The 72,089-nt window shown below is 41.3% G+C and overlaps 2 protein-coding genes across 2 annotated transcripts; one reads left to right on the top strand and one right to left on the bottom strand.

The window, feature by feature from the left end:
- Positions 1-24,051: 24,051 nt before the first annotated feature.
- On the bottom strand, positions 24,052-34,310 carry map3k8 (mitogen-activated protein kinase kinase kinase 8). The gene is made up of 8 exons (XM_080050526.1): positions 34,232-34,310; positions 33,073-33,420; positions 32,283-32,453; positions 31,105-31,366; positions 29,563-29,669; positions 28,097-28,249; positions 25,730-25,976; positions 24,052-24,871 (listed from the first exon to the last, which is right to left on the bottom strand). The coding sequence occupies exons 2-8, from the start codon at positions 33,388-33,390 to the stop codon at positions 24,747-24,749; spliced, it is 1,383 nt and encodes a 460-aa protein (XP_079906652.1). The 5' UTR covers positions 33,391-33,420; positions 34,232-34,310; the 3' UTR covers positions 24,052-24,746.
- A 512-nt stretch (positions 34,311-34,822) lies between these two features.
- mtpap (mitochondrial poly(A) polymerase) lies at positions 34,823-49,292 on the top strand (the record flags this gene model as incomplete). Its single annotated transcript, XM_080049867.1, has 9 exons — positions 34,823-35,003; positions 35,629-35,795; positions 36,240-36,467; positions 37,460-37,684; positions 41,157-41,368; positions 42,844-43,070; positions 45,117-45,209; positions 45,326-45,399; positions 48,438-49,292. The coding sequence occupies 9 exons, from the start codon at positions 34,823-34,825 to the stop codon at positions 48,780-48,782; spliced, it is 1,752 nt and encodes a 583-aa protein (XP_079905993.1). The 3' UTR covers positions 48,783-49,292.
- Positions 49,293-72,089: the final 22,797 nt, after the last annotated feature.

The raw sequence follows: 72,089 nt of genomic DNA, 5'->3' as shown, positions 1-72,089 counted from the left end.
GATGTTTTAAGTTTGTATACATTTTAGCTAAAATTGATCTTTGCGTATTATACCATTTTAAGTTAAGAAGTGTGCAACGTTTCCTACTATCGAAAAGGTTTAACATGCGTTTTGCGCTTATATAAAAAAAAATCACATTCCATGACAATCTTCCAGGGGATGTGGAATCCACTGACTGGATATTTCAAATAACAATTTACAGCAATGTCAAAATACCATCGAGATCAGGAAAGGAGTTTCAAACTCAGCAGTTATGGACGAACACACAACAAATTCTGAACCTAAATGAACAAATTCTCACACGTGGTACAGTGTACGCTATTCTTGGTTGTCCATCATTCATTCGTATGTACTTTTTGTTTATCATCTAGTTATGAATGCTTCATGATAAAGGTTTTTATTGCACACAAAACCATTGATTAACACATGAAAACGACCAAATATCTGCTTACAGCTAATATGCTGTATCTAGCTCTGTACTTTTATAAATGATAAATCCTAAGGGGTTGATGTTGAGTGTAACCTAGGGGTGTTTCAAAATATGAGAGAAAGTCTCCTCCACGTTTGCAGACACAGGATAGAATGAAGCACATGAATGCCAAGTGAATATGTTTGCCGTTATTGAATTATATGCGCAACTACCCCTTTCATATTGCACCCCCCAGTGGAAGCGGACCCCTCCTGACTCTGGCACCACCTATTATTGGGCTGTGAGAGTGGGGTAGAGGCAAAGCCAGCACTGGTATTTGCTACACAGATATGAGCTGTTCATTCCCCCTCTATGGGAAAGAATTCTAACATATTATCGCCTGCATGGGTTTATGAAAAATCACACATTTTCTTTTCAGCATGCTTAACGTAAGCCCGGCGGCCCCGACAGGCAGTATTAATTAATAACAGCGTGGTTGGTTGGAAAAGCATCGGCAGTGTTTATACGTTTGAGCTAAAGGAATAACATAAATCCTTAAGTAAACCTAATCTGTCGGTGATCGTAAACAGTCTGTCACAGTAATGGCCCCCGAGAACAAATGTGGACCTCATGGTGGGGCCTCCCAAGTAAACCCCCCCCCCCCCTCCACACACTGACCCCCCTCCCCACACACATACACACACACACACACCCATCCCTCTCCATCTTGTATCTAACCTCTTTCTGTTTAAGGTTGAGACACTGCAGGGGAATAGGGTAACATTTGTAACTTATAGATATCATGGGACTTTGCCTGTTGATTACTTATTCAAACAATTATTTTTTTAATAAAAAATAAAAAATCTGAAATGTTTTATAAGACTACATAGACACATTTGGCAACATCTAACACACTTTGGGTAAACGTGCATCTCTTTAAAAACCAATAATCTAGATGTGGGATAAAGCCATAGTTAAAATCATTATTTCATTTTTACAACATAAGTGTCCAACTTTTTTACAGAATTTTTTTTTTTGTGTTTCATAAATCATGAATGCACTTTCAGCATGTTCACACTATATAAGTGATCACTGTATGAATATAGAGCGATTTAACACATATATTAACATAAATAAATAGTTTACTTCACCTTTAAGAAGTTGACATTTTTTGTTCAGAGCATTGAAAAAAACGTTTGTTGAGAAAATGGCGGGGACGCAAAAAGACACGGTTTAGTCAAATAAACACGCAAATTTATATTTTGGACCTATGACATGTTATGGACGCAAAATAGACAAACATCTCAAATTTGACCAGTGCTTGGGGTCTCACCTTAAAACCTTAAAAACTCGTCATGCTAGCATGGTCTGGCTGAGGAAGGAGCTGGTACTTCCTGGCTTCGCTCTAAAACTCTCAGGAAGTTGAATATGAAAGATGGGGGGGTGGGGACCACAGACCCCCAACCCCCACTCCACACAGCCTATCTCCACAGAGGGGGGGGGGGAGGGCACAGGCCTGAAACCAAAGCAGACCCAGGCCCAGGATCTGTGCGGGAGATAAGACAGGCAACAGGAAGGAGACTACCCAGAACCCTGCACTCCCCGACAGTGACAGAGCCACTATTCATATTTCAGGAAGAAAGAAAGAAAAACAACATCAACAATATCAGATGCAGCATAGGAAAGAGAGAGGGAGGGAGGGATAGAAGGAGGAGAGGGAGTCGGCTGGTGGGCGACTTGACTTCATTAAAGAAACGATGCCTGTCTCTTCCCATGGAATATTGCTGGCTCTCTTGGCTGTTGTTTTTGCGTGAGGAAAAGGACAGAAAAAAACAAATTTGCCTGTAAAAATCACCCCTTCCTTGAATTCCCCTGTGCCCCTTACTAAAAGCTTTGAAATTGAGCGTGTCAGTGAATAATCACACACACAAAGTCGCCGCATAAACACTTCCATTGATTTGTAGTGTAGCATTTTTGTGAAAGTTTCCACAAACAACAAGCAGCGTCAGTGCCTCCGGGCTTCAGCCGTTCCACAGGATGGAGAAGGCAGCAGCGCATTGGCGCCACTGCAACACAAACACTTGTTGTTGTCACTCACACACATAAATCATTCCCCTTCTCTCTCTACATCTCTCCATACAGAAGCTGTGAACAATAGCGAGTAAACAGAAATGACGGTGCGAAGACGAGTGTGTTAGCTCAGGAACCCTTGTCTTCTCCCACACACACACACACACATTCCTAGCAGCCTGTGTGTATAGTTTAAGGTGCAGATAAACGGCCGTGGCACCATATGTCAGTGCAAAGCAAACACGCCGGACGGACCAGTGCTTCAGAGACACAGCAGAGCAACGATTAGGATCGCGCACATGCAAATGCAAACAGTCACTACATACGTGTGTACTGCAGGAACACAGCAAAACCATAAACCTTTAAGAAGAGTTGAGAGACACACAGAGGGACTGACATGAATCCACTTTCTTTTTACTGACTTGGTTTGGTAACTCTCATTGTGTCCTTCCCGTACAAGTCAACCATGTTTGTAGACTTTGCTGAGCCAATAAAAGGGTCTCTTTTTGCAAATGCAAACGGACAGGAGAGGAGAGAAGAGCGAGATTTGGCCGGCAGGACAAAGAGAAGGTTGGAACAAGGAGACAGACAAACACGTCCACACATAGTTGACAGTCCACAGTCCAGGAGCATTTTAAAGGGATAATACAAGGAATATGAATCTCTTGAGTATCAAACACTGACACAGCCCAAAAGGGAAAATGTTTGAATGAAGTGCAATGTCAGCTTCAGTGTGTGTAAAAATGAGACATACAAAAGCATACCAAATTGTTAGCTTAATATTTTGGGATTTCTGTACAGTATTTTGAATTTAAGTTGGTTAAAAACGTTATGTATTTTTTGTGTATTTATAGCTTATTTTCTTAATCATTTATTTATTTCACTTTTTTTTTCTTGTCTGTTTATGTGAGGGAGGGGATGGGGGTTGTGTATGTATTGTATGATTACTTATTCTGTGCTTTTTTTGTCCTTATGTAAAAAAAAAACTGTAAAACCACTCAAATAAAAGTAAAAAAAAAAAAAAAAATGTATGTATATGTTCCACCGCTGAAGAAGGCTTGATGGCCAGAAACATTTGTGGAATAAAGAATGGCATGTTGGAAAGGGGGTCTGAACGTTTTTAATATTAGTGGAGTTGTGTCTAAGATTGAGTTACACTTCACACTAAGGCTTACAAATGTAATTGGTGTTCACTAGCTGTCTGTTGCAACTGGAAAAGGTTGCTGTTCATGAGAGCTGAGACTGAACCAAAACAGAGTTGGGTTATAGTTCTCTGTCACTGTTCACATTGCACATCATTGTTTGATACATTGAAATATAGATTAGATTTAGACAACTTTCAAGGTCACCTCTTATGAAGAATGCACGTTGTCATGGTTTTCCAACATTACTATTGGTCCTGGTATGTCAAGACACTCCCAAAGTATGAGAAAAGACAACCCTCTCTTTTTTCTCCACAGTTCTTAAAAACCTGTGTTCAAAACCCCCAGTCAGATTGCTCTCTCCTTATGACGCCAATTACCAACCCAACTTAGCCGGCTTATATGTGACATTTAAATGTATTAGCTTCCTACCAAGGTTTGAGCATGATTAACCATTTGCCAGCCAACATATTCCCTCACATACTAATAGCTGCAGCCAGTAAGCCAACTCAGCTGCTTTAAAGTAAAACATTCCAGCACTTTTGAGGAGGGAAATTAAATCAAAAAAGACAAACTCCAAACAGGCTCTGGTTGGCTGAAAAAGCAGAGCCAGTGAAATGCCCACAAGCAGTGGCCTTTGAAGTCATGCTTGTCCTGCGTGTACTGTCAGGGTGGTAGTAGCCTCTGGCTCAGAGAATGGCAGGAGAGACAACGAGGCACGACCAGGAGGAGGAGGAGGAGGACTGGATTGACGGCAGCAGGGTTGCCCTGAGAACAATGCAGGCTCCATAAGGGTTTGGTTCCATGCTGCATGTGAACGCTTGCAGCCTGAAAAGAATGAAAAGACAACCACCTTGCTGTGAGGTCAAGGGTCAGTGTAGGGCTTGAACGCTCCTTTATCTGGGACAAGGACATGCTGAGGTTGGAAACACTCATTGCCATTCAGGCCCAGTCATGATTCCTGTCAGAGATCAGCTGCAGGTTGCACCAGCTGTTAGTAAGGTCAGATATAATCGAAGTGTCTGTTTCAATACACGGCAGTCATACATTTACATTTTTGTAAATTTCAACTTCTATAGCACTTACATCAACTAAACTCCCCATAATCATTCTGACTATTATTTAATTATCTTTACTAATGATGCAAAGTGGGACAATTTACAAAGGCATAATAATAATAGACAAAATGTAACAACCTCATACCTTTAAACCAGTCAGCCTCTTCAATTTAAAGTTGTGATGTTGAATGGTGCAACCCAAATTAGTTCAAAACTAGTTTCTAGTTTCTAGTTCAAAACTAGGAAGTAGTTAGTGTAACAAACATACTAATTGATGTACAATAACATGGTGCCAACAGATACTGACATAATCAATATGCAATCAGATAAAGTACAATATTAGCTGAAAGAAACACACAATGCACTCAAATCCTGTTATGCAAGCCTAAACCAGGAGGTTACTGTAAGTGCATTCATTACAATGGCTCTTTATCCAGTTTGCATTGCTGGCATATTTACTCATTTGCAAATCTGCTTGAAGGGTGTGAGGGATTATTTGCTGTAGATTTTACCGGACTAAAAAAAAAAAAAAAAATCTTTTGTTATAACATTAGCGGGCTGTTATCGCCACAGTACACACTGGTAAATCAGTGAAAACACTACAGATGCTGTGTGTGTGTGTGTGTGTGTGTGTGTGTGTGTGAGGCTATAGTGACTGTTTAATGAGCCGTAACATGTACAGTGTGTTTAGACTTCCACTCTCAATCCTCCCTAATACCCCTTTCTCCAAGTCCCCAAGGCTGTCTGCCATAGGGGGGATAAATCTCCACCGGGAGCCAACGCAATATGCTTCCTCGTTGTTAATTGAGATTTAGTGCTTGTGTTAACAACATTTCGCCGGGGCCGCGTGTTTGAAAGCTTGAGTTGCGTGCCAAGTCTTCTGGAATAAGGATTAAAGTTAAGGAGACAGTAAAATACCTATGGCATGTCATGTTAAATCCAACATATACACTCCCAACCCCACTTCCAGACAGATCTCTCATTTCACCTGTGCTACCAGACAAGTTCATATAGTGGAGAATAAATAGTGCAGCAGTGGCTTGTTGGCTCTGCACATTCTCATGGGTGTGGAAATATAGAGGGGGGGGGGGGGGGGGGGCTGGGGCAACTGTGAGGTTTTGAATTTTATAACGGATGCAAAGGAAGTCATAAAGTTAAGTATCTAATATGAGACAGTGGGTGATTCAGGCTGAATAAACAATGTTAGCCGACGCAGGGAAGTTAAAGGTTGAAGTTTGATTGGGTGTTTGGTCAAGAAATGGCCGTGAATCACATCCGTTTGTTTTCCCAGAACGTAGCAGTGGATGGTACATTTTCTGTTCCCCTCAGTGCCGTGGGGGCATTTGGACATTAATCACAATTCTATTTACAACAAAAAAAAGCATGCTTAAAGCTTGATACATTTGTTTTGGGTATTTTTTTTTTTTAAATTGAAGTTACAGTCACAGTGTTTAACAAAGCCTGCTGTAGATGTGGCTTCTCCAATGTTATACTGGGTGAGAAATCTGACTGGCATTTTTGAACAAATGATAACAGAAAAGTGGAGGTGGAGAAAAAAAGAAGGGTTGTTTTATTCTCATATTTCGGGAGTCTCTCTAGACACGGCGGGGAGCCAATATAAAACTTGAAAAAACTTGAAAAAGTGCAATTTGCCTAATAGGTGACCTTTAACATCATGAATACTGTGTAGTTGTTTTATAGGAGCAGTGGCTGTTTATGGGTGCTCTGGTTCAACACACAAGCTATGTGCTTTCCACAGCAGCTTTTAGTTGACCCCAAGTTTTTATCCAAGTCTCTACAACACCATCGTAGACAGGATGTTGAATGAACCTCTAAACTCCACCGGTTATCAGCCTGGTGTCAGGCTATGGAGCCACTGGGCCCCTACAGTAGCCGGCCCCTTGATAGCGATCCTGCTTTGTGTTAGCACTTATGTCTGTGTGATATCCATCTCAGAGGGGGGTTCCTATGGGGTCGGTGGAGGGGGGAGGGGGGGTGCTGCTTTTTAACACAGGAGAGTTTACTGCGTTCTGTGATGTTAAGACATTCACATAGGCAGGGAACACCTACATCACAGAGCAGGCCAGGAGTTAGAAGTAATGCGATACAGATGGAATCCATACTGACTGCTGGCTTGATGAGAGGCTCTCTCTGTGATTTCAAGAACCCGGTAGTTCTAGACCGCAGCGGAATGGCCAGAACCCTACTTCACTATAATGTCAGCCTAATCCAGATGGGCTCCTTGCTGTGAATGGGGCTAAAAGGTACACCTGACAGCACCCTGTACGACTGTAAACTCCACGTCCTATGCTGATTGTACATGACATTGTGTTTATGAAAGGGTTATTTAGATAGTCCTGATGAAAATGTCTCAAATGATTGAACGTGATTACAGGGTTATTACACAGAAGGAAAAGTGGGGAAAATATATCAAGGACCACCCGGGACCAGTGTGGTGCATTCCTTGAGAGATTGTTTGTAATTTGGGCAACTAATGTCAGTGAAAACCGTGCTGCAGTCCCACAAAGAATTCATTTTATGATGTTTATTGATTTTAAAAGGGAAACGGGTTATTGGCTTGCCCAAGATGACAGTCCCCCCTCTTGTTACTGGGTAGGCTCTGAGTAAAACCCCCAAGAGACTGCCAATGACAACACACAATCTTCTAACACGGCGACATGCTGGATTGGACAGTCAGTTTACAAACCACAGAGACTTTTAAAGAGGTCCCGTGTCGGCACTGTTCATGTGTCCTTGAATGTGACACAAAGATTTCCCCAATTTGTTTTCTTTCATTTGAATGTTTGTGTGACGTTATAATGAGTTTTCTCAAAGGGGGGGGGGGGGGGGGGGGGGCAACGAAAAGATGTCTGTAGGGCCGCTGTTCCACTGGGTGTGAAATTGCAAGTTTTGGGGGTTGCTTTATCTGAAAACAATCAGAAATTCTGTAAGCAATTCAATTAAATCTAGGTTGTTAAAGTTACACTTGCCCCGTTTTATTGCTACTCAATCGTTGGCAACCAGGATCAGCTTATTCTCCCAGGCTCTTAAATGGAATTTGATTTCATTTTCATACTCTCGAAGATGTATAAGTTATTTAGCAAGTCTGTGTGTGTGTGTGTGTGTGTGTGTGTGTGTGTGTGTGCGTGCGTGCTTGTGTGTGTGAGATGGAGGCTGGAACACACAGTTTATTAAGGAGCGACTCGTTGAAACTTAGCATTAAACCCCGTTCTTAAGGATTGGAGCCATGACCAAACCTTTCCCCGACCTCCCTACCCAACCCGGGCATCGATCGCTTACCCGCAGCCTGAGGCGGACAGCGTCGAGAAGTGTAGGGGAAAATCACCTCCGAGAATGATATGTCATGTCCTTCTTAGTCATTCCCGCTGTGCTGCAAGTCCAAGTCTCAAGCCCAGCAGAGGGTAACACAAACAGGGGCCAACAGCGGGACGCCGGCGGTGGCCAAGTCAAACAAAAGGGAGGATTATGTATGCACAGTTGTAGGACATGCACACAAATGCATAACAAAAATACAGAGATACCAATACATGCTACATGCTTTTATGACCACACACTCTTCTCTGCTCAAGTGTACACAAACACACTTCATAGTCACAGAGCAAACAAATTTGGGTGAGAGCAAATATACAGACCAGAGTGGAGTGTGCCCACCGATAATGTCCACACGATTTTTATCTTTTGAATGAAACCATGAGCAGGAACGGGCACACAGATTCTTCATCTGTAACGTTTGCCCTGGTTTTGTCCACAGTCTTGGAGGCAAGGCGGGATGTACGAGGGCTGTTGAAATGTCAGCCGGCTGAATGTACTGCTCTCTTTCCCGGGGCTGCGTGGCCTGGCTGCTGCCGCTATAGCACAGACCCAGCTCAGTCGGTTTGGCAGAGGAGACCATGGGCTCTACTTGGAATCCATATTTGTATGTGATGATGGATACACTCAGGGTTGAATCGAAACTGCAACCAGAGCTGCTTCATATTACCTTCTGCTTTTTCTTGTTGTTGTTTATTTTTAGTCAAATACTTGAATAATTTAGAAAAATAGTTGCAGTTCTTTCTAACGTTTAAAAATCATAATCCTCAGAGGTTTAGACCAGGTTAATCTTGGTTGGCATGCACACCTTCACTCACGCATGTGTGCTACAGGTCATCCACATTGTGCGTGGTGGACATAAGCACACGCTCACACACACACACACACACACACACACACACACACACACACACACACACACACACGTTCATGCAGATAAGGCAGCCCGCTGTACTAACTCTACATCACAGTCCCTCTGAGGTCTGCAGCACAGTTTTCACCTGCTGGCTCTGCACTCATTACAAAGACCTCATTGTGACCTGTTGGATTCCACTGTTTGTCCTGGGTGAGATTATAGGGCTTTGGAACACACACAGACACACACACACACACACACACACACACACACACACACACACACACACACACACACACACACACACACACACACACACACACACACACACACACACACACACGTGCACTCTGCGTAGGTTTCACCCCTAACATGCCTTTACACCAACATCTGCAGAGGTAGATACACTGAGTATGTTTACATGCACAAGAGAAAATCTATTTATTGTGTCCAGAATTCGAATAGCATTCAATGTATTCCTGTGCTTATAGACTGGGACAAGGACAGTAGTCCAATTCAATGGCCGAGTCGGGCTTTATAACCATAGACGAAACTGTGCATGTAAACGTATTGAATCAAGTCAAACTTGCATGAGAGAAGTCATGTGAAGGGACAAATTATTACTTATTATTAAAACTACTATTTAATGTCTACTGCATTTGGTAAAGGCACAAATCATTCTTACTGTTATGTCATATACTGTGCATGTATTGAAAATGAAGTACACAGTAAAACCGTGTTTGCTAGGAAAGTCTCTGTTACTATGACTATCACAGGCAGACACCACCATCTGCTGGACAAAACAAAAACAACATTATTTGTCTCATGAGTGGCACTTCACACTGCGGTTTCTAAACATAAAATGATGTATTCAATATTATAAATCCATTGTGGTATTATTGGCCAAATTCATGATTTAAAAAAATGAAGTAAGCCTATCAATCAAGGTGGTTGCTGCAATATTAGATCATCGGGCCGCGGCCCGCATTGAATTATGAATTATAAAAAATAAAAATAAATTATCATATTTTTTTTTTTATTGAAACGCACGGAGGGGATGCGTCCCCCGTAACAGTAAAAACAGTACAGGGGTCGAAACACTTAAATATCCCTCCTAATTGTTTGTATTCATTCCCCACTTATTAAACTTGCGAAGTTCGGCTGGCCTCTGCCTCCCGCAGTGCAGCAGGCAGTGTAGTGGTCCCAATGTAAGTTGTTAGATAGTGAGCTTGTCAAGCCCAATACGATGCACTTTCTCACATTCAAGGTGAATTAGATTAGGTCAAGTGTCTAAGGATGGATGCTAACATTATCTGGTTTCTAACTCTTTTGCCTAAAGTTTAGCTAACAAACTAACGTTAGCTAGCTACTGATAGCCATGGAACTATCTGCCTAGTTGACTGCTGATAGCCCACCCTGTTTATTTCCAATGTATAGTGTCATAATAGTTAACACTGCTGCTGCATCATGAGTAGTGAGTCCTACAAAAAAACACTCCAAAAGGTGATACGTTTTCAATGTGTAGAAAGTTTTGAACAATAAAGTAGAATAAATATTTGAATGCAATACAGAATGCCTCAGTGCCTTGATTTATATTCCATTAGATGTGTGTCAATGGGAGCGAGTTGTCTTTTCCTTAACATTTCCACCATAAATAAATACAGAAGACACAAATTACTGCATAAAAATTAACCAAAATGTACAAAATGAAGTGTTCGAACCTCAAATTTTTTGGGGGGACAACCCCCAGACCCCTGCTTTTAATGTGTGTTCCCCAATGTTGAAATGAGACCTAGCCCTTCATGTATTACTTTAAATGTGTTAATTACACAGTATTGGATGCTGACCAATACATGTAAACTGTAAAGACGCAAAGACACTGGCCATTGAAATTATTTCAGTTTTATAATTTTTTTTCCTTCGGCGGCCCTCGGCCCAATGTTGGATTCCTAAATTGGCCCTCAGCTATCAAAAGTTTGAGAACCCCTGATTTAGATTAATAAAGATTAATAATTATCATTATGTTTCTCCCTGTCAAATGGCTCTTCAATGGAACAAATTAGTATTTTTTTAATAATAGCTCTATGGAGTGCATGCTTTGTATTTATGAGACCCTAGGCTCAATCTCTAGCAACTCCATGCTTTTAATTAAGGACTTGTATTCAATTAGATTTTCCTTTGAAAAATTATTGAAAATTTCAGGTAAGCTTCAGGACAATGTTGCTCATAAACACATTAAATCTGACTAATTGTGTGCTATAGTGCTGCAGGTGTAAAGCTAATCTATGGCTTTATGTTTTAGAGGGATCCTATTTTACTGTTATCTGTGTATGGAAGAGGTACAAATAAACTTTGACCTGTATAGGTGTGGCGTTCACACAGCTCTGTTTACGTGACTTTTGTGTCAGACTGTAAAACACTTTTGGTGATAGTTTGTGGCTCAATAACCAAATTTTAAACAAGGTTGTCGTGGCCGAGTGGTTAAGGCGATGGACTAGAAATCCATTGGGGTCTCCCCGCGCAGGTTCGAATCCTGCCGACAACGACTGAACGTTTTCACTGCTGGAGACACTTATCATCAGGCTTGACTGAGATCCCATGGGACAGTGTTTCTCTGATTGTTGCTCTCTCTATCGTACAATCAGTCACCCAGCAAAATAGCAAATGCAGTAAGACACAAATAGGCCTTTCACACCGCCGCAAAATCGGAGCTAGTTCTGGGCTTGTTCGGAGTTAGACCCAGTGTTTTGGTTTCACACCGCCAGAGAGCCTGCTCCGGGCCGTAAAAACCGGGGGAACTCATACCCCAGGATTGAGCAGGGTTTGATAAGAACTGCTTGCGCGAACGGTTGGGGGAGGGATTATCCTGACCAACCAGAGCAACTCAAACCTCATGCCCGCCATATTTAAAAACACCGCTACTACGAGACGTAAACATAACATAATTACCGAACGTAGCGATCAAATTGACCGGCGAGAATACGCTGTATGGGTCCTGTTTGCTTAAGAAAGCAAAGCGAGAGCCAACAAGTGTAAAAATAAGACGTATTCGCCGCTGTTGTTGTGCTTAAAGCTAGCGGTAGCTTTAGCGTTAGCCACAAGAGCAGCGGCGTCGGGTGACGTACACACACGTTTACAGTGACGTCATGACGTTGCTCTCTTGCCGGCTCCATGGCTGTCTCCGGTCGATGTGAAACCAACCGGTTCATAACTGGGATAAGGCTGTAACCAGTTTTGAACTGACCCCAACACCAGCCTGGAACTGACTCTTGGTTCATTTTGGTGTGAAAGGCCTAAAAGAGACTAATTCACTCCCTGACCCAAGTTCTAAAAATACCTTGCCCAAGCCAACGGACACCTACAATTTAGTTTGTTTGACCAGTGTGAGTGCTCCGTACCAATACTCAAGCACGGTACACTTCCTTGGCCCTGGCGCGGTTGGAAGCGGTGTGCTTCGCCACAATCAGGATACTCCACACTGAGCAGCTTGGGGCTTTTCACCATGTATTGCTCTTTACTACTGAAATACTGTAGAGAACTGGAAGCAGGAGTATTGTCATATTTGCTTCATGATGGGGTGAACAAGATGTCCTGTAGCAACTCAACATCCCAAAAAAATGTGGATGCCTAATGTGACATACGTGAAACGGACAGTGTTGGAGAAAGTGTTCAGATGTATTTGAATAGAGCAAAGATACAATTATACAAGTTGAACTAAATGTTTTACTCAAATACATAATTATTACTTAAGATAAGTACTGAAACTAACACGTACGAGTAAAGTTCTTATTGTGAATTATTTCCCAATATGTTCATATTTTAGGATTCTCCAGACAGACTGATGTTGAGCTGTAGCAGATGTGTTGTTCACACAGCTCTGTTTACACGCGGCCTTTGTCAGGCTGTCAAACGCTTTTGGTGATAATTTTCGGCTCAATAACCCAACTTTAGAAGGTTGTCGTGGCCGAGTGGTTAAGGCGATGGACTAGAAATCCATTGGGGTCTCCCCGCGCAGGTTCGAATCCTGCCGACAACAACTGAATGTTTTCACTGCTGGAGACACTTATCATCAGGCTTGACTGAGATCCCATGGGACAGTGCTTCTCTGATTGTTGCTCTCTCTATCGTACAATCAGTCACCCAGTAAAATAGCAAATGCAGTAGGACACAAAGAGACTAATCACTAAAGTGCACCAAAGCTCTGGAATAAACTTCCACAGGACTTGAGGTCCGCTTCAACACTCGGCTCTTTTAAATCAGGTCTGAAGACTTTACTGTTTCCGTTTTAACCTGTAATTTTAAATTTTTATTTATTTTTATTCTTTTTAAACTTTTTAATTATTTTATGTTTTATTTATATTCATGTTTCTCATTCGCTTTTTTTTATGTATTTTTTTAATGTGTGCTCTATTCTTGATGTGTTTTTGTTTTTGCATCTGTAAAGCACCTTGAATGGCCTTGTGTCCGAAATGTGCTTTATAAATAAACTTGCCTTGCCTTGCCTTGCCTAATCCACTCCCTGACCCAAGTTCTAAAAATACCTTGCCCAAGCCAACGGACACCTACAATTTAGTTTGTTTGACCAGTGTGAGTGCTCCGTACCAATACTCAAGCACGGTACACTTACTTGGCCCTGGCGCGGTTGGAAGTGGTGTGCTTCGGCACAATCCAGGACACCCCACACTGAGCAGCTTGGGGCTTTTCACCATGTATTGCTCTTTACTACTGAAATACTGTAGAGAGCTGGAAGCAGGAGTATTGTCATATTTGCTTAATGTGGGGGTTATCAGGATGTCCTGTAGCAACTCAACATCCCAAAAAAATGTTGGATGCCTGATGTGACATACGTGAAAGGGACAGTGTTGGAGAAAGTGTTCAGATGTATTTGAGTAGAGCAAAGATACAATTATACAAGTTGAACTAAATGTTTTACTCAAATACATAATTATTACTTAAGATATGTACTGAAACTAACACGTACAAGTAAAGTTCTTATTGTGAATTCTTTCCCAATATGTTCATATTTTAGGATTCTCCAGACAGACTGATGTTGAGCTGTAGCAGATGTGTTGTTCACACAGCTGTTTACACGCGGCCTTTGTCAGGCTGTCAAACGCTTTTGGTGATAATTTGCGGCTCAATAACCCAGCTTTAGAAGGTTGTCGTGGCCGAGTGGTTAAGGCGATGGACTAGAAATCCATTGGGGTCTCCCCGCGCAGGTTCGAATCCTGCCGACAACGACTGAACATTTTCACTGCTGGAGAAAGTTAACATCTTCGACCAAACATGGCTCACGCAGGTTTCCATGTATTGCACAATGACATTACAGATAACACAATTATTTCCCTGTCTCCCGAGTTCCAAAATAAGTGTCCTCTATCCGAGGGCACCCTCACACAAGCCAACTTACGCCTAAAATCTAGTTTGTTCAGTGTGAGTGTTCTGTACCGTACTCAAGCACTGTACACTTCCTCTGCCCTGGCTGGGTTGGAAGCGGTGTGCTTCTGCACAGTACAAATGCTCAGCGGCACTGCTGTCAGTTTTTACGTGATTATTCCGGTTCCGGACATTTAATAAAAAATGCTTCTGCGTTCATGTTGGTCTGATGCGGAGGTGGAACGTTTGCTGCAGACTTGGCCAGATGAAAATATTCAAAAACAATTGAATACAACCAAACACTGTATATTAAGTAGCCTATTCAACACAGAAAAAAAAACTGTGCGTTTTTAAAACAAAAAGACCCATCACGAAGACGTCTATTAATAGGTTAGTAGTTATGAGAGAGGTAAAAGTGTTCAGACCAGGTTTTACCTGGAGCAGTGTAAGTGTGCTCCAGTGAGGGACTGGGTAGGGGTTAGGGGGCACGGTACGGGGCACTGGGCCATAGGACAGAACCGTGATACATTTCTGTGAACTTTTCATACCACCACCAGAAGAAAGAGTTTGCGATGGCTGGGAATCGAACCCAGGTCAACTGCTTGGAAGGAGCTTTGCTCACCACTATACAACCACCATCGCTATAAGAAAGATTCCCTGCGTTCCGAATCGCATACTATTTATTTTTTCTATTCTACATGCAGTAGGCATACTGTTGGGACATACTTTTACTTATTTATTTCATCATAACATTGCGCCTTGATCTTGCCTCTTGCTTTTATATCCGTCGCATCCCTGTTTGTTTTCATATGGAGGCTCCGTCGATGCGACGTCACTTCAAGTTCGAACTGGATTATGGGTCAGAATCGCCCAAATAGGATGTTGTTTTCAACACAAACAATCTTGGCCGGATGAAGTAGGACATCCGGGAACTTCTTCTAACCATCCTAAATCTGTCCACAAGAATCGGGACATCCTAAATCTTTTTTCTTCCATACTAAATAGTAAAAAGTATGCGATTCGGAACGCAGGGATTATTTCTTCCAAAGAGAATAAAATACATCCGGCACACTGGGAAAGTGTTTACCTTAACTCAACTACTCTTCTCTAATCTGGCGGCAGTGGCAAAATGGGTAGGGCGGTCGTCCACTGGATTGCAGTGTCGAAGGTTCAATCCCCCGCCTACCCGCCACATGTCAAATGCTGTGTCTCAATTCAGGGGTCGCAGCCTTCGAAGGCTGCATTTGAAGACCGATTGCATCATAGCGGCGCATCAAAGCTTGTCCCATTTCGAAGGCTCCTTCATATGCGGCCGAGAAATGCAGCCTTCGTTTCACGGATCTGAAGGGTCCAACGGATGTATGCTTCGCGGCCAAACGTATCCCAAGATTCATTGCGTTTTTTTCAGAGATGGCATAAAATAAAATAAAAAATAACAAAACAGCAACGTGTTGCTCCATCTTCTTAACTTTTATCTTCCTTTCTTTTTTTCTTGTCTTTTCTTTAGTTTTTCTTGTCCTTCTTTGTTCTTGTACTTTTTTTCTTTTCGTCTGGTAGGCAACTTCTTTTTCTTTTTTCCTCCGTTGACAAGGCTGTCTCCGTTGGCAGCAATCAGGGTTGCTAGGCAGCACAGGAGCGGCGAGTCGTCATGCAAGGTAACGGCTTGTAACGCAAACCGGAAATGCTCGTATACGGAGACCTGCGGAGACCGTCTCATTTAACAACGCTCGTTCGGCCTTCGGTTCGGCCTTCACAGTCTATGGCCTTCATAGACCGCGTCCTTAGAAGGATGCAACCCCTGAATTGAGACACAGCTAAAGTGTCAAAATCAGGGTGAACGTGGGCCATAAATCGGATTAAAATCAATTTTGTCTTTTACTCACAAGGGTTCTCTATTATCACCAGCAGACGGTAGTATTTGTCTTTCACAGCCACTGGGAAATCATTGAATAGTATCAGCTCAAAGGCTGTGTTCGGAAAGCCATACTAACTGACGGTTGGGTATGCGAGTTTGGGTATGTGAGAAATTCCCGGATGAGTACTAACTTCCGGGAAGATTTTGGGTATGGATCGATTGTATACTTTTCCTACTCAACCGCCCCACAATGCATCGCGTCTTTTCAAACGACAAGGGAGTTTTTTTTTTATTCTTTATTTACAATTCTGCATTTCCTGCACCACACAGGACGTATGTAAAAATCTAGTTGTATATCTAACCTGTGGAGGGCGGCAATACGCTAAACAGTGTCTAAACGGCCGGAATCTTATAAGAATAAGAAGAAATTCTTTAATGCTTGAGTATACTTCAGTGTGAATGTTTCGACGCACCTCGCATACACAATCGATCTTTGAGTAGACATGTAGTAGATGTTGAGTATGTAGGATGTAGGACGTTAGTATGGCTTTCCGAACACAGCCAAACTGTGAGGCAAGCCCCTCCACAGCATGGCTTACCCACGCCCACTCACATGTGACGCTTTTAGAAAGAGGAAGAGTGGGCCTGAGCTAGAGATAGGAGGAAAACACTTCACACACATATCAAACACTAGGGTTTCCCTGATGCAGAATCATTAGTAGTATGCCCAGCGACTAAATAACATTTAAAAGTAGAGAGCTTCGCTAAAACTTGAATCATGCCTCATCTGTTTGATTTGCAGTCATATGAAAACGTTTGGGAACCCCTCTCAGCCGGCATTATAATTGACTCTGCTTTCACAAAAAAAAGATAAAAGTGGTATGTCTTTAATTTACCAGGAACAGCTAAGTACTGGGATGTTTTCCAAACAAAGATTTTTTGAAAAGCAGTATTTGGTTGAATGAAATAAAATAAAATGTGAATAACTGGCTGTGCAAAAATATGGGAACCCTTGTGGTTTTGTTGATTTTAATGCATGTAACAGCATGTAAAACTGATTACTCTAAACACAAAATTGGTTGGATTATGTTGTTAAGCCTTGAACCTCATATAAATGTCTGTTTAATCATGAGAAAAGGTATTTTAGGTGCCTAAATGCAAGTTGCACTTCTCTTTGGCTCTCTGCTGAATTGAGACAGAATGGGATCATCAAAGCAGCTCCCAAAATATCCGAAAAACAAAGATTATTCATTGTCGTGGTTTAGGGGAAGGCTACAAGAAGCTTTCCCAAAGGTTTCAATTGTCAATTTCGACTGTAGGGAACGTTGTCAGGAAATGGAAGGACACAGGCACAGTGGCAGTTAAACCCAGGCATGGCAGACCAAGAAAAAAACAGGAGCGGCAGGTGGAGGATTGTGAGAATGGTTGCACACAACTCACAGATCCCCTCCAAAGACCTGCAATAACTTCTGGCTGCAGATTGTGTATCTGTACTAGGGATGTAACAATATACCGCAAAACGTAAGTTTTTTCTTGTTAAACCGTGTCACGGTATTGAGGCGAGAGTGCATGGTAAATGCGCTCCGTCATTGTGGAGAGTCTGGTAAGCAACTTTGTCATAAACGTAGCACTCAATCTAACACTGTATGGGTCACACCAACATTGGAAACCAAACAATAACACATTGACACAACATCTTATCACTGAAACATGACTTCTAACTTTAAATTGAACAGTCACGTCTCACGTGGGCCGTTGTTTACACTATGCAGACCAGCACGTGCAGCTTCACAACATTGAGTCACGCAGCAGCAAAGAAGAAGAGAGAAAGAGAAAAGGGAGATATAGAGAAAAAGATCGGCATTGTAGCTTACCAGACTGAAGAGAAAGTTGCTCGCGGGTGAGTTATATCATTATGAATCCAGGTGAACGTGAGGAAATTAGATACAAAAAAAAAAAAAAACATCCACCGCGACCGCGTGTTAAATCCCCGGTAAAGTCGGCGAACTTCGGTGATAGGCAGATGAAGGAAATAAGTCCAAAGATCCTTTATATGTTCATCACAACTTCACGTGAACTAGCATAGGAACTCAGCTAGGCCTATACGAGCTATACCGCCGAAAGCTGTGACCTGCCAGAATATCACACATTCTGGCAGGTCACAGCTTTCGGCGTAACACCGGCATGTTGCGCAATACTATGGAATCCCTACTAGGTCAAACTTAGGTGACACTACTGTCAAGCATAGGTGACGTTGCGAAAGTGTGAGGAAGGGAGGAGGGAGAGGAGTGCACTGCAAACACATTGATTTTGAGACTGCAGTTTTAATTAATAACAAATAAAAATCATAATTTAATATTTTACTGAGTTCATTGTGCCTGTCATAATGTAGGCCTATTAAGGTAAAGCATGGCTTGCAAGAATAGTGTTGAATAAAATAGAGTTGATAAGCAAATAAGACATGGGAAAATTATCACACTATTGTTAAATTATTTTATTTTATGCATACTTTTACAGTATTTTAGATTTAAAATTCCTATTTAATTTTTAAATTATAGGTGTAATGCTACTTTAAAAAAATAGTAGAGAAGCAGTGTCTTTGTTTTGGTGATAAGTTGTTTAAATCTCTCAGAAATCTCTTCATAATAAGATATAACAATTTGAATTATTCGTTTGTGTTTTATTTAAATCAGCGGTACAACATTTCATTTGAGGGGGTAGAAATGAATTCCGCGCTTAATATCGTATTGTGATATCGTGATATCAATCGCAATATCGTATCGTATCGTATCGTACTCAAAATTTCATATCGTTACATCCCTAATCTGTACATGGTTCAACAATTCAGCGCAATTTGCACCAAAACATCTGTATGGCCGGGTGAAGAGAAGGAAGCCCTTTCTGCGCCCACGCCACAGATACAGTTGCATAGAGTATGTAAAAGCTCATTTAGACAAGCCAACTTCATATTAGAAGAAAATGCTTTGGACTGATGAGACAAAAATTTAGTTATTTGGTCTTTATAAAAAGCGCTTTGCATGGCGAAAGAAGACAACTGCATTCCAAGAAAAACACCTGCTACCTACTGTCAAATTTGGTCATGCTGTGGCCACTTAAGGGACTGGGGCCCTGGTTAAAGTCGATAGTCGGATGAATTCAACCCAGTTTCAACAGATTATTCAGGATAATGTTCAATCATCAGTCACAAAGTTGAAGTTGCCCAGGGGTTGGATATTCCAACAAGACAATGACCCTTAACACAGTTCAAATTCCTGCAGAGGGAAAAGTACAATGTTCTGATATGGCCGTCGCAGTCCAATGACTTGAATATCATCGAAAATCTATGGGATGATTTGAAGCGGGCGTTCCATGCTCGGCAGCCATCACATTTAACTGAACTGGATCGCTTTAGTATGTAAGAATGTTCAAAATACCTACATCCAGGATCCAGACATTCATCACAAGCTACCAGAGGCGTCTAGAGGCTGTTATTTTTGCAAAAGGAGGCTCAACTAAGTACTGATGTCATTTTTCTTTTGGGGTGCCCAAATTTATGCACTAGTCAAATTTTGTTATGATGCCTATTGCATATTTTCTATTATTCCAATAAACAAAATAACACTGCTTAATTGCTTCTGTTTGTCATATATGAAAAGGAATTTGCTTCTTTGAAATCCCAGCTAATGATGAACAAAAATCCCCCAAATTAGAAGGGGGACCCATACTTTTTCATATGACTGTAGCTGCTAGCTGTGGACTCCAGAAAACCCCACAATAGGCAATTAGTTTTTTTAACCATTGTATTGTTCTTTACCACTGAAATACTGTAACAAAAAACACATTTACAGCAGCATTGTGTGCACGGCGGCACAAAATAAAGGCAAGTAGCCTACATTACACTACCTGGCTGTGACAGGGGACCGTGGCTGGCGTAGATATAAACATCGGTGCTTCGCTGTACTTGTCGTGAAAGTTCCCCGGACATAGCATGTTTGGGTTCATAATATTGAGGCGCTAGCCGCCCGCACACAACCGGGTGAGTTAACTAATGCTCTCCGGCGCTAACTTGGTTTATCGGCTAAAGCACAGCCGCACATTTTCACTGAATTAACTAGAGCTGCAACGATTAATCGATGAATCGATTATTAATCGATTATTAAAATAATCGCCAACTATTTTGATAATCGATTAATCGTTTTTTTGATAAAAAAAATCTCTGATTTCAAGTATGAATATTTTCTGGTTTCTTTAATCCTATTATGACAGTAAACTGAAATATCTGTGTGTTTTGGACATAACAATACATTTGAGGACGTCAACATGGGCTTTGGAAAATGTATCAACATTTTTCACCATTTTACGGACCAAAACACTAATCGATTAATCGAGAAAATAATCGACAGATTAATCGATTATCAAAATAATCGTTAGTTGCAGCCCTAGAATTAACCAGAAAGTCCATTCTCCTGGTTCACTTTCCCCACGTCTTCTATTCCCGAGCGGCTGTCATACAGCACCGGCCGCCCGCAAATAGATTTTCCTCCTCTGTGTTTCTCAGCCTCTGTGTACACTGTTCTCCGACCGTGCCGATGTATGTGACGTCGGGTCATTCTCCAAGCTGATTGGCTAATGCGGCTAAGCGTCATGCGTAAGAGAGTAAAAATTTCAATATTTTGAACTCTGCGCGTTCCTGTTGCTTTAGCGCGTGTAACGCATCTACGCGCCTAAACCAATGGTTCCCTATGGAAAAATTGCCGATTTTATACGCCTCTTATGCGCGTAACGTGTTTTGTGTGGCCGCATCTATACTTGATAAGATTGGCCTGGTTGTTTTGGGGATTTCTGTTAATATAAGTGTTAAATCGCTCTTTATTCATACAGTGATCACTTATAGTGTGCGCGTTTCATAAAGCCGATCTCTCAGTCACCCGCTCTGCATCTAATGGGCAAATAAACTTTTCTGGGATCCCACTACTGATAACCAATCAAAAGAGAGAACGCTACAAACCGGCACCAGTCTCACTGCCCGTGCACGTGCAGAGCGACAGATGGGTGAATGTGTATGCACCTACAATGGCGGAGCAGGTAAAAATCCTTCCCAATGTCTGTTTTGATGGTTTTTATCATGTTTTATCACACTTACAGATCTGAGATGATGCTAGATAACTCGCTGCTTGAAGACCGCAGTGCATTAATGTGGTGACGTAGGGACGAGGGACGAGACTGCTAACTGCAGTAACTGACAGGAAGTTAGCTAAACTGACCATTCCGCTTACTGAACCTTTAAGGTCCCAGAATTCCAGAGGCAGCAAACAATGAACTTCTTCATTGTTTTTTTTTAAAGAGGACCTATTATACTACTTTTCTGGTCTTAATTTCTTGTTTTACACTGCTATAGAGCAACCTGACACGAATCGCATCACAAAAAACTATGTAGATTTTCGGGAAGCTCTTTCTCTTATTTTGGCGATCCAGCACGTCCTGTCAACACTTGAGTGTGTGTGCTTCGGCCATCTCCGCTCCCTCCGCCTGTGCTTCGTCAATCTCCGCTCCCCTCCCCCCTCCTGCAAACCCCACTCCGTTGTGATTGGTTACCTTCCTTCCGGAACACTTTCAGTGGCGGGAAGCGCGAGCATGGACCTATAAGGGTGCGAGGCAGACGCGAACAGGGAAGTGACAGCATTACCATACATGGAAACATCCGCGTGGTGACGTCACGAAGTTACAAAGGGTAGACCGCTTTGAACACGTGACTTCTCGACTGGCTAGAATAGTGTTTAGTGCTCTGCACAGACACCCCAGACGGTCAGCAGGGAATACGTCGAAATGCATGTAAGTCATTATTTGATAATTTAGTATGGTTAAGCATGACTATGAATCATCATAACAACGTTTATAGGTCATAAAAGTCCTCTTTAATACTGTATGAGGAAATTCAATAACTGTCTTTTAACATTACATTATGACATGTTGGTGATGTGAGGGAGCACAATCAAATTATAAATTAAAAGCTATCTGGTAGGTATCTACAACAGAACGTCCTTAACCATTGGTGTCAACCATAAATCAGGGTGAACATGTGCCATAAATCGGATTTTTACTCGCAAGGGTTCTCTATTATCACCAGCAGATGGTAGTATTTGTCTTTCACAGCCACTGGGAAACCAATGACAATGGCCCTCCCTCTCCCTTAGAAGGAAACTACATGCACTGATTTTTATTGCGAAAGCACTAATGGGTAAACTACCCCTTTACATTTCAAATTTGCTTTCCTTCCATAACAGTGTTTACAAAACAAGGTCATCAGAATATATGTTATTAACCACACCACTAACAAGAACACAACTGGGTACAACAGCTTTCTCATCATATGCACCAAAGGTCTGGAATGAACTTCAAGCCACTCTAAAGCTGGAATCACTCCCACCACTCAGTACCTTTAAAAACATGTTACAATCAGCTCTAAAAGAACACTGCAACTGTTTTTAACCTGATGCCTTTTATTTATTTTTAATTTGTTTTCAATTTTAATTTTTTAATTAATTATTATTTTTTTTAAAAAGCTGTATGTATTAGCTTGTTTCTATGAAGTGTAATTTTAGCATTATAGTGTCAATTGTGGTGTACTTTGTTTGTGTGTGTGTGTGTGGCCTTGTGCAAATTCTGCAACTTCTTTTCTGCTGCCTGTCTTGGCCAGGACTCCCTGTGAGAAGAGTTACTGTAACTCAATGGGACCTTCCTGGTGAAATAAAGGTTAAAAAAATAAAAAATAAATAAAAAAAATTAATAGTATCAGCTCAAACTGTGAGGCAAGCCCCTCCACAGCATGGCTTACCCACGCCCACTCACATGTGACGCTTTTAGAAAGAGGAAGAGTGGGCCTGAGCTAGAGATAGGAGGAAAACACTTCACACATATCAAACACTAGGGTTTCCCTGATGCAGAATCAGTAGAAGATATGCCCAGAGACTAAATAACATTTCAAAATAAATTTAGTAGAGAGCTTCGCAAAAACGTGAATCATGCCTCATCTGTTTGATTTAGCTGTTAGCTGTGGACTCCAGAAAACCCCACATTAGGCAACTTGGTTTTTTTAACCATTGTATTGTTCCACTGAAATACTGTAGAATATATAGAAGTTATTTTGTTTCATGTGGGGGAAAAAACAGATGTCCTGTAGCAACTCAACATCCCCAAAAATATTTTGGATGCCTGATGAGACATCAGATTCTTGAAGTATTACTAGAAAAATTAACTGAAACTAACACAAGCAAAAGCACTTAATGTGAATGTGTTACCAATAGTTTTATATTTTAGGATTATTAAGACGTGATGTTGCAGTTACTTAAATAATAACAGTTGGGGGAACTCATCTTACAAATTTGAAATTGTATAAAGAAATGTATATACTAATGCAGTATTACTAATTGAACTGTTTTAAAATAAAACCCACATGTTAAAAAAGATGTTATGGAGTTGTATAGTCCGTTTGTGGAGCTATAATTATAAATAGTTCTCTTTCTTGAAATAAATTGATTTGCAATGAAAACAGCTTGTGTTTATACCTGACACGTTATTTGAAAAATTTAACTTAAATGTCCCCACCCACCAGAACTATGTTGCCTAACTAACAACACATTCATTATTTTCCATTTACACTCATCAGAATGTCCTTTCTGTATCAAATACCAAATATTTGCACATGTTTCACAGATGGAAATTTTAAAAGGATTCAATGAAAAGTTTCGGGACATTAAGTAAGAAATAGAAAGTAACAGTAATCAAAAGCCTGCAAAACATTCTGACATAATAAGTGAATGTTTTATTTTCGCAGGAACCTTTTTTTTAGCCTGAAGCAGGAAATCACAAATGAAAAATCAATTGAATGACTTACTATTTAAAGTAGCAGTGAAATATCAGAGACAGTATGGAGTTTATTTTATTTTATTGCATAACTGACAACTTTTTTTTTAGTAAAAGCCACAGCAGGCCTCATCTCACAGAATGTACAAAACACAAATCAGATACAGCATGCATTCCGTAGAAGCCTCATTTGTACAGCATCATGATGCTATTCATATTCCACAGGAATTAACACTAGGAAGTCCACACAGAACTAAAGAACATACATGTTTGCATAGTGCACACATAGTTTAACACATAGCTTACATTAGCTTACATATTTTATTGACAATAAACATCTTTTTGAATGCTATTACACATTGTTTCATGAGGAAAAAACCCCGCATACATTTGATTACTGTGTTAATGACACACTGAAATATTGCATGTACAAAAACCCCATAGGGAGCTTGAAGAAACTATACCAACAGCTAAACAACAGTTATACTCATTGATACGCAATGCATCTCTTCCGACCACTGTCCGGCAGTGTTTTTGAGTCACATTTGTCCATTTCATAATCACGGTTAAGGCAACACCATTCAATACAAGTTGCCTGTGCCTTGTGAACAGTTACAGCCTGCTAACGAGCCATGTCTACAGCTTGTCCCCCTTTGTCTGAACTATTTACCAGTCCTCCTACAGTGAAGAGTTGAGCCACACTTTGAATGAAAAAAGGCTCAAAATGAAATCATTTGATGGCTTCAAATCAAGTTCAGCTGCGTTAATGAGGATATGTGGTCCGGTGCTAGCCATATTCTGAGGCGGGGGGCCCCGTCACTAGTTTGCAGTAACCTGACAAGGCCCCCAGGTCTATGTACAAGGAGCCTTTCCTCCTCACGTGCCCGGAGTCCTCGGAGTACAGAGAGGATTCTGCAGAAGAGAGAGAAAAGGATTGCATGTTGAAATAGGGAAAGTATCTTATCATTAAAGGTCACCTATTTTGCAAAATTCACTTTCAATTAAATTTTTCATCATTAATACATATCAACAGTGTGACTAAAGACACTTTGTATGAGGAAAAACAACCCTCTCTCTTTCTCTCAACCTCAAGCTTTCTGAAAAAACCTGTTCCAAAAACCCCAGTCAGATTTCTATACCCTTTATGATGTCATAAGGGGGAGGCCACGCCCCTAGATATCCCTGAATCTAACTGGCAGGTCGAGTCAAACCAGCAGGTAGATTCAGGGCCAATCAGAGCAGACCTAAAAAGAGACAGACTCTTAAAGAGACAGACTCTAAAACCGAGCTTTTCAGACAGAGGCTGAACAGAGGGGATTCAGCAAAGGCACTGTGAGAATAATACTGGTGCTTTTTTCCAGTAGACAATGAAAAAAGGTTCTAGTAAAAAACTAAATTACAATTTTGAACTTGAGCATAATATGTGACCTTTAAGAGGTGACTAACAGTGACAATGTGACTTTGCAGCTCCCTTTGGTTCTACAAACCGTTACAGCATTTTTCAGTTTATCAAACACCGTATTATTGTTTTGGTTCAGTCTCACTGCTCTTTAAACCTTAATTTCATTCCCAGGGGGCAATGCTCTTAATACCCACTGTACACTAGCTGACCACCACCAAAATGTCAGATTAACAAAACAAGCAACTTGCTGGCGGTAGACACAGTAGAGTATTCAGCAGCTAAAGAGCCAGACGACCCCAAAAATTTAAGTTTGCTCCTTAAATGACAAGGAACCAAACTAATCTCCACTCCCATAGATCCTCCTTTACCCTGTGTGGTGTCGTGGTGCTGGCTCTGCTGCCGTAGCATGGGGTGGTTGGCCTCCTCCAGGGCAGAGTCCAGGCTCCAGCAGCGCGGCTGGTCCTCCCGGGCCGGGTTGATGGCCTCGTGCTTCAGCAGCTGGGAGGCCGTGCTGCGCAGAGCCGGGTTCCTCTCCAACGCTCGCCCCAAGAAGGAACGCATGGCCGGGCTGCAGTCCTCGGCTATGTCCTCAAGAGGGGGCGCCTGTTTGTGGATCTGTCAGGAGAGAGAGAGAGGCAGAAGCAAAGATTGGTGTTAGGAATATGCAGAAAATGAAAGGGCACAATATTTATATACTCTATTTATTAGCTCTTAGCTATTCAGAATTTTTATCATAATATAATTTTTTATAACATATATATAACATGTTTATTACTAGATTTTTTTTTTTTTTTAAATGTTTTAAATAAAGTTAATTTTTTTGGTATGTTATTATTGTTATCGTCATCACTTTAAATCGTTATTTTTATTTACAGTTTCTTATTTATTTTATTATTTTAGCTAGTCAAATGTTATTGCTAAATAACCCAAAAACAACGGGCCAGGTAGAACTCCTGCAGCAGCCGTGACCCAGATTTGTCATGTGATTTCACTTGGAGCCATAGCTTGTAAAACGAGTTTGGTCGTGGTAAAAAAAGGAACGGGCACAAGTAGCAAAGCTCAGCCTAACGACGTAACAACACTTCTCCATGACGGCAGTTTCACAAGGAAGTGAGCAATCGTCTAAATCAAAAGAGCTGATAATCATTTCAAAAACAGGAACGGCACTTCTTGAAATGAAAGGGAACACATGCAATGGAAAACCTTTAAAGAAAACCAAAGTAGTGACTGCCTCAACAGGCCATGGATCCCCGCACTGCTATCAGTTACGTTAGGCCTTTTTATCTTGTGGCAATATTGGCTGTGGAAGACATTGACAAGGTCATGGAAATTGTGTCAATTGTATACAGTCTGTCTTGCGGCATGTCGGTGTGACAGAATTCCTATGCTAGCGGCTCTATGTGGGTGTTACTGTCTAGTATATAGTAGTTATGGTGAATTTAAGGTCATAGTAGGCCAGAGCCGAGGTTGGTCGTGTATGATTTCTTTTTTTTTTTTTTTTTTTTTCTGCAATTCATTGTTTGGTTCATGTGTTTTTACTCTTGAATAAAAGTACTCCAAGATGTACACGTTTTATAAACACAAAATATACTTTGATTAGTGCATCCTAGAAAACCTAATTTTATTTTATTTTATAAAAGGAGGTTCATACACAGCAGGTTTCATCGTTTAGATATATCTGGCTCTTAAATGGCTGCTAAATACTCAAAACAAAATCTCAAAACATAAATATTGTGTTTAATAAATATGTTAATAACATAATACTAACTATCCAAGCCAAATTGATCTGTTAAGGGGTATGACTAGATACGTTTTTTTACTTCCTCCTACCCCCTTTCGAGCATGTAGAAAGTGTGTTTTTTTTGCTTTTTTGTTTTTTCATCTATTAATATTTAAACTTGTTTTTTTATTGCTTGCATGTTCGAAATAAAGACAATCAATCAATCAATAAAGAGACAAATGCTATAACGCTTTGTAGAACCAAGGGGAACTGCAGAGTCAGGGGATGATTCTCTGTGAGATGTGTCACTGTTAGTCACCCCTTAAAGGTCACATATGTTCAGGTTAAAAATTCTAATTTGGGTTTCCACCAGAAACTGTTTTCATGGTGTAGTGTCCAGAAAACCCTGTATATTCTTTTCACAGTGCCATTGCTGAATCTCCTCTTTTCAGCCTCTGCCTTATCAATTATTAATATAGAAATAGTGATACTAGGTGATTTAACATTTTCTATAATGTACAGCAGCACTAAAGAGAAAAATTCGGGAGATCCTCATGATTTGTAGGCCTTATCATCTGGTGACCGTGAATGTACGTGCGGAACTACCTCGGAATCAATCTAATAAAACTAAAAGAAGCAGCTTTTAGTTTTTATGCACCAAATCTCTGGAACAAACTCCCAGAGAACTTGAGGTCTGCTGCAACTCAGCTCTTTTAAATCAAGTCTGAAGACTTTTCTATTTCCATTTTAACCTTTAATTTTTAAATGTTATTAATTCGCTTTTAAATGTTTTATTCATTCGCTTTTCTAATGTGTATTGTGTATTTTAATCTTGCCCCTGTAAAGCACTTTGAATGGCCTTGTGTATGAATTGTGCTATATAAATACACTTGCCTTGCCTTGCCTTGCCTAATAGTAAGAGTTATTTAACTATGGACCAAAGTGGTGGACCAACCGACAGATTGAGACTAGCATGAATAAATGTCCTAACAAATGAACAGTATAGCCTACTTACGATGTAGAGGTATGATGGGTAGGAAGTGCGTGGGTATCTCCGGACCCACGGAGGGCTACCAGTCTGCATATGGATGATGGTGGTGCCCAGGCTGTAGATGTCTGTCTTGGTGCAATGTCCTCGACACAGAACCAGCTCTGGACTCATATACATCTAAATGCAAGAAGGGGCAACGCAACATTAATTATATTGTAAATACCTATAAGAGGGAGGGGGGGTGCATAACAATGGCAGTTAAAGGTGTGAATCTAGTTCCTCTTTGGTTGGTTTCCCCATTCAGTTCAAATGAATGCATCAGTGCTCAACAAAAAACAGGAAACAACCTGGTGCAGCGAGAGGGTTTCAACAAAGAAGCTAACATCTAAAGGTGCACTATGTAACTTTGGGTGTGTCAGAAGTGAACATTTTCCAAGGTAAATTCTCATAACTGAATAAACCAACGTTACTCGCAGGAAAATTGGATCCGCGGAACAATGTTTGTTGGAAGTTGGAAAGCTAGCTTAAAACGTAACCGTTTCACTGTTGTTGTTTACAGCAGCAGGGCCCACAGTTTTGTTTACAGACATATTTTTGTATTACATTTGGTTCCAGGCGCCTTAAAAAAAAAAAATGTATGGATTATTCAATACAAAGAATAATATGTAGAGTAAATATTTTTGTAGACCTATGCTAGCGCTGCAAAAGTAAACAAATCCCTCTCCCCTGAAATTGCATTCTGCACCTTTAAGAGGCTCGCGCTGTGTGTGTCAAGGTAAGGGCATTGCAGAAGGGAGTCAAAAGCAAACACAGTACCAGAGTTCATTTCTCTCTCTCTCTCTATCTCTCTCTCCTGGAAATTCCAGCCTCTCCCATGCTAATGTGAGCCTGAGCAGCCCAGTGTGTGTTTGCTAGCTCTGTCTCTCTTCTTATAACTGCTGGGTGTCTGCCCTGGGACTTTCCACAAGCTGAGCCACAAGAGGCCAAAGGAGGGGAACAGCACACATACTGACACGCAAAACAGAGCAGCAAAACATGGGAAAAAAGCAGGGCAGATGCATGATGGGAGAAAAAAAAGCTTGTTGTTGTGAGAGATACATCTTTTGGATGCATCATACAATTTCCCAAGTGCCCATTACATCTGTACTGAGAATCCCTACAAGCACAAGCTGACTTATTATTAGCATCAATGAGTGCAGCCACTGCTCTGCAATTACGCCTGCCCATCTTTGACGTGCGATAATCATTTTGGAACGGAGAGGGACGAGTCCTGATAAGATTTATGGTTAATTTCATTCATTGCCTCGGGATGTCTAGCCTGAGTCATGATGAGTCAGGAAGAGGGCTGTCTCTTCTAGTGAAAAACACACACTCGGGATCAGCGGTAGAAAAAGGGAGAGGGAATAAAAAGCAAGCATTTTGGGTTTTTTGCATTTATAACAGGCTTACAGTTGCAGATTTGTATCTGATCTCTTGGTTATTTTGCTTACCTCTGTTCCTCTCATGTCTCTGGGAGTGTATATGTCCTCTGTCATTTGCACCGTCAGCCCAAAGTCCACCAGCACTGCCTTGTCTGACATCAGGACAATATTACTGGCTAGGGAGAGAAGAGAGAAAAGAATGGGTGTGTGATTCACAGACAAAGAAGAGGCACCATCTGTCACATAAGCTGTAGTGCACAGTATTTTCAGCATTCATGCTTGGCATTTGAGTTGATAATTATTGACTTCTCAGGCAGACATGACAGGACTCTGTGTTTGCTTTGAATCACTGGGGAAAAGGCCACAGAAGTCACCAAGATTCAGTTAAAGCAAAGGAATTTGATGGATAATTTGAAGGCAAGCTTTTTCATGAAAAGTCTCATCCTTGCACTTAAAAAAAAATGGACACAAAGGTTTAATTACATATTTACAATCAAAGCAACATGTCAAAAGGCCAGGCTGGCCCAGTGTTGTTAAGTCACTTGTCCCTGTCTGGACCCTAGCATTTTAGAGCATGAGAAGAAATCTGGAATTTCCTGACACCAAACAGCCCTCAGGCCACGAGGGCTGACAGACAGCTGGTTCTGGAGAATGCGTTTGAAGCAATACCTAATGTCTAACCTCAGTTTAACCCCTCCCACTGTCACCGGCGCGTCTTCCTGTAATCCATGTCATTAGGCAGGTTTCTTGTCAGTGTGACCTGGCTAACCTTAAGACACCTCCTCAAAATGCATTCATCAAACATGCATCGTGAGATACTCTCTCGATTAAATTGTGTAATATTAGCCATGTGACTTTTTTCTGTGGTCTGGTTTGCGGCGGTCTCTTGACTGATTCACCTCTTTCTGCTCTGCACTAAGGACTGCCTTCAGCATTACTCACCAGAACTGCATCCGCTTGTGGCTTGACTTTGACGTAAATCATGTTCTCTGGGTTTACCGAATGGACAGTTATACAAAGGCAAAATCGTTGTTTGAGAAAACTTAAAAAGGTGGAGTCTGCAATTCTGGAGAATACTTGTTGTCAAAATAGTTTTTTTTATTAAAGTCAGTTAATATTTTCACATGATCTGCAACCTGTTTTGAAAGACAAATCCAGTGTCAATTCACAGCCTAGGCTCCGTAAAAGGGCATGTTACCAGCTACAGTTGCCCCCCCCCCCCCACACCCACATTGTTAACATACCAGTGAAGAGAGTATAGTCTGTCTCTTTTTCCACACACACACACACACACACACACACACACACACACACACACACACACACACACACACACACACACACACACACACACACACACACACACACACACACACACACACGTACGTAGCGGATCGCGAGGATATATTTCTCTGATTTCGACAGAAAGTTATATTGGCAACAAGCGTTCTCCGGAATCACTGACTCCACCTTTAATTGGCAACACACCTGATTTCTGATTGACGGCTCTACACTATGTTATTTCCTCATCTGTTTTATTCTGGCTTACTGTAAGTGCAATTGCAACACTCAACGAATTGGAGAAAAAAAATGTCTGCTTCTTTCTCTTACGTTTGATGTCGTGGTGGATGACGTTGTGAGAGTGCAGGTACTCTAGGCCCCTCAGCACCTGCTTGGTCACCCAGATGATCTCAAACTCCCTCATGGGCCCACAGCTGTCCAGCTTCTCCAGGACCGAGCCCCCGTCCCCGGCCTCCATGAACAGGTGCACACTCTGCTCCCACAGCACCGCGCCGTACAGCTCCGCAATGTTCTCGTGGCGGAACCGCGCCTGGAACTCCACGTCGGCAGCTTTGAAGTTCTCCATAGGGACCTGAGTGAGGAGGATGAAAGTAAATAAATGAATCATTATCGTTAACCATAGTTTTAATAAAAGTCAATAGTTTGACCCGGGTTCGAATCCCGCCCGGGTCCGTTCTCTGCATGTCTTCCACTCTATGTCCCATTTCACATCTGTCTCTACCAACTGTCAAATAAAGCATGAAAAATGCCAAAAAATATATTAAAAAAAAAAAAAGGAATTGTTTGACATTTTGGCGGGAAATATGAGTATTGGCTTTAATGGCAGCTCATTACTATCTGGTAATCAAATATTTTGTAAGACGGCTAACACTGCACTTTAACTTGTGCCAATGTCTGCCAGTAAGCCTCATGTGTATTGGAAACCGTGTGTACAAAGCACTGTGTCAACAGAGCATTCTGATGATAGAACACACACCATACCAGGTAGGAAACCAATCCTTCCTCATTTGTCACCCAGTCTACGTAGTAAAGAGCAAATACACCGCTCACCTCCTCCTGAATAGTATGGTATTAAACGGATACCGGTAATTAAAAAAAAGACTAATGTGTTGTAATTAGTGTCGAAGAGTTCAATATCAACATGCCTGTGTATGTTGAATTTAACTTTAACGTTGTCTCAAACATCCACAAGGGTCTTTTGTTGGAATTCAACATACCGTTAAATCTCCATTCTTGCACTAACCTGGGCTCATTTTGTAAGTTAGTTCTTCACATAAAACCCTGGTTTTTCTAAAGTGCTGTTCCTCTTTTTATGTCACAACACACAACACAGCCAAATGTCACGCAGACAGTAGCATTGGGTCGGTTGCACAAACACAGCAATAGTTCCCGCCATGAACAAAGAGAAACTTGGCAGGTGAAAGATTTGGCAGAGAGCAGCAGCAAAGTCTTTGGATTGTGGTTCCGTTGCTCAGCAGTTGCCTCACCAGTTTGCAGGCCATCCTCTTCCGGGTGCTGCTGTCCTGGGCCAAGTGGACTTTTCCAAAGGAGCCCTTGGGCACCAGGCCAGAGCCGTGGTCCTTGTAGGTCAGTTTCCACGGGAACAGGAGCACGTCCAGGTTGATCTGGTAGCGGCCTTTTTTCACAGCCATGTACTTCTGAAAAACAGACATGACATTTAAAAGGACATCCGTTTATTTTTAATTTTTTTTAGCACTGGTCAATTTTGAGATTTTTGGCTATTTTACTTCCATAACATGTCTTCTTTCATGCTAGTGTAAATAAAACATATTTGTATCTGACCAACTTGTCTGTTTTACGTATGCATATTTCTCCTATACAGCCATCTTTAAACGGACATTATCTCAACATTAGTTTTCTTTCAATACTCTGAACCACAAATCTCAACTTCTAAAGCTAAAGCACTTACATCAACTTATCTTTCCATCATGGATCTTAGCACTATTCTGAAGGTTATCACAGAAGGACTTCTTCATATGATACGGTTTGATTCATGATACATTTTCTCCTTAAAAACATGCAGAAAATGTTTTTCCCCTAAGTCCTGTATATTTTGGTTAATACAATTAAATACAGGCGTGTGTCCAAAATCTGCTATATAAAAACTATGGACTTTATTATGCTGTAAAAATTCAATAAAGATTTGTAACTCTGGCTTTACCCAACATCTAGATTCTTCGTAATTATATTGAAATGTTTACACAGACCAATATATGCTCTCACATATTGAGTTTCCATTCTGAAGACTCTTCTCACCTTGTTGAGCAGGACCCCCATCTCCTGGGGTGGCTGCTGCAGGGCCGCCGCCTGCATGTTGGACAGCAGGTTGACAAAGGACAGGAGCTCAGTCACTGTCCCATAGCGGACAGGAGCATCCACGGGCCCCCCCGCCTCCCCTGTCTCGTCCATCTCCTCCTCCAGGGAGAGACCTTCCTCTTCCAATGACAAGCCTCCTTCCTCCTCCTCTTCCTCCTCTTCCTCAAGCTGATACAGTCTCTCTGCTGCGTTGATAATGTCTTCTATATTCATGTGAGCCAACAGTAGTTCTACTCCATTACCATATTTGTAATCCATGTTGACTTGGCTTGACTTTTGCTGCTCGCTCTAAAAAAAAATTAACATCAAGCAAGTAGGGTTAGTTTAAATAGACATTTCTCTGTTTGCAAAAGATCCAGCTCGGTCACTGAATGACTTTGAAGAAGTTCAATGTGTGTGTGTGTGTGTGTGTGTGTGTGTGTGTGTGTGTGTGTGTGTGTGTGTGTGTGTGTGTGTGTGTGTGTGTGTGTGTGTGTGTGTGTGTGTGTGTGTGTGTATGTGTGTGTGTTTGCACTACTGCAGTCACACTTGACTGAAGCGTTCAGCTGACTGGGAGGGACTTAACACACTGTTTTCCAAGAAAATGAAGGGAGTTTCATAGTAATGCTGGGAAGCCCCCAGGAAAGCTTTTGGAGCTAACCTTACTTTAGATGTATAACACATCAGATGGGAATAATAATAATGTTGGTCAATTAGCCTATGTGAACACATTTACATAATTTGACATTGCACTCTATAGCCTTATTTTCAACACTAGACAGTTATTCTAGCTCCTATACATATTTACTGTAAACAAATTGAACACACCTGATTTTTTTAGACAGGGATTTCCCTGCCCCCTAAACCCTGTGTTAAAATGCAACAAATAAGCTATAGGCCTAAACCTAAATTAAATTCCATCACAAACTTAAAAGCAAAAAAAATGCAAAATTGCAACTCGAAAAAGACAATTAAAGTAGGCCAAGCCTAATAAAACAGGAGTTTGTACAGATGTTAAAACCAAGCTCTAAAACATTTAGTTGCAATTGATTTCAGAAGATGGGACATCATCGTATTGCTTTAGTAGCATAATCAGGACAGATAAATTAGCCTACCGTACCTGCCGTAATGTAGCCTAATCTTCGAGTCAGAAGCTTAAAACGAGTGTCGTCTATCCATGTTGCGTCTCCAGAGTCCAGCACAGACTGAGAGAGAGTGGGCTCTGGCCGTGCTTAGAAGGAAGTAAACAGAGGAAGTGCAAGCGATCAGCGCGTGGGTGGGGAGGGGGCTGAGTTGTTGTCAGGTGCCAACGCTTTGCTCTATGTAGCCTAGGTTTCGTTTTCCCTATCTTCTGTTTTCTAAGATGAAAAACAAATTACACGTCGTAGATAGCTGAAACGCAGGGTGTCCCCTTGACCCCTTCCAAAGAATCGTTGGGTGTTTTCCTGTGGGAAAATAGCATTTTGATGCAAGGTGTTAAGAAGTGTTTCTAGAAATTCAACATAGGCTACTATTATGCCAATTTAATTCAACAAAGGATGATACATACATACTATCATTTACGTAATTATAGCTGTAGGCCTAATAATAATAGCTACCAGGGACCAAACTAGTAACCATCCACACTTGTGTTTTTATGACCCATATTCGCCACAATGTGTCCGATTTGTTACTTCTCCGTTGCCGTAGAGTACAGTAGACATTCTCGCACATGCGCATTTCGACCAGTGTCGGAGCAGCAATGGCGTCCTCCATTGCAATGTGCAGGTTACGAATAAGGGGCAGGGGCAGCCTGCTCAAGTGCCTGCAGAAGGTCGATACATTCCTTCATAGACATATTGGAACAAACCTTGTGGCCGCGAAAGCCGAATCACTTCAGAAAGAAGAAACAGGTTAGTATACAGAGCTGTCAAACTGACAGCCAGAGTTAGCTTCTCTGATAGCCCCGGTAGGCTACACACCAATGAGTTAACGTCAGTCCGAACGTCATTCAGAAATAGCCATGGTTTGGGTGGTAATAATTAGCTGTGGGCCAAAACGCCTATCTTATTCCATTAAAACTAAAGTATTTAACAACACGTAGTGCCTTGCTACAATTCGGCATTGTTTTAATTCGCCATGGAGTCCTAGTTTATTCAAGACATCTCCATGAATGATTTCAGATGAGATTTGATTTAGATACATGCTGCTGTTGGGATGATCATATGTACAGTAGGCCCATGCCGAATTGAAGAGTTTATTTCAAAGGTTGCTCTATGTGACATGTGGAACTTGTGTGTTTAGTGTGACCTGCTCTACACCTATTTGCTACACCAATTACGTTCTGGCCTTGAGTATTGGGTTATTAAGGGCACACTTGTAAACATACAGTGCTGACATCTTTAACAGCCTCAACAGTTGTCTTAAACAACAACAACAATACTATGCTAAACTACACATGTAAGAACAATGGCTAGTTATAAATGAATGCCTCCCTCAAATATCAACCTGTTGAAGACTCAGCTTCTCTGTTGTCAGATGAAAGGGACAGCCGCAAATCTATGTATGCTGTCCAGGAGGAGAGGCAAGCACAGGCAGAGAGATCCGTCCTCATCAGCTGCCACTCCAGGACCAATGAGAAGAGGTTCCTCAAGTATTTATCCAAACACGGAGATATCAATAAGTACTTCTTTTATGAAGGCTATGTAAGTGATTGACCAAGCTCCTCTCATCCTACACATCCACACAGAACACAATGGAGTGGTGTGTAGCCTACAATAAATATATGTATTGTTTAATTAAAAAATAAACATAACATATATGCATACATACATACATACATACATACATACATACATACATACATACATACATACATACATACATACATACATACATACATACATACAAACACATGATGCATACATAAATGTACAAAAGCTTTACTCTTGAAATTCAAGAAAATCACAAGTCATTATCTCAAGCCATGGACCCCCCCATTGGTTTATATTAAAATAGCTCTAACTTTCAAAATGACTATTTCCTGTAAATAAACTATTTCCTTTTAATTGTTAAAAATGTAGATGTTTTTCCAATCAGAACAACAGTATTTTGTAATGCATTGTCTGTGTATTGACGCTTTACTCCAGGGCATGTATGCTGTAGTGGAATTTGCCCAGCGGGAAAGTGTTGCCTCGTTACTGGAAGAGGCCGTCATACCCAGCGTCAGCCACGAGTCCACGGTGCCTTTTAAATCCAGACTGCTGCTGCTGAGGAACCTGGGAGGCTCAGCGGACTCACAGTCAGGCCACCAGCTCCAACCGCAAACCACAGTCCCCATCAACGAGCTCATACAGAGGCTGTCCAAAGAGGAGAGTGTAAGTGATGTTGGCTCAATGCTTCTAGATTTCTAGTAGTGTGGCCCTCATTTACTAACAGTGGTAAATCACACAGATTTGTGCTTAAACCGTGCACAAATTGGTGATTTATCAATACTTTCGTACCTGAATACATTCGTATTCGTGTAACAAATTTGGAACTTCCTCAGACCATGCATGCTTGACTGTCTTACAAAATGTATATACACACGTTTTAACTAAATGCATAGCATATCAAAACCACATTCATTTAAAAAAAGGTTTACGCAAAAATTACTCAATTTTCTTTTGAGGCAGGTAAGAACGTTTCCACTCACTTATCAGTTAAGGAGGGGCGTTGTCATGAAATTTGCCAGTTGGTAACTTACATTCAAACTATTATTTTTTGAATTACTTTTTTTTGGAAATGTTTTAATAAACATGTAAATGTGGCAATATCAACTTGATTATGTGTTAATCTGCATTTCTTTATAAGATAGAAATCTACAAGTTGGATAAAGCCAGAGTGAGACATCTTCATTTCCTTTTGACAACATTTTTACACAACAGATTTTGGATACTGCCTTTTTTCATTTGATAAATCAAATAATACTATGTACAGGTCTTAAAACATACATTTCCTGCATGTTTTTCAGAACAAAATGTATCGTAAAAGGTCAACATGTGAAAAAATCCTTCTGTAATAACCTTCAAAAGGGTGCTAAGACACAATATGGACACAAACAGACAAGGTTTACTACAATAAACACATTTGTATAATGTAATAATGTACATTTTGAACCTTTGATGTAATAAAAGTATGAAACAATGTCTGTTCTAACATTGCCTGCAGTGTCTCACCTTAAAGGACTAATGCATTGATTGAATTTCAACTTTAAAGACAAATAAACATGTGCATATTTTATTAATGAAATGTAATTCAGTCTTAAAAAAAGATCTGTGCATTCAGGGTATTATTGACCAATGTTTTGTGTCTGCTGTGTTGCCCTCAGATAGACAGACAGGTAGCCGCCCTGACAGAAGCCTACCAGCTCACAGAGGAGAACAGCAGACTGCGCTTCCTGGTCTGCTCTCTGCTCCAAGACGTCGCTGCTGCTTATTTCCCAGAATGCACCATCAGGCCGTTCGGCTCCTCGGTGAACGGCTTTGGAAAGCTGGGCTGTGACCTGGACATGTTCCTGGACTTGGACGGCATTAGCGGGAGGAACAAAAAGCTGGTAAAAATAATGGGAAAATCAAGGATATTCCTTTAGTACTAAGACTAAATGAGGTTGATTTGATAAAAGTAGTATTCAGTTGATTAACAGGTTGAATTCAGGTAGAGAGCCACCCTAAAGTATGCACTATGCACTTTGAATGTTTATGTTTATTGTATGTTTGTATTAATCTGTCGTTTTGTCCATCGTTGTCTGAGTCTGTATGTATTTGTAATTATATGTGCTGTTTGTACTTATATGTTTTTTTTAAATGTCCCCAAATTCCCCTTGGGGCAATAAAGGTTTATCTCATCTCAAAAGCAAAGCCAACATGTTCAGTTTAGAAAATAGAAGATAAATACAGAGTGATACATCTAAAATGAAAGAAATATGTTTGATTTATTTTTATATATGGTAGTATTAGGGACCACATAGAACCAGACAAAACAAAGCATAGCCTTCCCAAAACAAAAGGAGTTGAGATGAGCTACCAGCTGCTTCAGCCGCAGTCATTTGCTGCCATTTGTGTTTTGTTAGGGCTGAGTTTTGCACATTGCAAACTAAAGACAACTGTGAAAGACAGAGACCAAAACATTTTTTTTTTTTTTTTTTACGACATACAGTCATATGAAAAAGTTTGGGAACCCCTCTCAGCCGGCATTATAATTGACTCTGCTTTCACAAAAAAAATATAAAAGTGGTATGTCTTTAATTTACCAGGAACAGTTAAGTACTGGGATGTTTTCCAAACAAAGATTTTTTGAAAAGCAGTATTTGGTTGTATGAAATAAAATAAAATGTGAAAAACTGGCTGTGCAAAAATATGGGTACCCTTGTGGTTTTGTTGATTTTAATGCCTGTAACAGCATGTAAAACTGATGACTTTAAACACAAAGTTGGTTGGATTATGTTGTTAAGCCTTGAACCTCATATAATTGTCTGTTTAATCATGAGAAAATGTATTTTAGGTGCCTAAATGCAAGTTGCACTTCTCTTTGACTCTCTGCTGAAGTGAGACAGAATGGGATCATCAAAACAGCTCCCAAAAGATCTGAAAAACAAAGATTGTTCATTGTCATGGTTTAGGGGAAGGCTACAAGAAGCTTTCCCAAAGGTTTCAATTGTCAATTTCGACTGTAGGGAACGTTGTCAGGAAATGGAAGGACACAGGCATAGTGGCAGTTAAACCCAGGCATGGCAGACCAAGAAAAAAACAGGAGCGGCATAGGTGGAGGATTGTGAGAATGGTTGCACACAACCCACAGATCACCTCCAAAGGCCTGCAAGAACATCTGGCTGCAGATGGTGCATCTGTACATCGTTCAACAATTCAGCGCAATTTGCACCAAAACATCTGCTTTTTATAAAGACCAAATAACTTAATTTTTGTCTCATCAGTCCAAAGCATTTTCTTCCAATATGAAGCTGGCTTGTCTAAATGAGCTTTTGCATACTCCATGCAACTGTATCTGTGGCGTGGGCGCAGAAAGAGCTTCCTTCTCATCACCCGGCCATACAGATGTTTTGGTGCAAATTGCACTGAATTGTTGAACCATGTACAGATACACAATCTGCAGCCAGATGTTCTTGCAGGTCTTTGGAGGTGATCTTTGGGTTGTGTGCAACCATTCTCACAATCCGCCGCATATGCCGCTCTTGTACTTTTCTTGGTCTGCTAGACCTGGGTTTAACTGCAACTGTGCCTGTGTCCTTCCATTCCCTGACAACGTTCCTTACAGTAGAAATTGACAATTGAAACCTTTGGGAAAGCTTCTTGTAGCCTTCCCCTAAACCATGACAATGAATAATCTTTGTTTTTAAGATCTTTTGGGAGCTGTTTTGATGATCCCATTCTGTCTCACTTCAGCAGAGAGTCAAAGAGAAGTGCAACTTGCATTTAGGCACCTAAAATACATTTTCTCATGATTAAACAGACATTTCTATGAGGTTCAAGGCTTAACAACATAATCCAACCAACTTTGTGTTTAAAATCATCAGTTTTACATGCTGTTACAGGCATTAAAATCAACAAAACCACAAGGGTACCCATATTTTTGCACAGCCAGTTTTTCACATTTTATTTTATTTTATTTCATACAACCAAATACTGCTTTTCAAAAAATCTTTGTTTGGAAAACATCCCAGTACTTAGCTGTTCCTGGTAAATTAAAGACATACCACTTTTATATTTTTTTTGTGAAAGCAGAGTCAATTATAATGCCGGCTGAGAGGGGTTCCCAAACTTTTTCATATGATTGTATGTACTTCGGTTGCTTGACAATCATTGAATTTTTCAAGTTGTATATACAGTGTCAGTCTGTGGTTTAAATCAAAGAACCATTAGCTCTGTAAAAGATTTACATAAATTCAGTTATCGTCGCCTCCTGCCATCGCTTAATGATACATCGTTGACAAAGTTATGTGTTTTAAAAGCATCAAAGTCATTTGGAATTATATGGGCCATATTTTATGAGGAACTTCCCATAAGAAATCCAATCCTGGTCGGAATGACTGTACTTCTAGTTCATAGGTTGTTCTCTTGTTATTAAGGTGACACAGTAAAAGTGGACAGTTTAATTTCAACAGTATCTCTTTTCTTTATCCCCCTTACTTTAATGGGAATGAGTATTACACACTACAGTGTAGTCAAAAGCAGATAGAAGTTGATGCTAATTCATAAACGACTTTATATGGATAATGATTGACTATTGCTGACAAATACTACTGTAGTAATACATAATACATTTAAACGATGTCCTTATATTTGTGCTCAACTACATAATAGACATGTAAGTGTCTTTGTACTGCTTCTCAATGCTAAATGGGGTGCTTACAAGTTTTACCATAATAATAAGGTGAGACTACAATGAAGGAGATTGCCAGGGATTGTGATAAAGTAACTATATATCGTTCAACGTGTGTTTGCATTTCTGTGTAGAAGAGTATTTGCCATCTCATGTAGAGCTAAACCCATTAATCAGTTAGTTACTCAGGGGTTACGAAGTGTCCTTGGCAAGATACTGAAACCCAGATGGAAATTGCTCCAGGTGGTCAGGCCCGTACCTCACATTAGCGTGTGCGTGTGTGCGCGACTGTGCTGGTGCATGTGCAGACTCTTCACTGTATGCACCTTTGTGACATTTAATAATCTTAATGGAGAAAAATAATCTGCAGAAAAGTCAGCTGCAGTAGCCCTGGTATCAGGGGTTTTATTATTCATTTTGATTACCAAAGACGAGCACGTTTTGCATTGGAGCCAGGTTGAAATACCTGCTGATAACTATATTGAGTGTTTTTTAAACATGAGTTATCGTCACTGACCATTTTCACATCTTCACTACTTTTTCTTTCAACTATGAGAACTTTTGTGGCCCCAATATTGTGCATAAATGTTTTTATTTTTGGAAACAAATACGATAGTGTGAAGTAAACTAACTAGTGTGTATAAAATCGATTCAGGGTCATTAAACATCTAAACCTTTTCTATGTACAGCCAAAGTCTGGCTTGTCCCTGGAGTACCAGCTGAAGAGGGCCAACTCTGAGCGAGCCGTCACCCAGAGCATCCTGTCCGTCATCGGGGAGTGTGTGGACCAGTTTGGACCGGGCTGCGTGGGGGTGCAGAAGATTCTCAACGCACGATGCCCTTTGGTCCGCTTCGCCCACCAGCCCTCTGGGTTCCAGTGTGACCTCACCGCCAACAACAGGTACTCACCTTTTGCACATATATCATAAGACAATGCAAACAATAGGCCTTTAGCATAGAAGTGATTCACTGAAGAATGTCAGTTTCAGACAGTTGTAAGGGGGTCATGTCACGAAATGTCAATGGGAGTTGGTCATTGGCCCTCTTGCTTAACAGAAACTTGCCAGCTTGTGTGTTGTCCTGTATACTGTATTGACCACATTGGCGTTGCAAAAGCCCCAAACAGAAACTTGACTGTGGCAGGAAGTTGCTCGGATGGTTCAGTTTGCAGCATGCCACGGTGAAACTTAACCGAAGGGCCAAAGGAAGGGGGAGGGTTGCTTTTGCGTTTCACTTCTTCCCTTCCAAATTGTGGTCCCTTGTGCCTGTCGTATAACACAAGCAACTCACACACACACACACACACACACACACACACACCTGCTAACGTACAGAAAAACCACACTGCAGTTTCTAAGGAAATGGCTGAACCAACCAACTGTGGGTGGATGTGAGGGGGGACTTTTCTCTAATCCTGTTGTGAGATCTTTGAAGCGCAGCACTTTTTTTCTGCGTCACAGGTGTGAGTGTGTTTGAGTGTTCAAGGAAAATAAATAACAGCTGAGTATCATTGAGGCTGTAAAGATGAAGGCTGCTCTCTGGTGGTGGTTTTGCTATGATATTCGACGTAAGGCAGTGTTTCATTTTCTGAACTCAGAAGACTAAGACATATTTGGGATCAAATTGTGCTAATGTTTGAATTACCTACATATTACTATACGATATACAGTACGTTGTTAATTTTTTTTAAACCACACCTGCATAGGTACTGTGTTTAATTACAGGTCTACAATAATCAGGTAAAGAACAGACAAACCTTTCATTTCAAAGAGTACACAACCTACAAAAACTGTCCAAAAGGGATCTTCAGTGGAGGTGCTTAAGAGTAGATTAACTCCAAGAAGGCTTGGACTGAAATTGAGAGGTTTTTAAAACTTTTAATATATATAAATATATTCAGCATATCACAAGACAATAATGAGATGCCTTAACTTCTAGTAAAGAAGAGCACTGAAAATATTTAACCATTAACATACGTTCTAAAGACAGACATACTTAAACACGTCAGGTAGTTGTACTGCCGAATGAATCCACATTCTATACAACTACATTCAAATATATTGCAAGTATGTCATGTGCTGTTTGGATGAATCAAGATGGATCTAACTTCTTATCAACCCTGTGTGGGGACACCAAACCCAGCATTCATTTCCAAGAGAAGTATATTTTACAACGAGCATGTGCTATGTGTGTGAGCTGAGTAGAGTTCATTGTAATTATTTTTTCGAAAATGGAGCAAGCTATAACAAAAACATATTTAAATACATTGTTTATTATTCAACCGTTGAAATGTTCTACTCACACATTTGAGTGGTTACAACACCACCAATCAAATCACGCAGCACAGCTAGTTGTAATTGGGTTTTACATCCACAGGGTGGCGATGAAGAGCACAGAGCTCCTGTACCTGTATGGAGGGCTGGACCCCCGGGTGCGCTGCCTGGTCTTCACAGTGCGCTGCTGGGCCCGGGCTCACGCCATCACCAGCAGCATCCCCGGAGCCTGGATCACCAACTTCTCCCTCACCGTCATGGTGCTGTTCTTCCTGCAGACCAGGAGCTGTCCCATCATCCCCTCTCTGGACCACCTCAGGGACCTGGCAGGTAACACACACAGCAACACCTTTTACACACCAAGTAGCCTGTCATTTTGTCCAAGTACATGCTGTATATCATGTACTGGCAAGGCATGTTTATTTATATAGCACAATTCAGACACAAGGCCATTCAAAGTGCTTTACAGGGTGATGAAATACATCAAGATTAAAATACATCGAGTATAGAATACCCATTAGAAAAGTGAATTAAAAAATATGAATAGAAATAAAACATTAAATGAAATTAAATGGGAAACAGGAAAGTCTTAAGACTTGATTTAAATGAGGTGAGAGTAGCAGCAGACCTCATGTTTTCATGGAGTTTGTTCCAGATATTTGGTGCATAAAAACTGAAAGCTGCTTCTTCTTGTTCAGTCCTAACTATTGGGGCTGTAAGAAGACCTGTCCCAGACCACCAGAGAGAGTAAATCATCTTTTTTTCTGTTATATGACACACTTTGGGCGTCAGAGCAACACATACCCCCATTTGCTAAACTTATTTCGACTATAGTGATATTTACTCACCCTTCCACTTGTACCCTTCTGTGTATTACCTTCACATTTCCGTACTATCTTTGTGAGCTTTGGCAGAAAGAGTTGGGACTTTAATATGATTTTTGCATCAATATTTTTTTAGTATGTTGTTGATTTGTCAGGTATTAAATTCACTCTGTAAGATAAAGAAAATGGTAGACCACTTGGTTATTGTACTGTTATCAATATTCTTATATCAAATCAATTCTGTACTCTTTTGTATTTCATTTGAGGATTTCATTTCCCCCATATTCCCACTCCTCCTAACTGGAAAAGGTTCAACAACAAAAACAGTAGGCAGACGATTGGGGAGGCAAAAACAAAAGCACAAACTCCAATTCCTTTTTTTACTGCACAGCAAAGATGAATCTGAAATAGAAATATTACCCTATCAGATAGTGAAGTCCATAAATTATTTGCTGGACTATACCAATACATGTGTAATAACGGACCACATTGGTAACAAAAACAGGAAACGGATACACTACTTTTCTAAAGTTTGGAAACACCTGTTACATTGACGTTTCCCTCAATAAGGACTATTTTAAAATCATTCAAAACAATGTAGTTCAGACACCAAATGTATTAATCATATTTGTAATCGTTTTTCCCCCCAAAAGATGAATATTTAAATATTTATTAAATTACATTTGTGTTGAATGACATTGGACTACAATGGCACATTTTCCGCTCCTTATATTTAGGGAATCTGTTTTCTTTTAGGCCCCCCCTGGACTCATTGGTTAGAATGAATACGTTTAAACAATGATGTGTTAGTCCAATTTCCTAAAACTCAGATTGGCATAGTTTTTTTTTTTATTTACTTTTTAAATTTAGGATTTTGCTCCGTAAATGACTCGAGCACATACGTTTCCTTGTTGATGAAGTATGCGTACATGTATTGTATTACGTGAATGTGTCCTGTGATAATGTGGCACACCAGTCTGCTGCAGCTCCTCTCTGTATCTTCGTCACCTTGGCCGGCTGATAATTGCCTTCCAAAAGCAATCTACTCGACCCCCCCCCACCCCCCTTCCTCTTCCTCTGCCTCCACCTCCTCTCCCCCTGCCCTGTTTAGCGCAGACTCTATCACACAGAGTGCTTACAAGACAATAAAAGGCCCATCGCTCTGGGAAGGTTGATGACCCCGCCTTCTTCGGGACACACACACACGAACGAGCCGGCACACAGGCAGTTATTTAAACAGTAGCGTATCACAGACACACACACACACACACACACACACACACACCTCAGCCAGCCTCATTGTGGTAACAAGGGCATTGCTGGAGAAATAAAAACCAGCCAAGCAAGGAGACAATCCGTGCTCTCTTACACACACATGTACATGCACGTGCTCTCTTTCCTTCCCTTTTGTATTTTTGTTTTCCCCTCTATGCATGCACCTACACCATCCATCTTGAGTCTTGTTTATGTACACCGCGGTGCCTGTATGTATGTATGTATTTATGTATGCAAATCACTTACATTGTGTTGTCCCCGCTCTCGTCCCACCAAGGTCCCGCAGATAAGTGTGTAATTGAGGGGAACGACTGTACCTTTGTCAGCGACTTCAGCAAGATCCAGCTCCAGAGCAACACAGAAACACTGGGTGAGTGAGCACGAGAGGGTAGAATCCAGGGCCGTACGGGGCTACAATTCACTTTGATTTATAACCGGTGTTTCGTCAAAAACGGCTAACTCAACTTTTTCTTGTTTCGTCCTCAGAGCAACTGCTGTGTGAATTCTTTGACTTCTATGCCACCTTCGCTTTCAACAAGATGTCCATAAATATCCGAAAAGTATGTATGATTAGCCCCCACGGTAACAATTTTCAATATCTTTGGATGATTAAGTTATTTTTAATGCAGGTTTTCTATAATAATTATGTATCAAATAAATTGTGTGAAAACAATATGGCAATGTGACATAGTTATTAGGGAGTGGCTAGTGAACACAGTTGAGAAGGGAAAGGAGCCAGGTATTTCTCAGGGGTTGCTAGAGATTAAAAGCAGAGCTATGAGAGAGTGAGTTGAATTTGCATTCAGCAGATGACCCCAAATGAATGATAATGTTGGTCTGCGTCAGCTGGATGTGTAAAGAAGCAACTGCCATTAACTCTAAAGCTAATGATGTGGTACTGGTGTGTTTACAACTTGTTTCCAGTTTAGGATTTAGTGCTAAATTAAATGCATACCCATATACGTAAGCCCCCTTTCAGCCATGCACCATTTTCCAAAAATGTAACATTTCAACACATTAAAAGTGTGAAATGAATGCTGCAAATGTAGTCCCTTTCGCGTTGACATTGCAGCACGACACCAACTGCTGCTGTTGTGACTGAAACTGTGATGTCATCCTCGCAAATAAAGCTTTACCTGTAAATGCAAGGCCACATCCGGCTGATATTAGCTTGTTGCAGATACATCGTGTTGGACAATAGATATTGAGAAATACAAGAACAGAAATTCCAAAGATTGGTTTGTGTTATATATAAAGTGGCAGCATTATTGTCTTTGTCCACCAGAGAGCACTAATGAAATACACAATTGAAGGGATCCTGATCAAAAAATGTTTGCATGTCATGTGTTTATATCAAGAAAGAGGATATTTGCCACAAATGGGATTTTTGTGTAACTTTCCGATACCTTTTTCGGGTAATGGCCTCAAACCTCCAATACCAGTCAGCCTCTCCTCTCAACATGGTCCCTCCAGCCCCTTAGGCTATCCTGCTAGTTGGCGACATGGCTTCTGATCTGACTTGAAAAAAGCAAACCGTTGCATCACTGAGAAACCAGAACATAGAGGAAAATTCTCTTTTCAAAAAGAACCTCAGCATTAAAAGGAAAGCCAGTTCATCCTCCTTTTAACTTTTCCTCCCAGCCCCAGAGCTAGGCTCCAGCAGAGCAATCTGTTGGTAATAAAGGCAGTGTTTTGTGGATGGCGTCTTCCCACACACACAGATGACAGCTGTCCTTGTCATATGTGATTGATGCCAGCCCCATGGGGCCTGGCGCCCTTGAGCTCAGATCCCAATTAGGAGCTCCATCAGGCTTACTGTAAACAAACGCATATTTATTCTATTTAGACTGACATTCAGTCTGTTGTTGTTGTTGCCTGTGCTTGTGTAATACTTTTAATGGGCACTGAAACAGCCCCCACAGTGGGACTGTTCTTTATAAATATAATTGAGAGGAGAGATAGAGCCAAAAGGGTTGGTAATCTGTTTCCAAGTTATACTGTGTTCACAGTATTCAGGGCAAGGTTTTCCTTTTGTACATTCAGGACAGTTAAAGCTATAGTGTGTAACTTCTGTCACCCCCAGGAAGAATTCTGTAGATTCTGTAGATGTGCCAACAACACTGTTGGCACATCTACATGAGCTAAGCGCTTTGGTGATGGCACATTGATTTTATACCTTCTGCTCTACAGAGAGTTTTGTGGAGATGGTAGGCTTAATCAACTCTGTCAACTCATTTGACAGAGTTTGACAATTTTCTTCATTGCATTCTCTTTTTTTTCTTTGATGGTTCAGCCCCGTTATAAGTCATTATGACGACAAATAACTGTCTCAAACAAGGCTCCCGCTCCCCTTCCCTCACCTGGAGGGATAGGCTTCTCAAATCGCGTTGCAGCGCCACACTGAAATCTGCGACCAATATATAGATATGTGACCATAGAGCATGCACGAGCGAACCGAAAATCGGACTGGGTGTGCGACCAGACCAAAAGCAGTAATAAAAACTATATAAAAACGTCTTTCTTTGCACTGATGGTCTCGTTTGCTGTTAAAGGTAATTTATGATTATCAGAGGAAACATGAGGCTGTTTAAAAGATATTTAAATGTTACTCATAGCCGCTTTAATGTAAAAAACATATGCACTACAGCTTTAATTAACCTACCTCCAAACACGTTCCAACATTGAGTAATATCCTATGCATGCATCACTTGTTACTTTTGCCCGTATAACTTTATTTGATAAAGTAGGTGTTCATGCTTCGGTGGCACAGTATATGGTATGAGATGCTGGGACTTTGCTAGTGCTTGGTGTTTTAATGAATTGATGCCCAGGGAAAGAGAGACCCTGCGGCCTTATATATGAGACTAATATCGGGTTTGACACTGCGGGGGAAGCCTGCAGGTAGACTGTGGCCGTGACCCATACCTATAGGTTTCACCAGCGAGCGACAGCCATAAATCTGCTCCACTGTGCTACAATTCTCCGGCTCGCTCCCCTCCTCTTGACTGATGGCTTAGTGTTGCCATCGTGCGTCCCTCCAGCCTGCCACAGCTCCATCCCTTTACCCCTTCAGCCCATGAACTGTCAGGATTTAAGAAGGATGCGGCATGCAAAGTACCATGGAAGGTTCTTGACTTTTCTCTGACCCACATATTAATGGTTCATTTGATGGCCATGACTGTCAGGCAGAGGTACCGATCATGTATGCTTCAATATGTGTATAACAGGTTTTCATATTAGTCTAGCATAGCTGCGTGCCGACATTTCTCTTGCTAAGGCGATTACACACAGCGGTTTAATGACTCTCTCGACCAATCAACGGACAGCAGTGTGTAGCTCCACCCTTTTGGTGCGGCAGGGTTCACTTATTTTGGTACCCTTCCCATCTTTTGACAGTGGAAACGCAAATAAATAGGTGCTGAGCCACACACAACCAAATCACACGGCTCAGAGGTAACCTTCAGAGAACAAAAAAAACATGACCAACAAGCTAGATAGACCATAACATACTGTGCACGCAGGTCTTGTTGCAGCTGCTGCTTTTTTTTCCCTACAATGTGTTTTCATCTGCCAGCGTTGATTCTTTCCATTTCCACAGAGCAAAGCACAGAACAAGCCCGAGGTGGCGCCGCTCTACATCCAGAACCCGTTCGAAACCTCCCTCAACGTCAGCAAGAATGTCAACGCCACACAGCTGGAGCGCTTCGTGGCCTTGTGTCAGGAGAGCTCCTGGCTGCTGCAGCAGAGGGAGAACCTCTCACCCAGAGGGGCTAATGGGGGCAACAACACTGCCACACCCTGGGGACTTGCTGCCCTCCTGCTGCCCTCCCGGGTGGCCGAGATCAAAGGCCGAAAGAAAAGGAAAAGGGAGCCGGCCAGTGAGAGGATCAAGAGCTTGCTGGAATCCTTGAAGAATAACAATCAGCCAAAGAAGAAGAGCTAAGGACTCCTGGGAGAACTTCAGGAATTGGCTCGTTCCTCTTTCTTTTTTTTTAATGCTTTTAAGTCATTGCTGGATTGGTACAGTGGACTATAGTTCCAAAACATGGACACTGGAGGGTGCTACTGAGGCCTGTATGTGCATATGTTTGGGACCAAGAATACAATCAGCTGTAAAATTCAGTATGTAACTCCACAGACTTTGGTTGGAAACCAGAGTTCGAGCCCCGGTCAGGGCGGGGCCAGTCCAGTGAGGGTACTTAGGCAAGACCCTTAATGCTAACTGCCTTCCACCAGTTGTAAGTCGTTTTCGATAAAAGCGTCTGCTAAATTAAATGTAATAATGTAAAGGGGAGTGTTTGCTGTGTTCTTTACTATAGACTTACCTATTGTTATTAAAGCAAATACTATGGAAACTGATGGAAGTCTTACTAGATGCTCTTTTGGGAGCTAATTCTGTAAATGTACAGGTTTACTTGATTCAAAATATGTTGTATGAATGTTATAATTTAAACTGATCAACTACATCATTTATTCACATATAAAACTAATTCATCATGAATATATTTTTGTATTTAAGTTAGTATAGGCCTACAGCTGGAATAATCTAGCTTTTATTGCTTACACTCACTGGGTTTCATTATAAAAGACCTACTTCGCCGGTGGAAATATGAAGGTGTATTGAACTCTGAGATCCTATGTAGTATAAAGGTGCAAACATTTTAGAAATCAGTTCATCCTAGCCTGAGAAATTCAAACAAAATGTATGGTTAGGATTAACAGGACAGCTGGACCAAGGGAAGACTGAGGGAAGACAAACCTCATTAATTCTATTATGATAGTGATTTTATAATGATAGAACGCCGGTTCCGTATGGGGGAAGTATTCCTTTAAGCGGTGCGCCAGACAAAAGACAGTGAAAGGGTATTGGATTTGTCAAAAATGCATATGAATGTGTGTTTGCTATGAGTTAAGTAGTTGCAAACACTACAAATAAATATGAAACTCAAAAATAGTTTTCCTTTATCTCAAAGCAGTTGGTAGCAAAAGACAAAAACGTTCAAAGGGTACCTTCAGTAACTCAAAAGCCTTATTATTATTATTTTTGACTACTGTCTCTCCTCGTCTGTAACTTTATACTAGAGCAATGTTTTGCAACTTCACTGACCTGAAAACACCTGTAGCCAAACTCACAGTGATCACCTTTCTTTTCACCTATAGCTTTATCGCTAAAGCTAACTTTCATGATAAGTCTCCACTGTAAAGCTATTTATCCATTCTACAGACTGCCTGAGCTTTGTTTTATGAACTCTAAAGTATTCATTTATATCAAAAACTTAAAGGGAAAACAATATAAAACATATATTAAGCCACTAATTGGAGGATAAAGTATAAATATAAACCTTTAAATGTATATTTACATCATATTCAATCTATTTAATACCATGGTTAAAGTATTCACTTGAATTTCTGACACATTGATACCCTTATAATGTTCTTGTTGCTCTAAACTACAGGCTATCACTTTTTAAACAACATGATGGCAAGAAGAGTACAAGGAACACTTAAAGCAGCATCTCAAATGTTCCATCTGGATTTCTGCTTTTTAGCAGCACATGATCTAAAAGAGTGACATAATGGCGCTGGCGTGTGTTAAATTTATATAGAAGTAGACAGGCCCTCAACTTGGTCACCCAGTTTATTGGAACCAAAGTCAGCCAGCTTTGTGGTAAAGTCTGTAAAATGGATTGACCTCTTGAAACCCACTGGTTGATATGTCATGTTAAATATGTGAAAAGAGACGTACCACTTTCACTCTTCTCAATGCAGTCTCCAGCTTATAAGGGCTCTGTCCGCTAATACAAATGTCCACATTTTGGTCCAAACCGAAGATGGGAAGAATACAAGATGCTGAAAAAAAGGTATTGCATTCTATTTTTGTAATGAAAGTTGCATGACTTAAGTGTATGCGTCTGTGAGGACAGAGAAAAAAGACCTCAGGGTGCATGTGTTAAGAGTGCATCCGCAGGTTCACATCCTATGAGCGTGTGTGAGTGTGTTTGTATATTTGTGTTTCGGGCCCATGGGACAGTGTTTGAGGAGTGGGGAGTGTGCAGCCCACAGCTGCTTTTCCGCTCATTGCCTTGGGAGGTCAGGGGGTGAGAGCATATACTTTTAACTACCTTCCCCTTCCCCTCCTCTCATACTACTCATCCACCCTTTGCCATGGGGGCAAGGCACGGATGGGAGGAGAGGAGTGAGGCAGACGGAAGCCCCATCACCACTTCATCCCCCCTGGTTTTGAACTTCACTCGCTGTCCCCTCCTCATCTCTCCTAGCTCACATCTCTCTCAAAATCCAGTGTGCCTCTCTTTCTATCTTAGTCTCTTTCCTCTCAAGAGTGTCAGCATTCTTTGAGGTTTGCAGAGTTTGTTTATTTCCATGAGTGAAATCTGCTGTGGTTGAGCAACAGAGGGGTTATGAAATGCAGTGGTTAGAGAATCATTGGATTGGGGATGGGGGGGGGGAGACACCTCAGGAGAATTTGATGAAACCGGAATCTGGGGCGTTATAGGTTTCTTTGAAGGGAGCTATATTCCAATGCTGTGGATCTTCTGATTTGTATTTGGTGGCTTAGAATTTGCTGCAGTGGCGTGCACGGGGGGTGTGCAGAGGGTGCAACCGCCCCTCCCCCTTTTGTTCAAACTGTCTTAAGTTCCTTTTTAAAATCTTTATTCAAACCAGTATATTTAACCTGAATCTGCCTTTGGGACTTTCCACACTTACTATAAGGTTATAAAAGAGGGGTATTGAATTGTCCGCTCAGGTGTCCTTATGTTGTGACCTGAATGAAGCTTTTTCTGCTCCATCTGGAGGGCATGTGAGCGTGTTTCACCTAATCGGTCAAAACTAGTACTCCAATATGTAGGGGCTGTCGGCATGAACACATACAGTAAGCATCCCAGCCCAGACCCCCGTTGGGTCCCACTTTTATTCACATGGCGGCTGTGCCCTTTGTAAATGTTTCGCCCCTGGCCCTTAGACAGTCTGTGCACACCCCTGATGTGGTACTGGTATTTGTTTAATTTATAGACCCCTCCTTGATGGCACGCACACCATTTATTGAACAGTTTATGGGGTAATTACAGGGATATATAGAAAACTGTGGCAACTGGCCAAAAGGCTTCCACAGGTCAATGTCAAGGTTAATCATATTTTTCCCTGGCTCATCCAAACCATTGTAGTGTAAATGCTTTATGTGAGCATCTCCAAGTGCAGTCTGCAAAGGGACTAGGATTGTATTAGGCTGAACTGCCCAGCTCTGACCTTTCTCCGGGGTGTTTGCAGGTGGTACACTGTGGGCTCTGATTTATTAAGAATACTGGTGAAAAGGCCAAGATGGATCGGCCCCCCCTCTCAGGAAGTCTAGAGGTTCAGAGGAGCGATGTTCACAGTTTATGTTGCTGCCTTTTTCTTGGCTCCTAATGCGCCCTCAGAGCCAGAAAGAATGTCAAAAGGTGGCCCAAGGGTTTGAAAAACACGGGAGGGATTTGAGGAAACACGGTGAAGGAGGAAAGGACGGAAAAAAACAACAAGAAATGAAAAAGATTTTGGCACGCATTTGAGGTTGAATACCCCCTAAGAATGTTAAAGTCTTGAGCAGCTTCTTTCGCAGAATGCTGTCGGCGTTGAAGGGATAAAGACTTTAGCTTGTGGAGAACATAGCGTTTGATGTGGAGGGCCTTATCAGTTGGAGCACTTTCAGAAGTCGTTTTTATCTAGCTATCCGATCGCTACGCCACCCCTTCCACTTACCTCCCCCCGACTCCACAAAGACTTGAGAGCAGCGTGGAGAACCTAATCTCCAAAGCACTTCCCCCTGCAGTTCCATGAATTGTCCCCGGTAACATTGTGAGAGGCCATTACGTGGCTTCCGTGGTTGAGGGACATGCAATCCTGTGGGGTACCCAACCTATCCCTAACACCCAGGTTTCACTTTTTAACACCATAGACGGCTCTACGTAGGACGGGGTGAGAGGCAGCCGGGAGTTCTAGCATTCACATCATGGCACACCAAGGTCCCTGAGGTTATGTGCATTTAGCATGTCCACTGCCTAGCTGCATGGGTGTGTACTGGCCTAAAGACGGGCTATTGAAAGCTACATTCAACTGACCCCAATCACAATGCTTCAGCCTGTACCTTCACGTCCCTCTACAATGAAAACATGAGGTAAACTATTGGCGACCAACTTGATCGTTTACGCTTTATGGGAAGTCGTGGGACTTACTGTACCCGCCATCAGTACCATTGTTTGAGCGGAGGACCCATGGCTGCCCTAATTGGAGCCTGGCACAGAGTCACTGGTAAACAAAAGCTTCGGAGTGTCAGCAACGGTTGGTTTGCTCACTCTTTCTCTTTACTGGACTCTAGAGAGGCTACCTCCATTCAGCACTGGCCAGATCAGGCCCCTGTTGAGACAGACTTGCATGACGTGATGGGAGATGAGCTGTCACGTGCAGGCACACATGGCCATTGTACTGTACCACTGCTGATCAGGACATGGGTGGGTATCCATGGAAACACACCCCTCTCATCCACCAGTGCTCCACCAAGCTCTCCCGGGTGCCTTCACTCTAGTGAGTGGAAAATGCATGTGTGGTGCCACATATAGGCCTACACAGTAGCATACATATGAAATAAGTCCCCAGAGTCCAGGCTGCTGCACTTATACCATCACAAGGCCTTTGTTGTTTTGTCAAAGCTGTCACTGTGCCATGGAGAGGATGAAGCGGATTTGATGTTCCATATTTAGATAGAGCACTGAAGAGTTTAGATCTTCCTTCAACCAAACATAATAAGTATTTGCTGTACTTTAAAGCTCTGCAATTTCCTTATCATTCTCCAGGGAAATGTTCTGGAAGGAATGACATAATCATTACAAGGAAAATAGAAAAGTGCTTCGACAGTTGTTTTAATTTATTGAGTTAGCATTGGTAAGTGAATAAGCAGTTGGTGGTTCAAACACTGCCCATTCATTAATAATTGAAAACCTTTATATATGTCATAATCTGTCGACATATTTCTTATTTTAGCATTTTCAGAGTTAGTTGACCCCCAATGATAACATGTAGGGGAGAACGGGGGAATGTGAGGCGTCGGGTAGTGTGAGACACCCCCTGTATCTAGGCAATGGAACACATTTTTGGTCATGTGAGATATATGTTTTCAAGCCCCTCTCATTTCCCCTTGGTCATGAAAGAGAGGACCTCATGGTGATTTTGTAAGCATGTTTTTTTCACAAAAATTTATTTTTTGCATGTGAAAGTAAATGTTCTTGCTGTCAACTTAATCGATTGTTGTGCCAAAGCATTGATCTGGTAGAAAAACTTCTATCATACATGATGAACTACCAACATATGAAACTATGTGATGATGATAATTGAAGATTAGCCTGGATTGCTGAGAGAGGTAGTTTTTTTTCTCAAATTGTGGCAGTGGGGTAAAGTGAGACACATGCTGTGGGGTTAAGTGAGACAGTGTCTTTTAATTAATCCATTATATTTGAGGTTGCAAGGAGACTACCGCAGTTTGAATAAGACAAAAGACAATGTGGGCCGGAGGTGGGGGTTGATGGTTGAAGGGGTGTCAGCAAGGGCATGGTTTGGCACGTATGTATGTGGGGGACAGGAGAGTGACCTTTAACTTCAATGGACTCTAAGTAATATGTCTTTATTCAATGAATGATCCCAATAAAACAAATGCAGAAAAATATTACTAAAAAGACTCAAAAGATGAAAATGACAGTTGGGTCTAGTCTTGTGTTCAGAGTCCCAGGCTGTTCTAGCTGGTTCTGATTGTTCTTTGCTCTGACCCCCAGACACTAGCTGGCTCTAAGGGTCCTGTGTTCTGACCCCGGACTGTGTTTTAATCTAACTGGTTCTATCTGTCGTTTGAATGTTAATTATTGAATATGAATTATATGTTTATTAGTTGATCAGAGTTACTTTCAAGTGTTTAGATTTTTTTTGCTTAATTGACCAAACCCCAGGATTCTGTTAATAGTCCGACAATAATTTTGGAATATTTGGTTTTCAAGCTAGCTGTCAGGATTCTTACTGTTACAACATGTGTTGTTATGGTAGTTTCAGAGTGGAAAAAGTAAATGGATCAGTTTACCCCCTTGATTTCTCTGGTCTGTCTCAGTTTACCCCACAGATGGGGTAAAGTGAGACACAAGACAACTTTTTTTTAAACAATCATATTTTCACTGCCCTTTGTCTTGAATGAATTCTGCTAATGCCAATTTCTAGGAAACATCCTGAATTAATGTGAAATGTGTAAATTTGACTGATAAATAATTTTAGCTTGCTTAGAGGGGAGCAAATGTAAAAAGTGTCTCAGATTACCCCGTTCTCCCCTACTGTGGGTTACAAACTTTTGAAAGAAAGGATTTAATAGCTATGTGTAGGCACAGCAACCTTTTTCATGCTCTCCCTCAATGCATCTGTACCAAAATGTTGCTATTTAATGCAATCAAAGTAAATGATGACACACTCTCCCACCCATTCATTAATTTCAATGATTTGCCGTAACCTATAGAGACTCATCACTAATGTTTTTTTATGTGAAGTTTGCTTTCTTGTGTGACTATAAGTTTCATATCACACAGTTATATCCAGAAATGACTTTAAACTGGTGCAAATTAGATGGAAATACTGTAATTAAATGTATTTCACGATTCACAATTAAATGAGCATGCATTGTAATTTCAAAAACCCTCTTTCTTTCAAGTCGTTGCCCGGCCAACACCAATTAGCAGCAAGACTGGATTAATTTAGGGAAGATTGCTACTACTGTGCATTGGGACATCTAAAGAGTGAAAATAAATACTTTGAGATAAAAAAAAAATTATCACCATGTTTTGTGTTGCAACATACCCACTCCATATGTGCAGGGTTGCAAGGAACTTGAAAATGTCCTGTTCCTCAAAATATCAGGACTTTATGCTCATGTCTTGATGACTGTATATTTGTAAAAATGTAACTTAGTTGTCTCAACATTACACTTTTTCTTCATTATATATTTTTCCTTCAATTTTCCTGAAATCCCAAATGTAAACCCCAATGGAGGTTCACTCCAAAGACACAGTATGTCTACTAAGCTTGCAAAGAAAGTCGGTATTAGGATTCTGTATTATAATTTCTATGTGAAGGTGGCTCTTCTCAATTCTTGGTGAGTTTTAACGAGTTTCTTTTTTTTTTTAAATCTATGCTACCCTTACCATTTCACTAGCCTGGCTCCGCCCGCCTACCTACTTCCGCCCAAATTTCATTTTCCCTTCAGTAGTCAGTCTGGTGGTGGGGCGTATTAGTGAGATTTTTCCGAACAGATTTCTGAGTATCCAATCAGCGAACAGAGGAAGTGGCTGAGAACGACAGGTCAAAGTCGCGCTCCAGTTTCAGTTGAATGCTGCATTCCCTTACGCTCGGAACTCGGAAATTTCCGACTTGGTAGTTCCGAGTTCCGACCTGTCTGTGTTCCAGTGCATCTGCTCGGGAAAGTATGGACGCCTACAACCTTTCTCATCCAAAACGTTAGGCTCTAACAAGTTACCGTTGCCAGGTACCGGTAGATCCATAGACTACAATATGTAGTGAAGTCGGAAATTTCCGAGTTCCCTGAACGCACCGTCAGAAACCGGCTCACGACCAAACGTTATGCGATTGGTTGGCTAATCCAGAGTGGCACTGAGCAGATCCAATAGTTTTAAACTTCAACAGACACCCGCCTCCAAGTGAGTTAACGTTTGCCAATTACAGCACTTCCAGACCTTCTGTACAAATGAAATGAAGTACGATGGTCTGGTAGCGCCAGGCTACCATTTCACAGCAATGCCATGAAAACGAATTGATATGGGAGCTTTTCTTGTATTTAATGATTTTATGATGATTTTATGCTCTGTAAGGTGACCTTGGGTGTCATGAAAGGCGCCTATAAATTAAATGTATTATTATTATTATTATTAAATATACTGTTGATATAACCCTGAGTCAGCCTAGCCCAATGTGTAGGATATATGGACCCTGAACGGAGCATCAGACCTGTATCCAGAGTGCTAGGCTGGCTGTGGGCGGCCCCCTAAAGAAAGCATATAGACAAGGCTACTGCAAGGACAGTGGGAGTGGAAAGGGGTTGGGGGGTACAGTGTTGGGGCTGCAGAGATAATAATAGTGGCCTTGTGCTTGCGGGTTGATCACTATGTCCCCCTCTCCCTCCCCAGCCAGATTTATCCTTCCTTTTCTATAAGAGCTTAATCTACAGTCCGCCAGCGAATGTCTTATCAGCTGTGCGAGAGCCAGGCCTGTCAGCTCCAGCCTTGGCTCCCTTCACCGGACAGACCTGGCTGAGTAGAGATACACACTCACATGAATATGCTAGGCACACACATGCACAGCCACAAGGCTAGTTTAAGTTCACACTCAGGCCTAAAGGGAATACTGCATTATTATTATTTTTTTTTTTGGATGAGTAGATTCAGACTTATTAGCTTTAGATGCAGAATAGTTTACCGCAGTGGTTCTCACCCCTTTTTTGACTTGGGATTCTTTAAAGGGTAACTAAACCACACTAGTTTGGGCTTAACTACCTCCTCCCTGAAACAAAAACGCCTATTTGGGACCAGTTCTATATGTCTATGCAGTGACCAGCTCAATCATAGAGACATGTTTCCAAGATTTAATTGTAGGGGAGAGTGACCTAAGTTGTGCCGGTGGGCAAGTTGTGCCACCCCTTGTTTCTAGAAAACCATAGAATAAATTGAAAATGTGACCACATATTTAAGAAGAGCCATCCATTAAACTCATCCTGTAAAGAAGGGAGAAACATGGAATAAGATATAAGCACATTTAAGCTAAAAAAAACAGTTTTTTGCTTTTCAAAGTCAAATTTCCATGATCAAGGTTTTTTGATTACTGTGTCTGAACAATTATAGACACGTTTGAAAACATTTGACACATGTTTTAGTGCTTTAGTATGCTACACTTTGTGTCTATATAGTTAGCACGATGTCAGCCCTAAAGTGCTGCATCATGCTTATTATCCAAAATTCTGGGGATGGGGTGATTTGTGCCAGAGGGCCTAGGTGAGTTATAAGTAAGTAAGTAAGTAAAATGTATTTATAAAAGCACATTTATAACAGTTTGCACTGTCCAAAGTGCTTTACATAGTGCATTCAGTAGGTAAAAAATTAAGGTAAAATGACAATAACCAAAATAAAAGACATAAAGCCCAGACATCCACATATTAACAAAGATAGTAGTGCAGAGGTAAGATAGTTAATGGAGAGGAAAAACCAGGGTGTACAGATTTTGAGCCATGATTTAAAGGCAGAAATGGAGAGGGAATCGCATATGCCAGGCGGAGCAGCTAGTGCAAAGTATATTTCTGAGAGTTGTGCCATTGGCATGGCTGTATACGCTGGTCACCAAAAGAAAGTGATTGTCTACAGTAGCTCAGAAGAGACTGACATCTCAATTCCACTTAACGACACCACTGACAAGAGTTCAGATGGCCAGAAAGATGATGATGGTGTCATTGTTAGCTTTGCAGGCAAAACCACCTAGATCTGCTAGGCCTTGTTTAAGAAAATTGACCTTCAATCTTTGTAAAATATTTACTTTATTTACTTTAAATAAACCTTAAATAAGTGATTGTCTAATGGATTTGTCTTGCATTACAGTTTAGGAGATATGGCACAATTTACCCCATGGTATTTTCTCCAATGGCACAACTTACACCACACCGGGGGCAAGTTGTGCCACAAGACAACTTTTTTTCCGAAAGCTATATTTCTTTAACAGTTTATTCCAGATCCAAAGTTTTTATTGCCAGGGATGCACAACACCCTGAAATATATGTATATATTTGAGTTGGAGACTTTACTGTCAAGGCCTCACTTTAAAGTCACTTTGAGTAAAAAGTGTCACAACTTAGGCCACTCTCCCCTACTAGTTTTAGAGGTAACATTCTTTTTCAGCAAAATGCTTAGAAAGGTCTTAAAGAAGACACTCGTTTTGTGTAGAATAAGTGTTTTTACCATGGCTCTGTGGATGGCAATGTTGGTCTGTGGTTTAGGACTTTTTTGTATGGATTACCATGACATTTAGAATAGACATTTGGCAATGTGTCCTAATGCCTTCATTTTCTTTTTCTTAGATGAGGCTTTCTTTACTTTGTCTATTGATGCTGCACTGGTTCCCACAAAGTAATTTGGTTGTATGCATACAATAAAGCAGTGGTTCTCAATTATTTTCTGTCATGCCCCCCCTAGGGGACAGACATTTTTTCGCGCCCCCCCCCCCCCCCCCCCCCCCACCTAAATTTAAATACTATTGAGAACCTGCTAATATTTATTTATGTATCTGTACAAAACCACTGTATGGGTTTATGGCATGAGCATTCTGCATACAATCACCTTATTATCAAATAAGATAACAAAAATTAGCTGAGATAACTTCTGCAGCAAAAAAATTCAAAGTTCAGTTTATTAGCTTTTTTAAACTGTAAACATAGTTAAGGTGGTGTTTTTTTATTATTATAGGCCAATAGGCCTTCTGTGATGCGATAATCAATAATTCATTAATGTTATTATTAGTCTAATTTCTTGATTTCTTTTTAAATAGCCTACAGAGACACTTGGAGACACATGTGGACATTTATTTACTGCAAATCGCGGCCTTTCGCGCGGATATGACCATACACAAGCACACATCGCCTTGCTAGCACTTTAAAAAAAATATATATATTTTTTTTTGGTCAGTTGGAAATCAAGGCAGCCCGCGCCCCCCCCCCCCCCCCCTCTGACAACTCACGGCGCCCCCCCAGGGGGGCGCGCCCCACCATTTGAGAAGCACTGGAATAAAGTATCTTCAATCAATTAGCTGAAAATGTGTGATTCATCAATATTTTATTACCTGACTTTGTTGGACAGATCAGGTGGTCCTTGCCCTACACCTATTTCCTTCTTTTGCTTTTGGTCTGTTATTATCTTTATTGCTTCAACTATAAAGTCAAACCATTCATTTATTTTACCCGAGCTGCAGTGTGACTGTGTGTCCTAGGGGACATAACATTCACTACCTTGTTTATTGCAGCCCCAACCTCATTTTCTCTTCTTATTTTTTTTACCATAAACTCCTGTGGGAATACTTTGGGAAAAGTGTGCCTATTCTGGCTTCCTCCTGGGAGTCACTTGTTTAACTTTCTTCAGTCATGAAATTTTCCTTATTTTTTTTTGCAATATTAACCATGCTTCTCTCTTACAACAACTTCAGCAATTTCTCCATCATACACTTCTAGGCAAAAGTAGTGTCAGTGTCTTTACATACTGTCGATAAATATGGGCGTGGTTGTTAGCATGCCAAAATTTGCACTATTCCACAGCTGTAAGTAAAGCAAGATCATAAAGTTAACTTGGTTTTTCCACCTCATCTTAGCATCTCCAATGATCTGATTTAAATATCTCAGTAAAAAATAAATGGTTCATTCCAATGAATAGTTTGAACAAATTGTCCTGCAGGTTCACAAGCACTGAACTGTGTTGCAGAACAGAAATAATGGATATGCATAGGTTAAAATGTGTGGCATAACCCTTCCACGTCTTTTTAGGGCAGCCCCTCCTCTGTGTTTGGTTCCTTTGGCTCCCTTCCATTCAGACTTAATGGCATTCATTCGGGGAAATCATAAAGATGCAATTCAGAGGTTCTGTTTTTATATTCAGAAACTAGGGGCTCCTCTTTTTTTCTATTATTTTTCCAATCAAAGCCGCAGTATTTCATTCCCCCTCAGTGTAAAAGATTGTTTTCCTTCAGCGGTATTGCTCATGCAATATAGACCGCGGCCTCCACACGTTTCACTTCTATGGAAAACATTCCCCCCCAATCCTCCACGCACAATTAATTTCAGATGTCGCTTGTAGGTGGCTGGCGAATTCCTGAAATACTGTAGTGTTTTTTCTTCTCCTCCGCCCCACTGTATTCCAGTAAGTACAAATTGGAGATCTGTGCATGAGAGAAATGGAGGGAAATGAACTAAGACAGGCTGAAAACAAGCCCTGTGCTGCCGGTGTCCTGCAGAGAGGAACTTATTGTAAGTCGTTCTAGGCGTTTGATGCTCTGACTAGAGAATGTTAGAAGAGGAAGGAAAAATGGCCAAATGACATGCTCAACCTGTTTCAGTGCACAACTGACTCTGTCAATCTACATTAGTTTTTCCCGGAGAATGATAGGAAAAGGGGAAAGATATGGGCATCAAAGGTCAATGGCACTGGAAATGCGGCCTGCGCAGTAACCATTTGGCTACAGAGGCGCTCCGATTTGGCAGTATATCGGTTGCATCCACATCCTCTTAGAGGAGATGGTCAGCTGTCCATGTTGCCCTACATACAGTATCTCCTGGCAGAGAGCAGTAGCTGCAGGAAAGCTGATGTTTTCAAGCTGAATGGTTAGGCTGTAACAAATGGAAAGGATGTAATGCCTTCTTTTGAAGTCTTATAGACACAACATCATTGTTATAAACCTGGAAGGATTTATATAAGGAACATAGCATATGCCTTCATCTTTTCACCCACAAATTGTTATAATTACATCAGAATTAAAGTAATAACTTGTTTAACAATATAGTTGAATATGTGATTTAGAAACTTCACCTCACCATATTGACACTTTCACTACAGTCAAAAGGCAGCTCATCTGCTAAACCAGACTAGTGTTTTAACAGGACTAATTCAGCTTTAACATGTCATTTATCAGACACAAATATCCAAAGTCACAACTGGAGCTAAGTAGTTAGCATTGAGGGTCATGCTTGAGAACCCTCACTGGACAGCTGTTTTTATTCTGCTTATTAAGCTGCTTTTTTAGAGGCTCATCCCAATGTTCCCAGGGCTCAATGTCCCAAGGTTTATATTGCACCAAATAGGACAATTAATCCTACAGCCCTATGTGCCTAAAATTGGCGATTAGGTTCAGGCATCAAAGCTGCAGTGGTTAGGGTGAGGGGAAAGGGAAAGGGAGAGTTTAGAATAGGAGTAAAACACACACACACACACACTGAGAACATTAAGCCCTGGGACTATTGAGCCCTTGGAACATTGATACGCTCCCCTTTTTAGGAGAGGATAACAAACTCAAATACGAAGATAACATTTCATCAAAATCTATATATTTTTCACCATAGGCGGCTGGGTGGTAACAGTCAGTAAATGTCTATCCGTATCCTAAATTCAACCATATTGTTTTTATTTATTAACAGGCATTAGCTTAACCCAGCTAAAGGAGCATTTGGAAACAGCTTATTAACCTTCTTAAATTGTAACACATTCTCTTTTGGAAAGACATAGTCTACTATTCCTGGATTTGTAACCGAAGACCCTTTTTGTCTGTGGAGAATGAATTGCTTCATCCTGCTAAAGTGAACACAAGCGCTTTCTCCAGATAGCTCCAAAGCTCTAGATGGAATTGTCTCTATTGCTTAAACCTGCAGTGTGTAGAATTTTGGGTTTTATTTCCTAGCAGATTTTGTAGAAAGTAATTATAATATCCATAAGTACATTTAATTTAGTGCATAATAGCTGAAAAAATATTTTTTAATATTTTTTTTCCCCTTAGAAAGGGTCTCATACATGGACGTCGATTTGGCTAAACAAGTGGGGGGGACAAACAGGCATTCTGGAGTGCATTTTCAAAAGTGGGGGGGACAATGAGGAAACATCTTTTTTTCTCTTTAGTGCAGGTAATGAACGGTTCTGAAAGACGGCATACCAGCTCACTAATGAATAAAATGTATACAAAACACTGATGTCTGACACATTTGATGAAAAAAGCATTTTCAAAAAGCAGCGGACATATGAGCCACTAGCTGCTCCCCGTAGCCCAACCAAACATGACGTAAACAAAAGGAGCTTGGGAAGGTAGTTCCGACTGAGCAATCTGATTGGTCGAAGGCATTTTGACCGTGCTCAAATCGAGCCGAATCACGGCTGGACTGTCGCACAACAATATTACTCCGCCTCGGTCTCCATGGCAACCTAGCTAGTAGCATAGCCATCCCCCCCGTAATCGACGTCTATGACCGGGCCGTCTGTCAGTGCTCTGTGACGGGGGACGGGCCAGGAGGCTCCCGCTGCTCGTTGAGAAGCGTTAAAAGTAGAGGTGGGCATAGATTAATTTTTTTAATCTAGATTAATCTAGATTAATTTTGGAATTAATCTAGATTAATCTAGATTAAAATGGCTCATTTGAATTCATTCATAATATGTGTGTGCTCCTAAATAATGACTCAAAGTAAGTCTTTGAGAACGTGTTTCTCAAGCCAGGTGGCTTTCATTTCGTCATCAGAACGAGTGTCTAATTATTGCGAACAAATAATATTCTAACAATTTAACCAGATATAAGGCTAAAAATCACAACATTGCACTGTTTTTTGTGCTTAAAAAAAACGAAAAAACTACTTTGTTGGGTAGGCTATAGGCTATAACAGAAAATAAAGCCATTACTTTTGTGCTTCAAGTGAAACATTAAATATAATTTTTACATAAATAATAAAGTCCTTATAAACTTTTCAAGAAGCTGGACTAGAGTGAATATTGGACAGGCTTTATAGGTCCATGGCTTTTACCTGTGGGACAGCGCTTCACCTAACAGCTGGCTGCAACACCAACCTACAGTCTATTGTGCGACGGAGAGCTAGTTATCATTAGCATCAGCGTTAGCCGACATCACGGCAACAGCTGAATAATGTAACACATTACACAAGTTACACTACATGAAAACAACGGGCTGTAGACGCTAGAGTTATAATTTCGTGTAGGAAACATTGTTGAGACTGGAATTTGGTACCACAGCGGCCGTTCCATAATACAGCACTCCCTTTAGCAATGGCTGAATATAAGACCTCCCTCTGCTGTGTATCTGCGGGAGCGAGTGGCATTAATAACTTAAAAACAGTAAACGTTTAACATGATTACGGGCGTTTAGATGCTTTAATCATATGCCGAATTTATAAACAGACCATATTATTAACAATAAATTAAGTTATGTACATGTCAGAGTTACGTACATGGATACATTCATAAGTAAACATTGAATAGACAGATTTGTGAAGGGGGTTTGGCGCTGAGTGTTACATTAGCGATCCTGCAGCCAGGTGGTGTGTGTCGTGGGCAAGTGATGGAGAGAGAGAGCGGCGGGTGTGTGAGAGAAGCTTCGCTCCTGCAATAAAGGCTCCTCAAGTGTCAACAACGGCCCCCGGCTATTATTACCCGACCAGAGAACACACGGAAGGGGGTTCACCCTGACGGCGAACAGCCATCGGCCCTGGAGGGAACCATCTCCCCTGAGCCGAACAGGAGGTGGAATAAGAGATTAACGGCGATATTTTTTTTATCGCCGATAAGAGTTTTGCGTTAACGCAGCACGTTAACGCCGATAACGGCCCACCACTAGTTAAAAGTGATATTTGCTTCGGCGAAAAAGGCACCAATTACACTAGAAAAAAAGCTAGATTTGTCGCTTGTCGCTGTTTTGAAAAAAAAGTCGCCAGGGGGGCTGAAAAGTAGCTAAATATAGCGCCAAAATCGCTAAGTTGGCAACACTGCCCTCCCAGCCCCTCCCAGCTGCGGTCAAAGCAGGAGATACACACACACCTCTCCGCTCTGTTACAATTAGTTTGCTATCTTGCCTGGCTGTTACAGCTACTTTTGTTAGGCCTACCAGCACACTTACAATGATTTTAAGCTAACATACAGTCATATGAAAAAGTTTGGGAACCCCTCTCAGCCGGCATTATAATTGACTCTGCTTTCACAAAAAAAATATAAAAGTGGTATGTCTTTAATTTACCAGGAACAGCTAAGTACTGGGATGTTTTCCAAACAAAGATTTTTTGAAAAGCAGTATTTGGTTGTATGAAATAAAATAAAATGTGAAAAACTGGCTGTGCAAAAATATAGGAACCCTTGTGGTTTTGTTGATTTTAATGCCTGTAACAGCATGTAAAACTGATGACTTTAAACACAAAGTTGGTTGGATTATGTTGTTAAGCCTTGAACCTCATATAAAGGTCTGTTTAATCATGATAAAAGGTATTTTAGGTGCCTAAATGCAAGTTCCACTTCTCTTTGACTCTTTGCTGAAGTGAGACAGAATGGGATCATCAAAACAGCTCCCAAAAGATCTGAAAAACAAATATTGTTCATTGTCATGGTTTAGGGGAAGGCTACAAGAAGCTTTCCCAAAGGTTTCAATTGTCAATTTCGACTGTAGGGAACGTTGTCAGGAAATGGAAGGACACAGGCATAGTGGCAGTTAAACCCAGGCATGGCAGACCAAGAAAAAAACAGGAGCGGCATAGGTGGAGGATTGTGAGAATGGTTGCACACAACCCACAGATCACCTCCAAAGACCTGCAAGAACATCTGGCTGCAGATTGTGTATCTGTACATCGTTCAACAATTCAGCGCAATTTGCACCAAAACATCTGCTTTTTATAAAGACCAAATAACTTAATTTTTGTCTCATCAGTCCAAAGCATTTTCTTCCAATATGAAGCTGGCTTGTCTAAATGAGCTTTTGCATACTCCATGCAACTGTATCTGTGGCGTGGGCGCAGAAAGGGCTTCCTTCTCATCACCCGGCCATACAGATGTTTTGGTGCAAATTGCACTGAATTGTAGAACCATGTACAGATACACAATCTGCAGCCAGATGTTCTTGCAGGTCTTTGGAGGTGATATTTGGGTTGTGTGCAACCATTCTCACAATCCGCCGCATATGCCGCTCTTGTACTTTTCTTGGTCTGCTAGACCTGGGTTTAACTGCAACTGTGCCTGTGTCCTTCCATTCCCTGACAACATTCCTTACAGTAGAAATTGACAATTGAAACCTTTGGGAAAGCTTCTTGTAGCCTTCTGCTAAACCATGACAATGAATAATCTTTGTTTTTAAGATCTTTTGGGAGCTGTTTTGATGATCGCATTCTGTCTCACTTCTGCAGAGAGTCAAAGAGAAGTGGAACTTGCATTTAGGCACCTAAAATACCTTTTATCATGATTAAACAGACCTTTATATGAGGTTCAAGGCTTAACAACATAATCCAACCAATTTTGTGTTTAAAGTCCTCAGTTTTACATGCTGTTACATGCATTAAAATCAGCAAGACCACAAGGGTTCCCATATTTTTGCACAGCCAGTTTTTCACATTTTATTTAATTCCATAAAACTAAATACTGCTTTTCAAAAAATCTTTGTTTGGAAAACATCCCAGTACTTAGCTGTTCCTGGTAAATGAAAGACATACCACTTTTATCTTTTTTTGTGTGAAAGCAGAGTCAATTATAATGCCGGCTGAGAGGGGTTCCCAAACTTTTTCATATGACTGTACATGGTATGTCTGTGATTAAAATGTATGCTCAATATGTACGTATGTAGTTATCATTACTCATGTTTAATCACCTCGGAATCGGACATGGTGTTTGTCTCCTGTCAATGTAACTGAATTCACATGAACGCGCGTAGCTGTCGTTCAGAGGGAGGAGCTACAGCAGATAGAGCGTTGGGGAAAGACGGCATACCCGCTCACTAATGAATAAAATGTATACAAAACACTGATGTCTGACACATTTGATGAAAAAAGCATTTTCAAAAAGCAGCGGACATATGAGCCACTAGATGATACATTTATTGAATATAGGCTAATTAACTCACCAAAGCAGCAAAGAATCTCCATCCACCATCCGACCCTTTTCTGAATCCGACCGTTTGGCACAGACCGTTACCAATTAAGTAATTAGTAGCGCGAAACAAGGATAGGCGGCGGCCAATCACGGTCGCGCGCGCACAGAGAGAGAGAGAGAGAGAGAGAGAGAGAGAGAGACCTTGACGCTGTGTTTTAATACGGCTGGACGCACTCCATGTCCGGCCTAAAAAGTGGGGGGGACAAAATGAGTCTTGACGAAAAGTGGGGGGTACATGTACCCCCCATCCCCCCCGTAATCGACGTCTATGGTCTCCTATATCTCCATATTTCTGCATATTTTGGACCAAGGCCTGTGCCGCCATCTTGAAAGTGTCATAGTTGGAATGTCATCAGGTGCATTGTTTAAAATGTAGAATTGTTCTTGTCCTTGAAGGCCACTGTAGCTTCTGTTATTATTCGAAAGGGTTGGGGTTACCCAGGGAGCGTTGTATTCTAGAACTTTGTAGAACTTTCTTGATGATGTCATATTACACACTGCACCTTTAAGCCGTGCTGACTTCATTAAAATTAAATTTCTATGGCATGAAAAATAACTCATGTAGACATCTAACAACATTTTGAATAATTATTACATTTTGGCTTTTGGCAAGGCAGTATGGAACCGGTGGAGAGGTTCCAAGGGAAGGGCAGAAAGAAGCACTTAACTTTGTGGGATCAGCTCAGGACAATATGGGTGTGAGGGTGGAGGCCACAAAGGGCTGCTCTGTGTTGCGGCATAGGCTCGGAGTGGCTCTGCTGGCAGGCACACATAGATCCGTATTGTGATAATCCATGGGACCCCATAGTATTCAGTCACACCCCCGTAGTGTCACATGAACCCATCCAGATGTGTTGAGTTTGCATCACAAGACTGGAATCCGTATTGTTACTCAAAATCAAATGCAAAAAATGGGGCAAAAGTAGGCCACTGTCATAACTGCACCGTTACGGTGTTCTGTTTTCACAGAATATACTTCATATGTATAAGGGCAGGGCAGATCTTATTTCACCTCTTACACCGCGTTGACATTAAAAAATCTATAACAAGAAATTGGGTAAATATAGGTTCTGAACTAACTATGGTGGTATCCGTAAAATTCCTAAAACATAGATACATACCTCCCAAGCCTGCTTTTGTCAGCATCACAACTCTTCATCTCAAACAGCTCCCTGATGTCTGTCATCAGCACAAAGGATTGAAGTTAGCTTGAGGTAGAATTGAGCGAAAAATGGAGAGACAGAAAACGTATTCTCATAAGTGTTATCTTATTTGTGCGGCACCTTTCTATTCATCTCTCTCCCTCCGCCTCCACCTCTGCTGATTGAAGATCAGGGAGAATAGTAGAATAGGCTGAGATGAAACACAGATTAGTCTACACACTTGTTTTTTCTGCCTTGCCCCCTCTCCCACCACCTCCAATTAAACTAGCCCTGGATTCTATTGCGTAATACAACGCTAATAAAAAAAGCCCATTGGCTTCCTGTGCAGGTTCATAGTCTGGTTAATGAAGCCACTATCAACTCACAGAGTGGGACATGGTCTTATTAGTGCCGTCGGAATGCAGCGAGGTCCGCCGGATCACAGGGCTCCCAGCCTCATTACGGAGCATCTACAGCGGCCCCACTTACATGGGAGGCTGGCTGGCTGACCAGACTGATTGACCTGTACTTTTTTGATTTATCCACTGTCTCTCTATGTGTCATGTTTACTTCTGTATCTCTTGGTATTTTTGATAGCTAGCGACGGGTCAAAACAAGCAACTATTCAGGTTGATAGGCAAAGGTTCACCACATGGTTTGTTTTAGTTGACCATAGCTTTCTTTAGAAATTCTAAATCTTTCAGATGAAACATAGGTCTTCGGTTGAAAAAGGGTGAAGTCTGTGTGTTGATTTTTAGCTCATTCTCAGTGTCATCAGATGGAGCAGGGTTCATCCAGGGGTCATTGAAATTAAAATTTCAAAACCCTTCACATAAGGGTTTTAAATATGTAATCACACCCACACACCCATTCTGAGTCAACATTCCATCTGCCTTCTGGCTAATGTAAGACAAACCTTTTAGCGCTGTTTTGATTTTAATCCAACCAAAACCAAGCCGGAGGGAAATATATTCAGGCGCTGATGTGAATGGCGAGAGCAAACCTAAACATTCACCTTGTAGTCCATAAAACTAATACAATGAGCTAAAATTCCCTCTTCACACTCGTATAAAACTATTGATTAGTGAAGCTTTATTGGTGCTACGAGGAACTTTTAAATATTTCTGAAACAGTTGAATTTTTCCTCTGATGATCATAAATAACATTTAACAGCATACGAGACCATGAGTGCAAATAATGCAATTTTTATATAGTTTTTCTTAATGCCTTTGTCATGGGTATGCTCACCCAGGAACTTCTAATGGCGTGGTAAAAACCCTACCGTTTTTTTTCAAAGGGGGTGCAAGAATTAACACAAACTGAAAGATCCTCCAAGCACCTTTAAGCTAGCTACGTGCTACAGTATCTGAGAATTGGACCAGCCAGTAGTATCTTGGAACATTTTGCTGTTATTGTTACGCGCTCCCACCTTCTGCTGTTCTCTTCTGTTCCTCCTCTCTCTCAGGTGTCCTGATTCGGGGGGGTGGTGCTACTGCCGGTCCTTAAGGCGTGGCCTGTGCCGTGGCCGGGTCTCTCACACAGCGCGCAAAGTAGAGGTGTTGGTGTGCAGCTCGTGGTTATTCTGTTTATGTTCTTTGGTTTATTAGATGGGGGGCTGTTAGTATGTGTTTCTGTATTTTAGTTGTAGTAAGAGGGATCTGCGTATAGAGCAGGAAGTCCTGGACCAAGCAGTCCAACTGTGGCTGCTCCAGGCTTCCTCCACTTTTGATTTTGTTTTACAGCCCTCCAGTGAAACATGAGTTTTGGGATTGTTTTATTAAAATCATATTATTGTTTAAGCTTTATTTCTGGTTTTGGTGTTGTTCTTTATTTTTTGCTGGCCGTTGAACGAGCCAGGTATGGTCGGCCGTAACAGTTATCGTCAGAAAGACAAACCTTAGAGTCAGTTTGTCTGTAGCTTGCTCAGACATATTAGCCCTAGTTTGTGCCTATCATGTGTTGTCATTGAAAAAAATTAGTGTTTTTTTGAGAAATTATCCATTACGATTTTTGAGGACCCAGATATGATGCTCAAAAACGTACTGCTTTTTTGAAGGTACTTCCAGATATCCCAGACAGGGGTGGCGTGCCCGGTATGTGGCAATAGAGGTGGGCTGTAGAGGCTTTGCAGCGCGACCTCTCCGCAAAGCAAACAGCCTGCTTGGAATCACAGGTGCACGCCAGAGAAAGGCCATTAAGCCCACCACAGAGGCAGCTGAGAAGGCCTCTAGATGGCTGTGGATCAAGAGGGGTGATCCCAGGGCACATGCTACTTAGACACAAGTTGGGACTTGATCAATCCCGGTTGGGTCGCCTGGATCAGGGTGTATGATGTTGAAAGACCCGAAACACCCAATGACCCCAGGTTCCATCTCTGTTGATGTGTCTAATTGCATCAATAGATCTATATTAATAACAACCAGATATCCCAAAGACACTTTATACCATCTGGATTCAAACATAGTTTGTAAGCTTCATGACGGTTAATATTGATAACCAATTTCCAAAGTTACACCTGTAATTGCTAATCCAAATGAAGAAGGTAGTTGGCAATAACAAATGAACATTTACTGATAATAAAAGTTTTTGTACTCTGGACACATCTTGACACAGGAGTTAGTCGACCTTGAAAAATGTGATGTTTGCGCTATCCTGTTTCTTTGAATACCTTTCAACAAATTGGTATGTAGTGTACATATGGAGGCGAAGAGAGACAATAAGACAAGCATGTTTTTCCAGGGCAGGAAAAGCGAGAGTCATGCTAATCACTCTGAACATGTCTTGTGACTGCCGTGGATGCTACGCTCACTTGAGACATTGCTATCTGCCTTTTTGATGGATTATCAACTGTTGAACGTTATAACAGTCTTCTTTGAAAGGTGAATTGCACCTTTATTGCACCTTAGGTGTACAGAGCTGCCCTTGGATAACGAATGATTCAGAAAGCTAGTGCAGGAACAAGGCTCTTTAAAGATTATGCCTCAGCAATGAATCATTTGGTGAATCACTCACTGTTTTATGTGGTCGCTATTATTGCTGTAAACCCTTTAAATATGGCTGTAAAACCACTATACTTTGACATTTCACTCCATGCGCTGCCATGTTTAATGGTAGCAATCAATCTTGCGCATTATTCAGCCTTGCGTGCTCCCCTCGAGCGCTCAGGTCAAGTCAGTTGGTCACGTTGAGAAAGGTTAGGAGGGTCAAGCTCCCTGGGGCTGCAAACCTATTTGCTAAGCCTATTATTGTCCATTTCAGTCCTTGGATTTAAGTTATGTTTACATTGTGCATGTCTTATTACCCCCGGCTCTGATAGCCCCTTTACAAACGGCCCCTCTGACATAGAGCATCATTGTCTGGGAGTTTGGAGGAGGCTGGTGTGGGTTAGGATGTTGCATTTCCGCTACTGCCTGGGTAAAGTTCATTAGAAGTCTTCTCTAAACAAAGATCAATGGAGTAAAGTTGGAAAAAAGGAGCCAGATGAAAAGAAGAGGGACAGACATTAGACAAGAAGTGAGAGGAGGAGATCGTAGCCTGACTGTGGGCCCAAGAGACACGGGGCCTTTCCTCTAAAGGAATTCATTATGGTAACACGATAGCCCTGTCTGGGAAAATGGAGCGGAGAGAGGAGAGGAAGAGGCCGCGTGGACCAGGGGCCGAGAGCAGCGTGATGTTGATGCTTTTTTCCTGGACAGAGGCCGCTCTCTCCTCCCCAAAAAAATCCAGCCTCAAATACTCTGTAACAAGAGCCGTGTTGTGGTTCAGAAAAAGCCCCCAAAGAACTGTTTTGTCGGGGGCTCCGCAGGGTTTTTGTACGGTTTCAGCCGATGTGGGGGCAGATAGGAGTCCTTGGAAAGCGGTTGGTCTCTAGACGGATGTTGGAGTGCGCTGAAAGCTCAATTGCTAGGTTTCAGGGCACCGAACACCCATAATGGATTATTTTTCTTATCATGTTCCATTATTATATATGCCTGAATGTGGAAAAGAAATAAAAAATTATTCTGTAAAGCGATTCTTTTCACAATCGTCTTTGATAAGAATGTGAATCAAGAGCCATATTTTCATTTGGGTTATATTTTCTCAAACATGCGCCGAGTGCAGGGCGTGCCTTCCTCTGGTGTGTTTAGGTAGCAGGCGTGGGGGTAAAGAGACATGGGCCAGAAGCCTACACGGTCCAACAGAAGGTTTCAATTCTCCACAAGCGAGGGCAGGTTAACTTATGCAGACACCAATATGTGAATTTGGCCAGGTTTATTTTCTTTTGATTAAATAGGCATTTGGAGCATGTGCAGCCGGGCTTGAGCCTCTATAATGCCTATATTCTCCAGGCCCTCACCCTGGGGTGGGGGTTGAGGAAGTGAGAGTATAGAGCGGGAT

Source organism: Ammodytes marinus (assembly GCF_949987685.1).
Source record: "Ammodytes marinus genome assembly, chromosome: 21".
In the NCBI taxonomy this organism is placed as follows: domain Eukaryota; kingdom Metazoa; phylum Chordata; class Actinopteri; order Uranoscopiformes; family Ammodytidae; genus Ammodytes; species Ammodytes marinus.
The sequence above is the reverse complement of the archived record's forward strand: the minus strand, read 5'-3'. Positions and strand labels throughout refer to the sequence as shown.

Coding starts and splice junctions, on each gene's coding strand:
- map3k8 (XM_080050526.1), bottom strand. CDS start 33,390: ATGGATTACAAATATGGTAATGGAGTAGAACTACTGTTGGCTCACATG. Junction 31,367..32,282: donor AGAGGATGGCCTGCAAACTG/GTGAGGCAACTG, acceptor CTCCTCACTCAG/GTCCCTATGGAGAACTTCAA. Junction 25,977..28,096: donor ACCCATCATACCTCTACATC/GTAAGTAGGCTA, acceptor CTCTCCTGACAG/ATCCACAAACAGGCGCCCCC.